The sequence below is a fragment of the Papaver somniferum genome, chromosome 4 (assembly GCF_003573695.1).
Source record: "Papaver somniferum cultivar HN1 chromosome 4, ASM357369v1, whole genome shotgun sequence".
Taxonomy (NCBI): domain Eukaryota; kingdom Viridiplantae; phylum Streptophyta; class Magnoliopsida; order Ranunculales; family Papaveraceae; genus Papaver; species Papaver somniferum.
In genome coordinates, this window is record NC_039361.1 from 160,991,180 (window position 1) to 161,063,268 (window position 72,089).

The 72,089-nt window shown below is 39.4% G+C and overlaps 4 protein-coding genes and 1 long non-coding RNA gene across 16 annotated transcripts; 2 read left to right on the forward strand and 3 right to left on the reverse strand.

The window, feature by feature from the left end:
- Positions 1–6,309: 6,309 nt before the first annotated feature.
- Positions 6,310–9,822, forward strand: LOC113271765. 7 transcript variants are annotated; one of them, XR_003322337.1, is made up of 4 exons: positions 6,310–6,436; positions 7,577–7,669; positions 8,490–8,659; positions 8,896–9,818. It is a non-coding gene; the product is annotated as an uncharacterized LOC113271765 (long non-coding RNA). The 7 variants fall into 7 exon arrangements; XR_003322335.1 differs by adding an exon at positions 7,234–7,401 and having other exon boundaries at positions 6,311–6,436; positions 8,490–9,822; XR_003322338.1 differs by adding an exon at positions 7,234–7,312 and having other exon boundaries at positions 6,311–6,436; positions 8,490–9,822.
- Positions 9,823–10,055: 233 nt separating this feature from the next.
- LOC113273375 (ABC transporter C family member 10-like) lies at positions 10,056–11,977 on the reverse strand. The gene is made up of 7 exons (XM_026523109.1): positions 11,885–11,977; positions 11,396–11,690; positions 11,096–11,310; positions 10,743–11,057; positions 10,588–10,651; positions 10,294–10,506; positions 10,056–10,180 (listed from the first exon to the last, which is right to left on the reverse strand). The coding sequence occupies exons 1-7, from the start codon at positions 11,975–11,977 to the stop codon at positions 10,056–10,058; spliced, it is 1,320 nt and encodes a 439-aa protein (XP_026378894.1).
- Positions 11,978–14,509: 2,532 nt separating this feature from the next.
- Positions 14,510–16,036, reverse strand: LOC113273376 (increased DNA methylation 1-like). Its single transcript, XM_026523110.1, has one exon. It carries the CDS (start codon positions 16,034–16,036, stop codon positions 14,510–14,512), a length of 1,527 nt encoding a protein of 508 aa, XP_026378895.1.
- A 1,436-nt stretch (positions 16,037–17,472) lies between these two features.
- LOC113271766 lies at positions 17,473–23,353 on the reverse strand. 6 transcript variants are annotated; one of them, XR_003322340.1, is made up of 9 exons: positions 23,249–23,353; positions 22,982–23,082; positions 20,565–22,784; positions 20,398–20,479; positions 20,184–20,250; positions 19,774–19,959; positions 19,588–19,648; positions 18,773–19,216; positions 17,473–18,369 (listed from the first exon to the last, which is right to left on the reverse strand). XR_003322340.1 is itself a non-coding variant. In XM_026521670.1 (8 exons), exons 3-8 carry the CDS (start codon positions 22,711–22,713, stop codon positions 19,014–19,016), a joined length of 2,748 nt encoding a protein of 915 aa, XP_026377455.1. In that variant the 5' UTR covers positions 22,714–22,784; positions 22,982–23,082; positions 23,249–23,353; the 3' UTR covers positions 18,483–19,013. The 6 variants fall into 6 exon arrangements, 2 of the variants coding, with proteins under 2 accessions (XP_026377455.1, XP_026377456.1); XR_003322341.1 differs by having other exon boundaries at positions 17,473–18,372; XM_026521670.1 differs by lacking the exon at positions 17,473–18,369 and having other exon boundaries at positions 18,483–19,216.
- Positions 23,354–34,531: 11,178 nt separating this feature from the next.
- LOC113271768 lies at positions 34,532–37,974 on the forward strand. The gene is made up of 2 exons (XM_026521672.1): positions 34,532–35,369; positions 35,784–37,974. Exons 1-2 carry the CDS (start codon positions 35,123–35,125, stop codon positions 35,963–35,965), a joined length of 429 nt encoding a protein of 142 aa, XP_026377457.1. The 5' UTR covers positions 34,532–35,122; the 3' UTR covers positions 35,966–37,974.
- The last annotated feature ends 34,115 nt before the right edge of the window (positions 37,975–72,089 follow it).

Genomic DNA, 72,089 nt, shown 5'->3' on the forward strand with positions numbered 1-72,089 from the left:
ACCATTGTAGATTACACGGCACATGAACTCAAAACCCAAATCTGTGTACTGTCTCACCATTTTTCCTGTCTTGTCTCAACCTTGAACATCTCTCAGCTGAACTTACGAGCTACTGGAACCCATTCTTGAGCTTCATACCCACCTGTAATTGTTCCACTCGAGCTCAGAATCATGCACGGCAGAACAGTTGGTTACACAACAGCAAATCCTTGTAATCTCAAGCACAAACTTCATATACTCGAGTCACTCTGCTGTGATACGAATCCCCTCAGACCCAAGTTCTAAACCTTCTTCGACGATCACAGTCCATGGCAGACTTGGAGCGGCAAACTGGTCGCAGCTCAGCTTGAAATTGGAAGAACTACTCGCTCATGACTTTTTCTCAAACACCTACTGTGTATTCTGCAATGTGGAAATGGATATAACTCTTCTGAATTTGTAACCTTTCACAGCTCCTTCCCTGCACATAATTTACGTTCAACACAATCCCATTCATTCATTCAAGACTTTAAATCATAATTAACCTCTTTAATTCCTCCTCCAACCATCACCGTCAATGGCAGAAGTGGCAGCTTCATGGCTGCTTTCTTTGGCAACAAAACACACTTAAAACTTCTCAGAACTCGAATCAAATTCGAATACAATCATAACCCAACATTCCTGATCCAATAAAACTCTGAAATACCAGTTCAATGTCCTTCTTTCACGACCAAAATCAATGGCAGCAGCAGCAGGTATTCTTCCCCGTGTCTTCGCTAATTTCTATCTGAAATAAAACCCAAAGCTCAAGCGAAACCTCCCTGTTCTTCTCAGCTTCTAAAACTCTAATAACCATCGGCAGTCACTCTATGGCATGGAAGACGGTGAACTTGGTTCAACAGTTTTTGTTTTTCATGGTTCAGTGAAAGAAACTGGACTTGCGCTTTCCCGACCTAGTTTCTGGAGTATAAGCTGTAAATGTGAAAGGGTACCCTTAACAAACGTCTGCCTGTATTTAGCAGCCTTCAGCTGGAATTCCCTGGCCGCCTGTTGCTTCAGTAATCTGCTATTTCATTTGGTTGCCGTCTGTGATCCAATGGACCTGAGATGTATATCATTGCTACACTTCAAGTGCATCAACACCAATTCCTAAGTAACGAGTCGAGACTCCAATTTCCTTCTTTCGAGTTCTTCTACCAACATCATCCGTCTCTTATTTCTCAGATTCACTTCTTCTCTTCAATGTCTCTTCATCACCAAAGTTGTCGTGCTTTTCAGATAAATGAATATGCGTCACTAAAGCTGACATACTTTTCAGACAGAGATGAAGAAATAAAAGCAAATAATGAGAAATAATCCGCCTCCAACAACATTTGCAGCTTTTCGCCTTTTAAGCGACGTTTCCTCTTCTTTTGTTACAAATGACTCCAAAGTACCTAAATACTCAAAAGCAAACATAAGATACATAATTTACAAGAAAACTTAGCAAAGAAAGCATAAACAATAGATTAATATTAAGGTGTTTTAGACACCTATCACCTTGTAGCGAATATCTCCATTTGCTTCAGACTTCATTCGATAAACCCACTTGTTATGAAACACCTTCTTACCTCTTGGTAATTTTACTAACACCCAAGTGTCATTCTCCTCAAGTGAATTCATCTCATCTTCCATAGCAAGTTTCCACTTGCCTGAATCATCAGCCTCTAGTGCTTCTTTAATATCTTCAGGTTCACCTCCATCTGTAAGTAATAGATAATTCAGAGCATACCTTGGGTTTGGTTTTGGAGTTCTTGATGATCTTCGTACTTCTTGTGGAACTATAGGAGTAACTCCCACTGCAGCAGAAGTCCCTTCACCTTGTACTTCTCTGCCATCACCAACACCATGCCCTTCTTGTGCCACACCTTTTCCAAAAACATCATCAATATCGATATACATATCCTTATCGACGTTGCTTGATCCGACATCTTCAACTTGTGTTTTATTCCTGTCCTTGTACAACTCATTCTCATTAAAAGTGACGTCTCTACTTCTAATAAATTTGTGAACCTCGTAGTCCCAAAGTTTATACCCAAAAGCATCATTTCCGTAACCAAGAAATATACACTTCTTTGCTTGAGAACCTATCTTAGACCTCTCACCAGGACTAAGATGAACATAACCAACACAACCAAAAACTTTCAAATATGAAAGATTTACCTTTTTTCCGGTCCAAACCTCCTCTGGTATCTTCATATCTAATGTACTACTAGGTGTCTTATTGATTAGATAAGCAGCCGTCTCTGTTGCATGTGCCCAAAAGTTCTCGGGCAAACCAGACTGCAACCTCATGCACCTAGCACGTGCATTCAACGTCCAATTCATACGTTCTTCTACTCCATTCTCCTGTGGCGTCCTTGAAACTGTCCACTCCAAACGAATTCCATTTATAGCACATAACTGTAAGAATTCTGTTTTGTCATACTCACCACCGTTGTCTGACCTTAGACACTTCAACTTCAGACCAGTTTTTGTTTCAACCAAAGATTTCCACTTCTTAAACACTTCATACACCTCGAACTCATTCTTCATGATGTAAAGCCACACCTTCCTTGAGTGATCATCAATAAAGGTGACATAATATTGGAACCCGCTGTGAGATGCAACATCAATTGGACCCCATACATCAGTATGAACCAAATCAAGTTTCTCGCTTCTCAAGTCTCTTCCTCCTCTGCTGAATCTAACCCGTTTTTGTTTTCCAAGAACACAGTCTTCACAAAAACTCATATCAACAGACTTCACCTTAGGTAGATATCCTCCAGAACATAGAATCTTCATGATCTTCTCACTCATGTGCCATAATCTTCAATTCCATAAGTTAGTGTCTTCACCACTACTGGCCACTGCTAAAGTAGTTCCATCTGAAGTCCGGTATAGAGTACCGAATCTAACTCCACGAGCTAATACCATATCTCCTTTCTTCACTTTCCAATTGTGTTTCGTAAGCACAACTTCACAGTCATCATCACAAACTTGGCCCACAGACACCAAGTTCTTCTTCAAATTTGGAACGTGTCGTACATCCTTCAATTTCCATGTCGAACTGTTGACTTTCAAGATCACATCACCCAAACCAATGATGTTGCATGCTTCACCGTCACCTAAGAATACTTGGCCATAGTATCCTTCTTTATAATAGATCATAATAATCTTATCACCCGTTGCATGGAAAGAAGCTCCCGAGTCTATAATCCAATACTCATCTTGCTTGTCCTCAGAGAGTAGTAGAAAACCTTCCGTAATCACCTTTTTGTTATCAACAAGGACCTTCACCGGTTCCTCAACTGCAAATACGTTGACCTCTTCTTGATTACCTTTGTTTCCACCATTATTAGCACCTTTATTTTCCGGACAATCGCGCTTGTTGTGTCCTACTTTCTTACACGCCCAACACTCAACAACACCTCTAGGCCGGGATTGAGATCTCCCCCTAGACTTCCCTCTAGACTTCCATCTAGATTTGTTGTTGTTGTTCCGATTTGAATTCCTGCCTCTATCTTCTTCCTGCAAACTTAAGGCCGAGCTTGAAGTACTAGAACCATAACCTTTTTCTATTATTCTTTCCTCTTCAGCGATCAACCTTTGTTGCACATCATCAGGCTTCAACTTCTCGCTCCCTGCAGAATTACTAATAGTTGTTCTTGCGGTTTCCCAACTCTTTGGTAATGACGACAACAACCTTAAAGCTTGAACTTCATCATCAAAAGTAATACTAACTTTTGAAAGCTGAGAAATAATTGATCTAAACTTCCCAAGATGTGCTGAAATCGCTTCGCCTTCTTGCATCTTCAGATTAAATAATTGTTCACACAACATAATCTTCCCCGAGGCTGATGACTTTTGATACAACTTTTAAAGTTTATCCATAAAATCCTTCGTACTAGTTTCCTTGTACGTTATTGTAGACTTCCTCCGTTAGACATCTACGGATCACGACTACACACTTGCGATCAAGAGTTGTCCATTCATCGTCTTTGCGTGCTCCCTTTTTCGCAACTCCACCCAATGTATCAACAAGGTCTTTCTCATATAGGTAGTCTTCCATCTGAGACTTCCAAAACGCAAAGTTCTTCCCGTTGAAACTTTAACTCTATCTACTGTACTTTCGTTATTATCACCCGTAACTCCCACTCCAATCGTACTACGATAAAACCCTAAAGCTCTAACTCGAGCTCTAATACCAGTTGTCAGGATTTTCTTAGGGAATCACTGACAACCGCGAAATAACGGATCTTGAGATATTATGATGAATAATAAGTAAACCAAGCACAAGCAACTATGAAAATACGAGAAAGATAAATCAACTCACAAGACACAAGATTTTTAGTGGTTCGACCAATACATACAACGTGTATATATTGTCTACGTCCATTTTGAGCCGCACCAAATCAAATCCACTATGAAGAAAAACGATTACAACGTCGTGTGAATCCCAACAAACCCTTGGCTACACCGCAAAAATTACCCGAGACGATAACCTTGTATCTTGTTCCTCGCTAATATGCTCTCACAACGAAACCCTAGCTTTATCCCTAAAAGCTATACAAGAAATCTCTCATCGATCTCTTAATCATTTCTACACAATATAATTCTACAAGGCCTAATTACCTATTTATATAGGTTACAAACTTGGCCACCAAGAATTCTAGCCGTTTTAGGAAACCCCTTTCCCAAAACAGTCATGGCTAACTTAGAAAATAATTAGTCTTCAATTAACTAACACATGATGACAGTGGGTGATATACTTACTTATAAGAGAATTAAACCGTAAATAGTAAGTTGCTCATATGAGATCATGCCCACATGTTTTATGTCTGTGTACCTCACAAGCAGATATCTTATATAAAACTATGGTGAACCTTTTCAAAAAAAAAAATAAAAAAAAAATCGGTAGCTCTGATAATTAACCCGGTGTTACACAAGTTAAATCCTTCAATGAGATTTTAACAGAGATTGTACCTCATTTTGATTGGAAAATGCTTGACAACCCCCGTAATCCTCCCAATTTCTTGCCCCCATTATGTGGCTTTCATCTAGATCACCGATCCCATCCACTAGAGGATGAAAGGGGTTCCATTATTAGAAATGAACCATTACCGTCATGGCACATGAGGAGGGGAAATGGTTGAGGGTAAAATCTGGGGGCACCAAGCATTTTCGGATTTGTATCTGTTTAAATATGTTCCTACATTTGCAGCTAGGTTATATCAAAAAGCGAGAATAAAGACATTTTTGAGGTTTGTGCATTTTTTTTATTAGTTTTATAGGTTGTATATCTTTTCGGTATTTTTATGGTTGTTGACAGTGGACATTTTGGTGGACTAATTATATTATAAAATCTAAAACGAACTTTGGCTAACTTTGCCTAGATAACGAGTGGTCAAGATTTACCTAGTGAATCGTCATGTTATGTATAACTACACGTGAATGATGCGAATCAAAATCAGAACACATAAAATAAATAGTTTTTTTTTTCTTTTTTTCTTTTCCTTTGTGTGCTCCATGTTAGTTGTTGACGTCTTGATTTGTTGATACACTACATAATATTTCTTTCATATTATGCTACTCAACATACCACTAGAAGGTTAGGGTGGCCTAAGATTTTAGCTTTTGATGCTCAGTAGATTTGGTCTACATGTTGTAAGAAGTTCTATCCCGGCTTCTGTATTATGATGGTCTGAAGCTGAATAAATCCCCATTGATTACATCTTATGGGATAAACGCATTTTCATCATGTATGTATTATGATGAACGAATATCAACAAAAGAAGATGCTTCTTGTCGGACTTCTAAGAAAACTGATCATATCTTCAAGCGATATCACTATGTTTCATAAAACTGTTGTTATATACATTCTGATAGTGTGTTTGGAATGTAAGAATACTTTTGTTTTTCTGGAAGTAGAAGTCAGAAGCAAAGATATTTTGTTCATAAAAAGTCGATTTTTTTGTTTCTAGAAATCGTTCTGAAATTTTACGCGCAAACTAACTTCTTATTTTTTTACTCTTAAAAATCAAAAAGTTACTTCTGAATATGTATCCAAACACGTTATTAGCAATGATCACCCAGACCGGAGCTTCAACAAGAATTATTGAAGTAACATCGAATGTACTTGTGCAATAGCTCCTCGTGCAGCACCAATCTTCTATCGTTTTATTTCCCATGAGAATCGATATGGTAAAGGTGTTGACCCCATGGTTATTCAGTCGGAATCCACCGTGGGTCCCCAAGAGTTCGCCGTACCAGATAAAAAAGGGCCTAGAGGGTTGTATGTCTTGGAGACCGACGAGATTCAAACATTTTTTTTAGGTCGCTTCTCTGTCTTCTTTCTGTTTTGAGAAAACATTACCGACTTGGTGAACATTCTCCATCCGGTTCTTCTGCATATAATTTTCAGATCCAGATTATCGAAGTAAGTTCTCCGTTAATCTTTTTCTATCTGTGTGACACATTTAAGATATGATTAAAAATTTTAAGCATTTCAGTACCAAAATCTATGAGAAAATCAGCAAGAAATCGTTTGTTAGGTATTGTTATTCGAGTCTGTAAGCTGTTCGAAATTGATCTTTCAGTTCTGTAGTTTCGTCGATTAGTAGTATTAAGTTCTCACGATTTTCAGCGACCTAATTTTACATGGATGATGATAAATGTTTGATATGCACTACATGTTATCGACGAATATTAACAAAAGTTCTGCTTGATTTTCACAATTTCATGTATGGTGGAAATTGTAAGAAGATAAAATTGTGTTTGTGTATTGCTCACCTTCTAATTTCAGTTCATTTCTCCTACTCTCCTAGTTCTAATCTCTGAGTGATTCAAATTTGAGGTTTTAGGGTTTAAAGACACCGAACACTGAACTTTCACAATTCTGTGAGATTATGCTGTTTATGAGCTCAATGTTTTACTTTTCTGTAGAATTGTTGTTATTACTAGTAAATGTTGTATGTTAGAAAGTGTATCTCATGTACCCATGACTACTGGGATTGGTAATAAATAGCGTATTAAGTTCCTACTGAATTAAACCTCGGAGCTCAGTTTATATAAGTCAGGTCTGACTCAGTGGAGCAGTAGATCAGTATATACATTTTCAAGTTCGAGTCTGTCAAGAAAGTTGTTCAAGTCTTAAGAGAGTTTGATGTGAAACATGCAATAGTGAATTTGGTTGTACTTTCCAGAAATAACATGGTCAGCTAATCACTACTGTAGGTGATGGTAAGGATTGTTTCGTAATTCTTTTTGTGCTGTCAGGCTTACTGAGTAACCTTTACAGAAAAATATCATCACAGTAAGTCCCCAGATTCTTAATGTGAGAAGTTCTGCTTGCTGGTATAAATTCCCACACCTCAAGCATATCTTCAGCTATTATAACTACAGGTATAAAAGGTTGAATACTACTTTGGAGTACCCTTGCTTTCTTATCTTCATGTAAATACAACCATGGTACCTTGAGTTTTTGTTTACTTATATCACTATTGCTTCATGTAGATTTTTCTTTTAACTTCATGTATTCTTAATAGATTCTATCAGCTCACGTTTTGTTAGTTTGCAGAGGTTGGACATAATTCAAGCTACCGACTTGTGAGGATGGTGGAATCACCCTAGGAGGCTGCTAGAGATTGCAATAGTAAAAGTTCACTGCTAGGTATGTTTTCTTCTGATGAAAAAATTTCTTTCTTAATGTCCAATATTCTGACTTGTACAGAAAATTTCTACAGGGTAGTGAGTTAGAGTCAGGTTCTTAGAGGTTTTTGAAAATCCATTTAACAACCAACTAAATTTGTTAATGTATGTAGGCAATTTTAAGCATATGTAAGTTAATAAATGATCTAGTTCCAGATCCAAATCTGGAAGCTATTAGTCCTCTTCTCACCATCAATCAAACTAGACAAAGGCGTAAATTTAGGTATAGGTGTACAGCTACTGAAGTCAAAAGTCCAGGTGCAAAAGCATGGACAATTCATGAGATATTTGTGTACAAAGGCATCAGATATTAGGCCCCACCTTCATCTTAGTTTTACATGTTGTGTGAAATACTGGAACAAATAGTTAGCAAATTGTTTCCAATTCATTGGTAGATGCTAGTTGTATTGAAACAAGATAGATAACATTTTCGTACGCGGGATAACAGACTATAAGGACCAAGGAGCATAAATTTCTCACCTTTGGATAAATACCTCCCTGTGTCAGACATCAGTACTGAGTGACTCTGTTGAATCACTGGTTCATGGATTATTTTTTTCCCGTCAACTCTTTTACTAGTGTTGGCAAAATATTTTATTGAGATAATTGGTTGAGTACTTAGAGCCATTAAAGTCTGCTGGTTGTCTACATCCACACCTGTATATTTGTATGTGTACTTGGATAAATATTTTCTGGAAGACGAATGGTTTAAACATACTTAGTTTCTAATTCTTTCAATATGGTACTGACTCGAAGTAAAATATATTTGTTCTTAAAAATAGGTCTGTTATGATACTCACATTCACAATGACACAAATGAAGAAACTGGAAAGGATTTTTTCAGTTCTTGGAAATCAGCATCAGTGGCAGAGGATGATGCTGTGGATTTTACCTCTCCACCACTTTCCAAGGGATCCAAGGGCAAACAAAGCAACTCTAACTTTGACAAACTGTAAGTGATTACAATCCGTAAGAGCATGATATTTATTTTATTAAATTATTTTTATCATCTTAGAGAAAATGAATATAGCTCCAGTAAAGTCTGTCTGTTCGTTGCAGTATTGATGCTTTACTTAAAAGCATGATTGCTCCTGTTTCTTTCAAGTTCATTTTCCAGTTTTGGATGGTTTATCCAGATATAATTACGCTAAATCTTACTCTCTTTTGGACCTATCTATTTTGTAATAGTGGGCTTCCTACATGATTACAATACATTACTCACCATATGAATGAATATCCCGGATTCAGTAATTCAATGGAGAAAACAATTTCTTGTGGACTTTACTTGCTCAGAAGTGGACATTATTCAAGTGTTAGCTCAGAAAACAATTTCTAGTGTTAGCTCAGAAAGATCCAAAAGCAAGCACTACAAAGCCGTCATTGCACAAGCCAATTGTAGGTATTGGTATGAAGTTGAGTATAAAGTCTAAAGGTACAGGTATGTTTCCAAATGGTTCTCTTTCAAGTTTAAAAAAGAAAAAGCCTCCTAAATCTAAAGTTCCTAACAAGGTTTCCGCAGATAAACTAGTGGAGTTTGGATCTTCTTGGGGATTAGAATTTCCACCTTTGAAGACTAACCGTGAAGAGATGTTTAGCGATTTGGGAAAAAACCACGATGATTTATTTGTAGAAGATGTTGATAGGTCTTAAATGTCTTTAGTGGTCCTCATTGCGGTTTGCAAGTTGCTCTTTGTTTGTTAGGTTTCACAAGTTGTGTCTTTTGTTGACACTCTTTGTTCTCTTAGAAATTTCTTTGTATTCTTAGAAATCTCTGTCACTCTTTTGTGGGCTTTTGCGCTCTTGGTTGTTGTATTCGCCAGCACACGGCTTGTGTGCATTTTAATCTATTCTCTTTGATCGATCAAAAAAAAAAAAAAACTTGCTCAGAAGTGATTTGTTCAGAGATATGGACTTTCTCTTGATGGTGACTTTGGCAATATACCATCATCCTTCAAAAGGAGTTTGAAAGTGGAAAACTTGAAAACAAGCAAGACCTTGTGGACCAGAAGAGTTTCCTGAAGACTTGTGGACTCTGGTTAATCAGCACGGAGGACAGATCCCTTATATTTACTAGTTGTATGTTTCGCATAAATAGCTTCAATTAACACTGAGAAGAATGGAGTTTTGAATAAATTAGCAGCATGTTCTTAATAATGTGTTACTATAAGTTTTATTAGTTTGTCCAAGCTTGACTATTTATTTGACTTCTAAATTTCTAATGGGCATCTGATTGTAGGATTTCTGCTGAAGAAAAGTGCTAAAACTAATAGTTGCACTTCATTCTTCAATCGAATATCGGGAATCATCGATACAGATCATTTGATCAGTTACACATTAGTAATCAGCTTCTAGCTAGAATTGGTTTCGTATACAGAAGAATGACTGTTAGACCAATATTCGTGGACAAGTTGCCCAAACAGCGATCCTTCCTCCTTCATTAACTTTAAGGGTTCGTCATATTCTACAATTTTTCCTGTAGAATGACACAATAAATTAACATCAAACGAAAGATATATATTTTTTTGTTTTTTTCGTATAATACATTGAGTGAACACATATCATCACTAATGGCGAGCACCAATGTACTGTCCATCACGGTAGGGATTCTATGAGCTACTGTGATTACTGTACATTTTGCAAATTCTGTTCTTATGATTTTCTGTAGAATGTAATCTGTTGCATTGTCAATTGAAGCTGTGGCTTCATCAAGAACCAAAATCTGACTTTTCCTCAACAAAGCTCGGCCTAAACAGAATAGTTGCCTCTGTCCCATGCTCCAGTTACCGCCATCTTGTGCAACTGTAAAAATCGTATGCATGTATTTTCAAGACTCACAATATGAAAAATGAAAACAATAATTCTGAAAGCTTCAATTCTTACCTAGACTTTCCAGGCCCTCGCCTTTATTTTTCACAGCCTCAAGAAGTTGACATTTACTCACAACCTTCACAGGCACAATCGAAGAACAAGGGTCAGTATATGTTTGGACAGCTTTATTTTACAAGTTCTACTAACAAAATGCGGAATTACAATACCTCCCAAATTTCATGGTCCGTGTATTGGCCTAAGGGATCCAAATTGTATCTCACCGTCCCACTAAAAAGAGTAGGTTCTTGAGGTATGATCCCTAAACGTGATCTCAGGTCGTGTAGTCCGATATTGGAGATGTCGACGCCATCTATGATGATTCTCCCGCCTACTGGCTCTACCAAGCGAAACAATGCTGCTATTAGTGTTGTTTTTCCGCTGCCAGTCCTGCCAACAATCCCAATCTTGTGCCCTCCTTCAAATGTGCAAGTAATCCCTTGAAGAACAAGCGGAGTATCGGCCCTGTACCTCTCTAATAAAGCCTAAAGATGCAAATTTAGAGATAGGTAATATAATATACCTTCAAATCGCGAATCTCCACTCTACCTGCAGTAGGCCAATCGGGTTTCGGCCGATTCCCTTTAATGATTTGTGAGGCTTCGCTAGGAATGTTCACGTACTGGTTTAGCCGTTCAACGGAAACAATGTCATTTGCTAGAGTACACTGATTTTTGACGGAAGAACTAAGGGACATGCTCAATGAGAGACCATAAGACAGCGCCATTCCAACAAACCCTGCCACATAACGGTAGCTGTCAGGATGCAGCAAAAATTAATTGCTAATGCCGAAGAATATATATGCAAACTGGCATAACCGTACCCGAAGTAAAGGTTCCCTGGGGAAGCAACACCATCACAAGTGCTGAGCAAGCAAGCACAGTCGCACTTAGAGTTTCCAGGCGTTGTAAAAGCCACAGATTGGTGGAGAAAATGTGAAATGAAGGACTAGCATTTTTGTCGATGAGACTGAGACTCTCCGCAAAGAATCTGTCTTCCTCATCGAAAGCTCTAATAGTCATCGCTCCTGCTATGGATTCCCCAAGTTGGTTTGCCACCGACGACTTGGTTATCCCATTAATCCGCACCAATTCATTTGCAGATGCTGAGTAGTACCTCTGTCAGTCAGAAAAAATGTGCATTAAGTTAATTATATATCTGTCTTAAAATTTTCTTTGAGGCCCGGCCGGAAATAAAAAAACCAAGTCTTTACCTGCAAGTATATCACCAAGCATACCGGGGTGTTTGATGAGAATGTGTTTCCATGTGCAAAGATTTTTCAAGCTGAAGATTCTTCTAATGCAGTACTTACTTCTGCAACTATTTTACCCTCAAGTGCTTCTCCTGTTGTTATTAATGCTCCTACTGCTACATCTAATGAAGTGGATACATCATTGCCTGCCATGCCAACAACTGTAACTCATGATGCATCTACTACTGCACCTAATACTGCTGTTCCTTACTCATCTATTACTAATGCTCATTCAATGACTACAAGAGGTAAACAATGTATTTTCAAGCCAAAAGTCTTTTCTTCTGAAGTTCAAACTGTTTGTGAAGATATCACAGTTCCTACATGTTACTCTGAAGCTTGCAAAGATCCCAAATGGAGAGCTGCTATGGATGAAGAAATTACTGCACTTTTACAAAATGGTACTTGGCAGCTAGTACAAGTGGATTCAGGATATAATGTCATTGGTTGTAAGTGGATTTTTAGAATTAAAAGAAAAGCAGATGGAACCATAGAGATACAAAGCCAGATTGGTTGCAAAAGATTACAATCAAGTTAAGGGCATTGATTATCAAGATATATTCAGCCATGTAGTCAAGCCAATAACAATTAGAATGATCATTTCTATTTATCTTTATAAAGGCTGGTAGATTAGGCAACTTGATGTCAAAAATGCTTTCCTCCATGGGCATTTACAAGAAGAAGTTTTTATGGTTCAACCACCTGGTTATGCAGATAAGTTACTACCTCATCATGTCTGCAGGTTAAAGAAATCACTTTTTGGATTGAAGCAAGCACCAAGGGCTTGGTTTGCAAGACTTAGTCAGTTTTACTGCAGCATGGTTTTCAAGCTTCAAAGACTGATACATCTCAATTTTTCAGAGTTACTCCTTCTGCAGCTTTGTATGTGATCATCTATGTAGATGACATTCTTGTCACTGGTAGCTCAAGTTCTTCAATTGATCAACTTCTGAGTGCTCTTAGCAGAGAGTTTGCAATCAAAGATTTAGGAGAACTTCACTTCTTTTTGGGCATTCAAGCATCAAGGAATTCAGCAGGTCTTCATCTTTCTTAAGAGCAATATATCTTCAACTTATTACACAAAACTAAGATGACATTTGCTAAACCATATTCTACTCCATTTGCACCTTCTAATACTAGTGATACCTCTCCACTATTTGAAGATCATGTACTTTACAGAAGTGTTGTAGGTGCTCTGCAATATGAAACATTGCTTATGTTGTCAATAAGGCTTGTCAGCACATGCAATCTCCCTCAGAAGCTCATTGGACAACAGTTAAAAGGATTCTTAGATATTTACAAGATACACTTGGATATGGCTTGCAGTTCAAGTGCTCTAGTTCACTTCAGATACAAGCTTTCTCAGATGCTGACTGGGCTGGTGACATCACTTATTGTCGTTCTACTGGTGGTATGGCAATTTTTCTGGGACCCAACTTGATTTCATGGTGCTCTTGCAAGCAGAAGACTGTATCACGTTCAAGCATAGAGGCAGAATATCGTGCATTAGCTGATGCAACTTCAGAGGTTGTTTGGATTCAATCTCTTCTGGCAGAACTTAGCTTTCACTCTCCCAAGGCTCCAGTTATTTGGTGTGACAATATGGGTGCAGCTTATCTTACTGCCAATCCAATCTTTCACAACAGAATGAAGCACATCGAGATTGCATTCCATTATGTCGGAGAACTTGTTGCAGCTCGCTCATTAGAGATCAGATTCATCTCAACTCAAGATCAATTAGCTGATATCTTCACTAAAGGTCTATCTTCTTCAAGGTTTTCTACTCTGCGACTCAAGCTCAGTGTCTCTGAATCCTCATCGACGCTGCACTTGCGGGGGGTGTCAGAGAATAGATTTATATTCATGCTTTGTGTGTGTTGGTGAGCGTGTGTTGTAAGCGTGTCATAACTGACACACACGTTAGGTGAGTGTGTGTGTGTTACCGGCTGAAAAATTTGGCGGTTTTAGTTATTTAAATAGTCCTGCACTTTCTCTTTTCTGTAACAAGAAAAATCAATGAATCTGAAAAACTAATTTGAGAGATTTGCCCAACGTCCTTCTTCTCTCTAATAATTACGGAGAATTTATAAAGCTTTGAAACATGTTCTATTTGAAACGAAAACTTGTATTTCCACTCTTTATTTGAGTGGAATTTATTTTTTTCACATTTTTTAGAGAAATAAATTGAGTTTTCACCCTTGATATTTGAGTGAAAAATCTTTTTTCTTGCCAATTTTACACGTGAAAAATCGTGTTTTTCATTTCATGGAAAATTTTAAGTTTTTACCCGTTTCGTGTGGAAAATCCTTTTTCAAGAGATGGAAAATTGTTAGAACACCATTGTCTATTTGTCCTTTTATACCAATTGTAGCCTGACAGGTGTCAAGGGTCATGTGCTGTGTCCAGGTAATATTCTCCTTCTCTAGTCTTCTGTTGAGTCCTGCTGTTTTATATATCAGTATCTGTAATCTTCTTTCTTGAAAAATCCTTGATACAATTCCTAAATCTCACAAAAAATGAAGTAAGAGATTGAAATAAATAAATAAAAATTCTTTTATAGGTTTGTAATATAGAATCTTTTTTCTTTAATCCACTGCTAATGCCTAATTGGTGCTAGGAAAATCTGACAGCCGAACAAGTTTTATGTTTTTGTTTTTGACAGTTGAGCATCTCAACTTAATCTAGTCACTTCAATTCCGGACAAGCTTTTACACTTCTTCGGCCGCTCCGCCTCTTCTTTGTCGGCCTTGTCCCTATTGTTCCAGATGTTGGGTCCATCTCAAATTTTGAAGCTTCAGAGCCTCTGCAGCTCTCACCATCCCGATACTCAGATAGTTCAAAGTTGTTTCGGGCATTTCCAAATTCAGGAATTGCGTCAGCAGGTGCAAAAATTCCCAGTGCTTTCTCATTACCTTGAGTTTCCTTAAGATCCTTCGAGTTTGATTGCTCTAATTCCAGCGCCATAGAACCTTGAGCCAAATCATTAGCCAAAGAGCCTCCTCTCGCTATCTTGGCCTGAATCCTTCTAGTAGTAGTCTTTTTAACACCTTTCAAAGCTTTTGCACCCTGTTTCTTTCTCTTTTCACCGACTACTACGCTATTTTGTTCAGTCTGACGATGCAGATTGTCACCAGACACCTTTGTGCTACCGAATTTATTGTGCACTGACACCGAACTTGCCAATTGCTTGACCTGGTCTGTAACCCCAACAAACTCTTTTCCTGACTGCATATCCTTTCTATCTCTCAAATCTGACACCACAGTTGTGGCTGCTTTGACTGTCACTCCCTTTCTAAGGCTCCCAATCTGTTTCTTCACCATCACCACTGTAACAAAAGGATCCAGCAAACTCCATTTATGAACCAACGCATACGAAGCTTCCATTTGACTGCAATCCTCATTCTCAAAATGTATCAATATTTCTGACAAGTTAGAGCCAAACTCTTCAATATTCATCCACTGTTTCCCGTTTTCTTGCCGTATCATCTTGTAATTACCGGCAAACAGACTCTCACCAAATAAGCCCCAAATCTTATAAAATGCAGGAAATGTTTTCCCACTGGGAGACTTGTAAATCGTATCCAGACAACGCTTGTTGCCTATCTGCTTCTTCTCAACTGCCCAACCTGCTGCTTTAAGTAAATAGTTGACATGGCCACGCAGACGCGAGTATAAATCCTTCAAAGATTTGGTCGACACAGCGGTTTCAATTGCATTTGAAGTAAAATGAGAGGATTCCTGAGATTTTTCATGGACAGGTAAAACAGGTATAGATGTATGTGCAACAGGACATGTGATTATTTTAGCTTCAGAAACTTGATTGCGGCACTTACTTTCAGAGGCATTCCCATCACGAGCACGACATCTTCTCCTTACTTCTTTGATCCGTGTACGCAGGTGAGTAGTACATATAACACCTTGACTTGATGATTCAACCAATGGGCATGTTTTGGTTGGATAATTGTTAAACAGGTCTACGGATTTCAGGCTAAGCACAATTTCCTTTGATGAGTTCAATTGAACTGGAGCCTTCTCTGGAATAAGTAAATCGCCATTGGAGTACTCATTTCCTCCGTCCGACGGCTTCATTCGCTTAGCACCTCCTCCTGCAATGTTTCTTCCGTAGAAAACATCCATGAAAATCAGGTGCGCTTCATTTGATCTTTCAATGTCATCCTCGGACAAGACATCAAGTTCTTTGAATCCCAACATTGGGAGATTTAAGCCAAAGAGAGTTCACAGTCTAGATATCATCCCGCCGCAAAATCTTCCAAATCGCAATCCCTCTTTATAAAAAAAAATAGAAATCTAATCTAGGGTTTGCTCAGGAGAAGGAGAACAGAAATGACCTTGTGCCCTCGTCTTCATCGCCTTATTAAATCCTATAAAAGGATTTCCTCTCAGCAATTTTCTTTGCGGGCCAATATGACTTGGCCGCTCAGCCGCTCTCTAACCGCGCGGCGCGACTCTTTGTCTGTCTATCCACCTGGCAGCCAGGCCTTATTGTTTTTGGTTTTTCTTTTTTCCTTTGACTGCATGAAAAAGCCCATTTGTCTTTGACTGGAAGCTAGAGGTGTCAAACAGGCCAGGCCAGCCAGGATCTGGACTGGCCCGACCAGTTTAAACAGGCCAAAGCCTGGCCCGATCCGTAATAAATCAGGCCCTTACCTGCCTGTGGCCTGTGACTGGTCCTGGCCGGGCTTAAGTTTTTGGCCTTTTAGCCTGTCATGGCCTGGCCTGTTAAAGTCCGGCCCAGTACAAGCCTGCCAGGCTAGGCCTGGAAAGCCTGCCTATTAGTTTTAGTCAATCAAAAAATTCAAATGGTGTTGAGTTTCGATCACGTGATCTACCCTCCGAAAATGAGAAGCACCTTAAACCAAGTAATCCACACGTCTTTATATGTTTAAGTACACATTCAGAATTATTTGTAGGTAATTATCATCTTTTTTGTTTTGGAAACCATTTATCAACCTAATCAACTGATAATAATTTCATTATGAGATTTTATTCCATTATAATTAAGATTCTATTACCGTTATTTTTCCTTAATTAGCGTGAGGTCAATTGGAAAAACAAGGGAGTCACCTAACTAATTAACTCGTTATCAATTCTAATTCAAACTAAAATTAAGGTAATTAATAGTAATTATCCCGTTAAAGACTTAATGTAGTGATGAAGTTCTCACCTATATATTTTGAAATTTTATTTTGTACACGCTATGTGATTTATTATGTAAACAAATTTATTAGACTTTATGAATTCCTTTTTTTTTCGGTAAGTAATTTTCGTCAATAAATTAATTCATTTTTCTTTCTATATACTTAATAAATATTTCATTAATAAATTTATCTCTTATTTAGTTGTTTCCTTTCTATGCTCGATAAATATTTCATTATTTAGTTGTTTCCTTCCATTTATTTTCTATTAATTGTCCTAATAAAATTGGAAATTCCTGATATATTGACCTTTAAATATGCCAAGTTGCCAACGTCTTTGTCAGCTTATAGCAACCATACATTAAAGAGTTTCCTAATTTCTCGCCTGCCTTAAATAAATAATGGATTGTTTGACCTTACGATATGTAAATTGATTTGATATAATATATCAATTGACAAATTAGACATAAATAAAACGCTGCCCAACTGGTTTTGGTCATTGATATATGAGCACGAGGTAATGAGTTCGAAACACTATGGATATATTTTTTGAAAAGAAAGAGGTCATACTTTAACTGGCTAGCCTGGCTCAGGCTCAGGCTGGGCTCATTTAATAGGATCCAGGCCAGGCTTGGCCTGGCCAGCTTTATTGACAGGCCGACCCCGGCCAGGCTGCAGGCCCAGGCTAGGCCAATCAAAGGCAGGCCAGGCCGGCCTGTTTGACACCTCTACTGGAAGCACATGAATTAGTTTCCACCAAAACATTTGCAGATTGCAAGGTAATTTCGGTTTCCAAAACTTCAACCAGAAAGTTTGGGAGCATAATACTTAGTAGTAGTGGTTAGAGGATGGATGCGTTTATTTTTCTTGACTCCCACCTTCTGTTTATGGATCCTGATAAATACCTCCTCTTGGAGATGAATAAGATTATCCAACATATTGTTGATGAACCATGAAGCTTCTTGACATAATCCTGGAGATGGCCAGGGTAATTGAAGTGCTACGTCTCTCTAATTGGTGGAATAGTTATCTTAATTTCCGAATTCGGCATCGCAAGATCGCGGCAACAATGGCTAGAATCACATCGCTTCATAACTCCACGGCATGTCATTGCCCACCAAAGTTTATCGATTCTGAACAACTCTCTCTGGGCCATCGGAGATTATGAAGTGATTGTGATTCGAGCCATTATGGCAGTGATGCAAGTCTTGTCATCACTTTTTCTCATCCCTGCTGACAAAAACTCTTCTTGAGGGCATTCTCAATCATCTCGGTGTCACCTGCATTCATGTGTTGTGGCAAGATAATGATCCCTGCTTCAGATACAGCATGACTGGCATCAGATCCACCACAAGCCAGCTGCTTGTTTCAAAGCATTTGCATATGCCTCTGCTGATGCAAAAAGAAGTGCGAACTTGTTAAAATGGTATTCTTTGGATTTACAAAAATTGCAAAAAGAATTCATTAAATTTCTGAGTTTGTACAGAAAGTAAAATTGCTTGTACATGAAAAGAACTTACATTCCAACCTTGTCTGTTTAAAATTATCACAATAAATCCCAAAACAATCATAAACATGAGTTTATGCAGAATCATTCCTAGTGATCATTGTACAAGACATGCTATTTTACAACAGCAAAAACCAAAAAAAAGGAAGAAAAAAAAAAGCTCAGGAACTATGAAGTATCCTCTCTCACCATATTCAAAAGAGTAGGTGAGGTTGAAATGCAAAACTAAATGGTCTCGACAACTAGGGAAAAATTGTATTCCTCAGTTGTGAAAGAATAACTCACTCTGAACTGATATAGACAGAACTTGGTCTCTTCAGCAGCATCATATAATGAGATTGACCCTGAAATTTTGAACTGCTTCCGGTTCACCTTTGAGTGGAATTCTGAGAGATTGATTCGTGCCCTGATCAGGGTCTCTGATATTGGGACCTTGAGCAACTACACAAATCAATGATAGGAACAATTGTAGCGACTTTGTAGCTTTGACACCGAGGAAAAACTGATATGGCCCTTTTCTCCAGCTTCATGATATGGAACCCTGATTGGAAGTGCTACAGATATTGGCTCTGGTCTGCACATTCTTACCGATAATTCGAAGATAGAATCCCCACGATGGATTCTTGTCAGTGATAGCACGCTGACCAAAACGGTGTTGTTCCACATAATTTTGAACATCCTCAGCCTTGAGTAAACCTTCCAGATAGACACGAAGATCTCCTCCTGGACCTGTTTGCAAACTATACAAGTAAGTACCAGCAAAAATGTTTATCATTTAGGGACTAGCAAGAGAAATGAAAAAAAAACGTATTTGCATCAGCTTTCAGGAAAGATTTTGAAAGAAGGCCGATAATAATAGAGAAGCTACATGAAATTTAAGAAGATCCTAGATAAAGCATGACCTAAATAAAATTTACAATAACTTAATCTTGTTTTAAAAAGAAAAATTCGATTCATATCCAACACATCGTTAGAATTGTTAACCATAAAAATTCCTAAAACACCTGGGCAGTAATATAAAGGAAAAATTGTTCATTCTCCACAAATCAATGTGCTAGTTTCCAACGGAAAAATTAAGCCAGCTTTGAAGGAAGCATTACCTAATGATTTATCACCAGCATCCTCAAACCTATATGGAGGAGGGAAAATAGCAGTATGGGGCTACAGAAGAAAAACAAAAGAAAAGAGGAAAATGAGACGTGAGATTTAAATAAAATTAAATACTACTTAAAAAATGAGATGATTAAGGGAAGAATGATCATAAAAGCAAAGCAAGAAGAACTCACTGGATTTCGTAAGGCTTTGTACGGTGAATCATCCAGCAATATCGTGTTTGATTCATTATATGCACCCTTCTCCCATGGAAGACTCTGTTCATGTTTATTCCATAATTTCTTCAGCTCCTTCAATACCAAAGGCTTCTGTCTGTTTTCAAGAGTGCTGTACCCTGTATCAGTACAGTGGTATTGGTCCTGTCCACAAAATAAAAGAGGAGAGGAGAAAAGAGCGCATGTTTAGTAAGTTACATTTAATCATTAATCCTATTACTGATAATTGCGGCAATAAATGAAACTGATCAAAGAGCATGGATTATAAAACGCATCTCAAGCAGTAGTGACTACGCTGGAACCATGACCACGGTTTTCTTGGTACTAGCAAATGAGGTAACAACAATAGGTAGGTAACAATTGCTTACCCAACAAAATAGCAGGTTCTTTTTCATATCTCCCATGACAAAGTCGACCACGCTATCCACATTTCTCCTGCAAATTTAGACAGAAAGAAGGGTTAGATAGGAAGGCACCCATAATTATTAGTTGCCTAGAAGATAGGAGAAAAAAAAGGGAAAAATGAACAAACTTTTCAAGAGGGCCAACTTAGAAAGAAAGCTTATTAGGCTGGAAAAATACTTTGTTCTTGATGACCAGACACCCACATTGAAGTTCTGAAATAAAAACTTCAAGAAATCATCACAGAACGGTCTCTTAAAAACTGAAAAGAGAAACATTGATGTTAGAATTATTTTACGACGTTGCAGCACTTTTTTACAATCGTCAGTTTTAGTATCAAATCTTACGAGCTTTCCTTGCAATAAACGTGTCTGCTTTATATCCATCAGGCACGTTGGAAACAATGTCAACAAGAATACCATTTAAATCAAGAACAAGAAGCTTTTTCCTCGTACAACTAAAAGATGTTCTAACATGCCCAGTTCCTTCTTCTACTAGTCCAGCATTTAAAGATACATCTAAGTTCTCTCCACCAGATAGATGGATTATCTTTGCATCAACACGTTCTCCCCCTAAAAGAGGAGTTACATCCCCTGCTAGATTTCCCTCACCAGTAACACAAGATTCATCTCTACATTCAACCTCATTTGCAGGAGGGCCACATATGAGCATACTCTCAGAAGCCATGTCTTCATTGGTAGTATGAGTATCATTCTTCCTCTTTTTTCTCCTATTGCTATGGGCATGGTCCGAATCATTAGCAGCATTTTTGCATGAAGAAACATCTGTAACAGCTGATAATAAAGAGCTACACCTTTCTTTCTTTGACCTCCCAAGAGCGGTGTTCCCTTCACCAACAAGACCATCTTTTATGTTGCTCTTAGTTGCCAGAAGAGGAATGACTTCTTCCTTGCAATGCTCATCTACGGATACTGCTGGAGTTTCTTCACCAAAAACAATTGGCCCTTCTTTTGGATTGTCTAAGCCTTCTATACCTTCTGACTGCTTAAGCTGAGGTTCTTCTATGGTTGATTTACTAACTTCTACTAATAGCATCTCCTTTCTCTTCTTTTTCTTGCTCTTCCTCTTGCTTGCAGGATCACAATCTTCAGCAGAAGACAAACCTAGGGAAAAATCCATGGTAGAGGACTTCTCTGATTTGATTTCCCTTTTACTTTTCTTTGAACTAGCTTTCGGGACTTCAAGAGACAAGCTAGGGGACTGCTCTTTGCTCTGTAACAACTGGTTCCCACAGGAGTCGAGTAAGCTTTTCTTCTTCTTCTTTTTCTTCTTCTGATGTTTTAAAGGGCTACTAGTCTCCTCAACTGAGACTAAATTAATTCCAGTAGGTAAATCACTCTTTGTCATTGAATCAGTATCAATTTTTACAGAGGTGCACGGCCTATCGACTTCATGATCCGTGCGCACAGGAACTACGGGTTTCTGCTTCTTATATGATGATGCCATCACATCTGCTAAAGATCTCTCTTTTCTCACTCGCGGAGCTACATCTGGTTCATCTTCTTGGGAATCAATAGGCGTCTTCCTCTTCTTGCTGGTTTTTATCGTTTTGCCTGCATCGTTCCCATCTGATAAAGGTTTCTCCATTTGCACCTGTGGAGTTTCATCTGGATCATTGTTTTGAGAGTCAGTACGCCTCTTCCTTTTCCTCTTAGTTTTTATCGTATTGCCTGTATCGTCTTCAGTAACACCAGTTTGATCTGCAGTCTGCAAAGAAGTCATGTGGTGCCCAGAAACTTCAAAATCCGAATGTGGTCTATTTTTCATCTCAGAGATAGTTTGGGTGAGATCTGCATCTGTATCCATGCCATCTACCAAAGATTTCTCTACTTCCACCGTTGGAGTTTTATCTGGACCATCATTTTGAGATTCAATACGCTTCTTCTTCCTCCTCCTGGTTTTTGTCTTTTTACCTGTATCATTCTCATCAACAGTATGATCACCTACCCCAACCTCAATTTCCGAATTCGGTCTAATTGTCATCTCAGGCATAGTTTCACTGTTCTCTAACAGAGAACTGCAGCTTTCACCAGGATACTTCTGTGCACTCTCTTCCAGCAGCTTTTGGTCATTCTCATCAACAGTATGATCACCTACCACAACCTCAATTTCCAAATTCGGTCTATTTGTCACCTGAGTCACAGTTTCAGCGTTTTCTAACAGAGAACTGCAGAATTCGCAAGTATCCTTCTGTGCACTCTCTTCCACCAGCTTTTTGTCGGGATTGTCCTCTTTCGAGGCGTTAGAACTCTCACCCTTCTTCTTTTTTCTCGTCTTCGTCGTCTCCGGAATCACCTCATCATTGTCACTTGTTGCTGCCAGAGCAAGCACGTAGTGCTCATTATTTAACCGTCTTCCATGACTTGTTTTCTTGTTTTTTGTAACATCTTCGGTAATTTGCAACGCCATACCATCTTCTGTATCAATCTGGGAAACATCTGCTGCTTTTCTATTAGTCTTCTTAGATGGACCCATTCTGCCCAAACTCAGAGTCTCGAATATGTTTCTCCCAATTCACTCTCTACCTCTACTTAAGTCCTTCCTCTCTGAGATATAAATTAGAATAGACTAGTTAGCACTCATCTTTCTAATACAATAACAGGCTATAACTTTTTTTTTCTATTCGAAATCATCGAAACCAGAAAACAGACTGAGATTTGTTTTCTAAGTGTAGCTATTGGATTAATCCCGGAAACACATGAATTTTAACGAAATCCATAAACACGAGTCTTGATAATCTTACCTAGGCTGCCAATGAAGTGAAAAATTCAATCAGATTCGACCATTGTTTTTTGACCAATCCAAAAAGCTCTTCTCCGATGGTTCCTTGTATTGTTTGTATCCCTAGTTATTAACAAACAAAACGAAATCGTTTGAGAACTTAAACTGAAATTGAATCAGTTTTAGATGGAATCAGAACATGAGATGTTTGAGTGAATTTATGAGAATGAATCTGAGAGACGATTATGAACAAGTTTAAAGTAATTTATTTAGGGTTTGAAAACGGTACCTTTCTCTGTTGCTGTAATCGTCTTCTTCTTCAGAGCTTCCGCAAACATAAAATGAGTTGAGAGATTTTGCGGTCTTGGAATCCGGCCCTAGGTTTTGTTCTCGGTGGTGTCGAATAAATCAAGCAGATCGGATACAAATATATTCGTGTGAGGATAAAGGGGACATTATTTTGTTCTAAGCCCAACCCATGTTACCAAGTCCCTGTCTAAACAGATTCACTCGAAAGCCCGGAGTTGACACTCCCTCCGTTTTCGGAAAAGAGAAATTGGGTCAAATGCAGAATCTTAAAGGTGGAATCTATGAGTTTAGGGGATTTGATAGAATTATGATTCCCGCCGTATGTTTGATTGCCCGAATTCTTGGAATCATATTTTTTACGGGATTCAGTTTTCCATCAAATTCTCCATATGGAGTCCGACCCCTCCTCCCTAAGATTTAGGGGAAACCTCATCAAGGGATTTATGGACCCACTTTTTTTTAACTCTAGATACCATATATATGCAATTTTAAGATTTGAGGGTAATGTCAAACGGTACATAGACTTTAATACAAGAACACTCTATAAATCCTTGAAATTTTAGTTGAGTTACCAAACATACAAGAAATTTACATGATCCCAGAATTTGTAATCCCATGGGATAATAAATTCCTGGAAACGATTAATTCTGCAAACAAACCCACCAATAAAGTCTGGTTGCATTGGACGGGTAAACTTTCGTCTGGGTTAAATGGACAAAGAATAATCAAATTTAGAACAGACTATTATATTCTTCCACTGCCAAATCGATTTCCCATAAACAACAACTAGAAGTTCGGTTTCAAGAGAAACCCAATCCAATTTCATCGTTAACATCGATCATCACCTCAACCACAAAATTAGTTTCTCCACCCTCCACTGTCTGCAACATTGCCGTCGACAACATCTCCACCACAGTCACCACCGCCATCATCTTCAAAACTATCTCCACCATCATTACCATATCTTTCTTCACCACTACAAATTCCAACAATACCATCAACAACAACACCACCACCATCACTGATTGTGACCTTTGTTCTTCAAATCTGTTGTGAAATTAGGATAAGAAATCGCTCCAAGGCACGAATGAATCGCTGTCTTTTGAGAATGTTTTCCTCCTCTACAGATCACTAAGGGTTTGCTTGAAAACTTTCTTTCATGATACAATGAAGAATGTCTGTAGCGTATAGTGATTATAAGGACAGGCCAGAAGAAACTTTTTTACTTACCTACGATGCTTAATCCTAAAAAGAAGACAGAAAACTCAATGTTTGATGTATTTTGTTGCTGGCAGTGCATACCTATTTATAGGCAGTAAAACGTCAGTTGGTGACGTCCCTTCATACCCAACAGACACATATCAGGTCTGTTCATATATGTCAGTTCATATATGCCTCTTCATATTTGTCCGTTGGATTTTGATTCCACAGAACCAAGAGGCACCTTCCTGACAAGACACAAAGCCTGTTGGCTTGATCCTTTCCTTGTAGCAACAATAATAACACACAATAAATGTATCCAAATATATATTTTGTGAAAATCCTCCAACATTCCCCACCGTTTTCAATAATTTATGAACTACAAAACAATAAAAACTTAAAAATTAAAAACATGCTGCGTCACCGAGGTAACTGCCTACGTACCCTTTCGGGATCAAGCCACCATAGTTCATGCAATCGATTAAAACAGTATGATCGGTATAAACACTAAGCATCATTATAGGAATTAGCACATAGATGAAAGTAGCTTCTGGCTTTGAACTTTCACTTAGTGTGAGTCACTCAAAGTTCAATCAAGGTGTTGTGGTGAACTAGTATGGAACCAAGAACCTTGCATGATTAAATCGGAGGCATTACACATGTTAATTCCCAATAGAAGAGTATAATTCTTTGTTCATACGCATTAATAGCCCTGCGTGATATCCCGATTTCATGAGTACTTTAGAGACATTTTGATCTCATCGAAAGCGGCCACACTTTCTTAGTCATATATGTGAATTAATTAAGTGATTCTGCGAGCCACTTCTTCACACAAATTCATTGAGGATTAATAATTTAATCCAACCTCAAACATGCAGATGTATACACTAAGGATTTTGAAATAGGATCTACAAAATACTTTAGTGTATCTCTAATGTCACACACCAACTTGTTAGTACCCTTTGAACTTAGTTTATATTTTCAAAACTTTAAGCAAGGTTCTTGTTGTAGTATGAAATTTACATAGACCTTAATCTCATTCCATTAGATGTTTTCGCAATCATCTCTCTAGCCAGCCCTTTTGTCAAAGGATCGGCCAAGTTGTTCTTTGACTCTACATAGTCGACTGTAATTACTCCTCGCTTGAGTAATCCTCTTAGAAACTGATGTATCAGACTAAGATGGCATTGCTTACCGTTGTAAGTCTTTTCTGCAACTTTATACAAGGGTGCTTGACTGTCACAGTGAACCATAATGGCTGGTGTAGGCTTCGTCCAGATTGGAATATCTATTAATAGATCTCTCAACCATTCAGCCTATTTACATGCATCTGCAAGTGCAATAAAATCTGCTAACATTGTTGAGTTAGAGATACATGTTTTTTTCTTGGAACTCCATGATACTGTAGCACCACCCATCGTGAATATCCAACCCGAATTGGATTTTGAGTTAGACTCAATAATTATTCCAACTTGCATCACTGAAACCTTCAAGTACAGTGGGTTCATCTTGGAATTGTAAACTATGGTTAGTAGTCTACTTCAAATATCTGCAAACTCTTGATACGGCATTCCAATGTTCTCTTCCTGGATTTTTTGTGAATCGACATAACACTCCCACAGTGTATGCAGTATCAGGTCTTGTGCAATGCATAGCATACATAAGGATGTTTTCAATATAGTGGGACTGTGTCAATGTAATTAATCCTCCGTTTCTCACTATTTTAATCCCTAAGATCATATTAGCTTCCCCCAAATCCTTCATATCAAAATTGGATTCCAGAAACTTCTTTATTTCTATGACACATTCTATATTTGGTCCAAATATTAACATATCATCTACATACAAGCAAATGAGAATACACATTCTGTTCTTGTATGTAGAGTAGATACATTTATCTGCTTCATTCACTTTGAACCCATTAGATAGCATCACTTTGTTAAACTTTTCATACCATTGCATAGGTGCTTGTTTTAGTCCATAAAGAGATTCGACAAGTTTACAAACTTTCTTCTCTTGTCCAGGAAAAATAAAACCCTCAGGTTGTTCCATATACACTTCCTCTTCCAAATCACTAATCAGAAATACAGTTTTCACGTCCATTTGATGGAAAACTAAATTGTGAAAATCAAGTTATAATAACACACGTATTGAAGATATCCTTGCTACATGAGCATATGTATCAAAATAGTCTGTACCGTGACGTTGGGTATATCCTTTAGCAACCAACCTTGCTTTGTATTTTCTAATAGAACCATCAGCATTATATTTTTTTTTGAAAATCCATTTGCTACCTATTGGTTTACAACCTGGAGGTAAATCTACCAATATCCATGTCCCATTGGACATTATAGAGTTATTTTCATCGTTAATTGCTTCTTTCCAAAAGATATCATCACGAGAAGTTATTGCGTCTCTATAAGTTAAAGGATCAGAGTCGTCACTAACATTCACCTTAGTTTGGTGTGTAATATTATGAATATTACCTTCTAACAAACATGTCGTCACGAAGTCAGGACCAAAAGATTTCGCAATCCTTCGTCTCTTACCTCTTCGTGGATCTATAGTGACTTTCGGTTCAGCTATACCACTTGGACCAGTAGTGACGCTTGGTTCTACTACCTCCTCACGAAATTTTTTAGAACTACTAAAGACAATATATTTAGAAGATGATTTGTTCATATGCTCAAAGAATTCAGCGTCAATGGATTCAATAATATCATATGAATCTAATTTCAAGAACCTATAGGCGGTATTATTCTTTGCATAACCAATAAATACACCCTTATGGGTCTTATTTCCTAACTTAGCCATTTCTGGGTTTGGTTTTCTAACATAAGTAAGACATCCCCACACCTTAAAACGTTTAAGATTGGGTGCTCGATTGAACCATAATTCATATTGAAAAGGTGATGGTACCCAAATATACCTCAAGCTAAAACTTTTCCTACCTATAAGTCCTTTCTCCGAAAGTGATTGTCTATGGACTGAGTCGAGACAATACAACTAATCGGTTCACACTTCGTGTGATCGTCTTTGGATATGATATCGAGACAATACAACAACGAAATATGTTACTTGATAAAAAGGTTCGGACTTAACCAAACACAATAGGATTCACTTATCAAGTAAATAGGAATTAACGTTTGTGTGATTTACTTTAATTAGAATAAAACAATTATAAAGTGGAAATATAAAGTAAATGACACAACAAGATTTTGTTAACGAGGAAACCGCGAATGCAGAAAAACCCCGGGACCTTGTCCAGAATTGAATACTCTCAGGATTAAGCCGCTACAAAAAATTACACCTAGATTCATATAGTTGAGACCAAGCAACTAAAACTATATTTCACCTAGTTCCGTCTGTATTCCCACGCCTCCAGCTTATAAATAAGTCACGTACTTGGAACAATTAATTTGGTTCGTATTCCAAACAGTAAAGGAACAACAAATCTGTTTGGTATCAACTCTCTTCAACCAAGTGATATGAGTCGTACAAAGGCTCTTCTGTTTATCTTAACATAAACTCCTTCGTCAGGTCCTTAGATCTATCTTATGTTCAATTACCGAAGTAATCGTTTAAGATTAAGACAACAACACTATTAATCCAAAGAATTGTGTTGATGCCGATCCACTCAATTAATCAATCCAATCTATCACAAGGATAAACCGATTATTAATTGGACCCTCTTTTACCGAAACAAGTATTGTGCACACCAAAGATTATGAACCCACAAATCAGAAATCTTCAATATCTTCTTCGTCTTCAAATCTTCTTAGATCTTCAATAAAAACCTGCACACAATCACTTGAATCTCTTTTGATCAATCACATACAGAACGGAGTCTGTTAACAATGGATTATCACAAGATCGTCTTTAGAACTAACAACAGTCTAAAGATCCCTGTCGAACCTCTGAACTAGTTTCATTGAATCTTATATCAGAAGAGAAGATTCTCAAGCATAAACAAACTAGGTGCAAACAAATTTCAACTACCGTTAGTCAATCAAATCAATAAAAACAAAAAGATAAACCGCAATTATCTAGTTTCCCACCAACGGTACACGCTAGAGCTTATCAATCCCAAAGAATACTTTAAACTGAGCGGCCGTAAGAGATTTCGCCTAATTAGGTTACTCTCCTCTCCGAATAGGCGGATATACCAGTAACAACATAACAAAGAGGAAGCTTGTTGTTACGAAGGATTAGTTTGCTAGAAAGGCAATCTTCAAGTATTTATAGACAATGAAGTTTGGACACCAAGGAATTTCCAAAACCAAAAATATTCACAAGATATTCATTAAATCACAAATTCGGTTTTCATAATTCCTGGAAATGGGAATTTCCAAAACCGAAAATATTGTCAAGATATTCACTAAAGCACAAATTCGGTTTTCATAATTCCTGGAAATGCTCTGTCCAAAAATAATGATTGAAATCTCTCGGAAAATCTCTAACTAGTAAATGCACATTACTAATTCTTATTTCCATACAAAATGAAATTAATAACCTTAATTAAAAGATTCTTAACTTATTTATGTTTCGATCCTGGGATTCTCTTCCCTTAGCTATTAAGGAATAACTTTGAACAATTAAAGAAATAAACATTCATAGCACGTGTTCAAAGTATGTCGACATCCTTACTTTGTAAGTTCTCTTTCACACTTACAACCTTGAAACCGATTCCGCACTTCCAAACAAGTTTAGAATTGGTTCATCTGACTTTCAAGAACTATGAGATTGATCAAATAACATTCAATCACAAACATGGGTTTAACGGTTCTACCAAAACAAGTTTCGGTTCTACCTCCCATGTGAGTATTGTGCATAGTCACACTAGCTTTCCAAAATTTGGTTGACTAGGTATTAGTATCGGTTCCCCATATATATGGTATCTAACTTATATGTTTTGCACATGTCCATAGGATCGGTTCCTCTTTGCCTAAAAACGTGTTGCACATGTTCATAGGATCGGTTCCCCTTTCTACTATAAACCTTGATGCACCTCATACAAGGATCGGTTCCCCTTTGTGATGTACTGCACCTCTTACTAGGATCGGTTCCCCTTTCCCATATTTGGTCAGACATAAAATCACAAACCCGATATACCATCTTAGGTGATTACTTAAGATCGGTTTCACTAATAAAAGTCATACCAATACATAAGTTAGGCCTTTGTGAATATTTCTACCAAGAACACAACAAGTCGTGAACGGTTATACTCAATCACACATATTGTTTGTTCATAAGATATGCAATGAATAACAAAACCAATAACGCCTGGCGATTTCCTTTTCGATTCACAAACAAGTTTATGAACTTACTTCCTTAAAACACATGTAAAACATTGTTCCCTATGATGAAATCCTCACCTTATACCCATACATAATCACAATAGAATTCAAATGATTATGGCGATGTCTTATCTACAAAGTTTAATAGTTAAGCAATAAACTTCGTATTGTATTCCTTAATACTATGTCTATCTAGAGTTCAAATATACTTCACAGTTTTGTTTTCAATATGCACGACTTGAAAGATACGTTAGGGTGAAACAATTCAAGTCAAATATCACTAACCTCAAGTGGAAGGATGATTGTTGTCGTTGTAGCTCCTTGCTTCTTCACATCTTCAAGTCTTCGCAATACTTGTAATGTCTCATTATCCTAATACTTTCAAGCTAACCTATACGAAGTTGACTCTAGTACATTATCAAGTGACTCTTAACATGAGTTTTGATTTACTAAAATATGACAACCAAACTTGACATACCAATGCTTGGTGGGTTCAACCGAGCAATGCTCTAACAATCTCCTTCGTAATCAATTTTAGTGACAAAACTCTTACATCATATGGATAAACAAAGTACAAGAATTCATTACACATACGCTTGATTCCCGATTCAACAACACAATAACCTGCTTACATTCAATCCTTGAAAATGTCGATGTTGACATTATAATAACAAAGATAATACTCCCTCTAAGGAAGATAGGTAGATATTTAATTTTCACATCTTTGTTATACCAATTCATATGACATGTTACTCCCCCTTAGTTGGTGCTTTCAATCTTTCGTTTATATAAAACGCTGAAGCACCAATATTCTTTTCGTTAGTGATACCAATCAATATAAAATCAATGCCAGTATGACTTTTTTACCTCATATATTTCTCCCCCTTTTTGTCATAAAATGACAAAGAAACGAAAAAATAAAGGACAACACGAAAAGAATCTTACAAATCTCAAAATAGACTTGCAACCTGTAGAGTTAGGCATGTGGGTTCCACACATCATGTTTTGATAACCAATATCAAAACCAAAACTACAAGTAGTTTTGTTTTGATATGTTACCAAGGAAACAATTGTCCAAAATAATTTTTTCAATTTAGTTTAGCAAAACAAAAATCAACTAAGCACCTTAGTCCCTTTACTAAACCGATTGTTCAAAAACAACCGCTTAATTCGATAAGACCAAAATAAAGATAACTCTATTTTTCTCACCAGGTTTTAATTATCCATAAACTTAGACCTTTCAATTTTAAACAAGACAAGTATTAGGTTAGTTAACTAGCATTTCTTGTTAAAGCATTCAATTAGACTTGAGTAACTGAAACCTCACTTCGATAAGTCTAACTAAGATCAGAATTAACTTAGTTTCTCTTATCCGGAATCGAGTTGGACTAAACAACTCATCCCGTAATCCTTTTATTTTGTTAAGCCATAAATAATTCATACAAACCAACATAAATCAACTTGCATAATTATTCACCTTAACCGAAAACAATTGAATCAACATAAGCATTAAAACACCGCAATTGCCCAGAAATTTTATAAGCCTAAACAATTGATACCACACAATAAAGCAAGATAATGTAGTTTTTCTTAATCGGAGCCAATTGAATCACACACATCCACACACACATCATGGAATAAACATCAATTGAACCGAAATTTTGTTAAGCAAAAACAATAAATATATATGATATAAGCTTAGGCTTTTCTTAAACAGAAAAACAATTAACTAACAATATTGTTACCTCAAGTTTCGCATCCACTTCTCCAATATGATTGCATCTTCGTCCAGGGAGAATTGATATCGATATATCATCATGTTGTCATCCTTATGCAAAAACAAAAGAATAGCAACAACCAACCTTTACCAGAGAAAGGTTGAAAATTGGTTTTTAACAATTGCAAGAAAAATTTGAAAGCCGTCGAAACACATATGCTTTTATGCTAAACCAAAACCGATTCAACATATTGTGACTTTTTCACATATTGTTACTACCAGAATCCCTCATGATTCTTTGATAAATCCTACCAACATGGGCTAGAACTTAATCCTACTAAATCAAAAAATCACCCAAACCACAAGGGTTCACAATATATGAGATCAAATATTAAGGTAGTAAAACCGAAATCAAACATCCCATAAACATACATAGCAATAAGATAAAAGCATTCAAGCACAGGCTATGTAAACTGAAAACTATCACAAGAAAAATTACAAATCAAATTATTTTATTCATAATAGTTTTATTCAGAATAGACTAATACAATCAATGAAAGAAATCAAAAATTGGTGTCTATTCTTCTAGATTAAGTATTACAACAAATAACTTAATCTCTAATGGTGCTCTTGTTGTTCACTGAGGTCTCTTAAGTGTTCAAACTCTTAAAGCATGTCTCAAGAGACTTGTCCGTAGCCACTTCTTGTTTTTCAAGTTCTTCAATTGGAACATTGAGTTCAACAATAGTTCTTCTTGTTCCTTCATACTTTTCTTTTACCCAATCTTGATGTCGATGAGTCATAGCAAGATTGGTTTCCAATTCATCAAAACCTTGGATATATTGAGACATACTATCAGAACGAATCCATTGGGTTTTGGTTGGATCTTGTTTGTTGCAAGCTATCAGAGATGACTCATCTTGTGATCCAACTTAACTATCAAAATTATAATCAGACATGATATTTGAAATGCCCTTCTTTTTCCTCTCTGTATTAATTCCTTGACAATCCTTAACCTTTTGAGCTTCCTCCTTATTAGCCTTTGAGACACTGCGAGTTATTGGAGGCATGCTCGGTTATGAATAAATAAATATAAAGAATTGATCAAGGTTTCTGAATACAGACAAGAGAAAGTTTCTCCTTTTAAAAGAGACAACTTTTTGGACCAAAAGACCTATGGAGAATCCGAAAATATAAAAGAATATATTTCGTTTCCTTAGTCCGAATTTCTCAAGTTGGAAGGTTTATTACAATTCAAAAATTCTAAATAAAACTTTTTTTTGGAAGATCACGTTAAATATGAACATTTTTTCAGACAACCATGGACTACCTATATAGTGTCACAGAATTTTTCTGATAAACAACTGCACAAAACAAATGTGCTCATGTTTTATTGTGCCCTTCCTATCCAAGATTATGAGCAAGAAAAGGATGAAAATGCACAATTTTGATACAACTAAGTTTCATCGGAGTAAGCTTTTTCCAGCTTACAGTGAATATCAGAAACATAGTCCATGTTTCTCTTCGGGATTTCTGCCCAAAATATTTTCTCCCAAGACGATGACCTTTTCTCACTAGAGAGATATGATCATTTGGAGAAAACGTACTAATGTGAGAATTCTCAGAGATAGATAAATCTCTCTTAATTATTTCAATGAGATTTTCATAATATTTTCTCATTCTAAGGACTTCCTTATTTTCCACATTAGTGTGATTGTCTGAAACAACTATCGAAAATTCCTGATTGTTTCTTTTGGGAGAGATTCTCCCTTTCCCTTCCTTCTGAAGTCGTTCCTTATCAAAACCAGAATTGTTTCGATAAGGGTGCGGAGGAATCTTTTTCCAGAAGCGATTATCAACTCTTTCCTCTAAATCTTTTGAGTTGATCTTTTCGGGATGTGGTATAATCTGTCTTACTACTGAGGAATGATCCTTCGGTTTTTTAAGACAAGAAACTTCAATTTTACCACCGTATGTTGAAGAAGTATAAGTTTCCTTTCAAGTGACTGAAAATTGTATTCCTTAAGATCACCATCACGGAATCGGTTCAAAGTTTCCTTTGGACAAGATTTCGTTTGATCATCAGTAGATCTAGAAGCTGGTTTCTCATCCTCTTCTAACTTGATGTAGTTAGGCAAACTACAATCATCTTGATCTGTTTCATATGTGATTAAATCAGTTTTATCTCAGTCTGTAGAAGTCGATCAAGGACTTCTAGTTTCCTCATCAGAAAAAATCACAACAACATCATTAGTTAGAATCATAGGAAGTGTCTTTTATCTGTAGGAGATTTACCAAGAGCCTCTAGTTTAACAGTGAGATCCATTTTCTCTTTGGCTAGACAATTCAATTGAATGTATTTTTCTCTGATCTCCTCTTTAAGAAGATTTAACTCTGTCTTTAAAATGAGTACTTTGGAAGACAGAGATTGTATAGGCTTTAGGAGTTTTACCAACTCTTTATCAGCATCTTCTCTGTCATCAGAGATAGAACTCTTGCATAACGTTAACTGAATCAGACGTTAGATTCAATTCTAATAGGTTGTATCGCACCAAACACAGATTGTAAGATCTTTTCGTGTTTGCCTGCTCTGATACCAATTGAAAAGGAGAGGGTACCTAAATATACCTCAAGCTAAAACTTTTCATACCTATAATTCATTTCTCCGAAAGTGATTGTCTATAGACTGAGTCGAGACAATACAACTAATCAGTTCACACTTCGTGTGATCGTCTATGAATATGAGATCGAGACAATACAACAACGAAGTATGTTACTTGATAAAAAGGTTCGGACTTAACCAACACAATAGGATTCACTTATCAAGTAAATAGGAATTAACATTTGTGTGATTTACTTTAATTATAATAAAACAATTATAATGTGGAAATATAAAGTAAATGACACATCAAGATTTTGTTAATGAGGAAACCGCAAATGCAGAAAAACCCCGGAACCTTGTCCAAAATTGAATACTCTCAGGATTAAGCCGCTACACAAAATTACACCTAACTTCGTCTAGTTGAGACCAAGCAACTAAATTGTCATGTACCTGCCATATGAGAAGGTGTCCCCTAGCATGTTACTTGTTATCCGATATATCTTAGTAGTAATAATGTCGGTAGTTAATTAGAGTTAATCAGTTAATGTTTAATTGAGTTGTAATTGATGGTTTAGATGAGGCCATCTGGGGTGTTAATAACCGTTAGATATTCGTGGAGATACCTAGCTATATAAGGAAGGTCTGTAATGAGAAACTCTTAAGAAATGAATAATCAAAAAGATCGTTTTAACGATTTAGACTGTGTTCCTTGTGAACCAGAAGGCTTGATCCGTGAGGATTGAGAGATTATCAGCGTTTATGATTCAGTTCTTGTTATTGTATATCTAGGTACATAACAATTGATATAAGATTCACTTTACTGGGTTAAATTTCTCAATGGCGGAACTTCAACAAACCTCGCAGAGTATACACCGCAGTTTGGATCTGATTTGTAAGTTCCTCAACATTCCCAACCCTCACCCCAACAACACTGATGCTTCAATTGAGTTTTTAGATTCGGCAGCAAAAATTGGATAATCTACTACACCGATTAGAGATTTCAAGGTTGTGGAATCTGAAGAGGCAATACCAATTTCTATGGGTGTCGATGAAGAAGCAGATGATTTGCTTGAGTTGGAATCGATTCCTCCATTTTTATTTGTCGATAATGAAGAATTTGACTCTTTAGAGGATTTGATTCCTCCATTTTTATTCGATGAAGCAAATGAAGATTCAACCACTGCTGTAATCTACTCAATTGCAACCAGATCTGCGAGTTTTCAATTCAATAAAATCGTCAAAGCTGAAGGGAAATATTTTGAAAGTAAGAATCAGATGAAATTGGGTGAGTGTTTAAAAATTATTCTTAATTCTTCTCATAGCATATTAGATCGTGGAAAAGAGTTTAAACTTATGACAGGGACTTCTCGTTTTGCTATGTGTGATTCTTTGTTTTGGTTTATTTTGGATAAATTCTTTGAGAAAAATGTTCAGGAATTTATTTTTGAACATGGGTACAGGTCATTTACATGGTTTAGAGATAAAATTTCTCGTATGTTAGCTAATGGTAGAGTTTCTAGTACTGCTTGGCAACTACTTGTTAAAATACTTCTACCAGATACTTTATGTTCTGAGCACAAAATTCATACGGATATAGTTCAACTTATTAATTCTCACTTGTTATTTGATCGAGGTAAGTATGTTGTTATTTCATCAAATTCTTATGGTAAATTCATTCTTCATTTAATTTTTCACTTAGGGTATGAATCAGTTTTGAAGAATATCAATTCAATTCTTCTCTCATGTGCTAATTCAGTTGAAATTCATGGCGAGAAGAAGATTTTTATTCAAATAGCTTATAACAGTGGAATTGTGTTAGGCATGTTGGTCAGTGTAATTGGTATGGACACTTCTAAGGTTACAAGAATTTATTATTCCTAGGATACTTATACGGTTGGTTCTGTTCAACTGCTTAGGGAAGTTTTTTCTTCAGCACTGAGAAGTTGTATCAACTCTGGTTTCTATGTACAAATGATGAAAATGGTTTTGCTCAACTGTATGGACTAGTACATCTAGCACTAGAAGATCATGAATCTCTTTCACAGGCGATAGAAATTCGTGTCTCAATTGCTGCAGATAACTCTCAAATTGCATTAATGTTGCTGGTCTCTTCCTATATGCTCAAAGTTGTAAGTTCAGCAGATGAACTTGTTCGATCCAATTTTTATACTTCTACATTGCTGCATCCGCTTTCAAGAAGTTTTTTTAGCTTCTCCAGACTTTCTCAAATTATTAAGTACAAGGATACGACGAGTTACCAAGTCGTAGTTCTTATCAAGTCTGCTCATCGGATATATGATAGAGGAAAGATGTTCATTAGTCATGGTTGTTTCTCTTTCTCTGCTACTAGTGAATATTGTGTGGTTGCAATTACTTCTGGAGTCACGGTGTTCCTTATATCGACATGGATGGCTGAATACGGGTATGGACAGATAATGACATTACAGTTGCTGCTTACAGGGATTCACATTCCATTAGTGTTTGTGGTATCCTTACAGTGGGAACTAAATTTGTTTCTTATGGCCTTCTGGAGTGAAAGGATTGTCAGAAGATTGTGTCCCCATTCTCAGATGTTTGTTCGAGTTTACTTTTCTCTTACCAGGCTTGTGAGCTCATATTGTACCTCAGCTGGCAATGTCTTTTTACAAATGCTTAAAGCTGAAGGTGTCCAGGTATTTCTGATATTTATCGTAAGCATTGAACCTTGCTACTTACACTATGATCAACATGACTTATATGTCCGTATTCAACTATGGAGTTTGAATGGTGGTAATTGTTTTTCAATCTACTTTGTTTACACTTGTTACTTACTTATTTGATCGTGGGAAAGGGTTTGGTGGATATATTATGGATCCTAACAGTGGGACATTTATCTATGAGTTTGTTTTGGATCATGGGTACCAACTGGATTTGTTATTTCCAGCCGTCATTCTGTTTTTATTTGTGTGGTTGTCTGTGGAAGCTGAGAATAGTATTGGTAGTCGTAAGCTGTATGAGAGACATATTCTTGTGCTTCAGATTCTTTATAAACAACGTGAAATCCTCTTGGCGGTCCTTCCAGCTTCTATCTCCAATATGAGCAGTCATTTTTATCTCCACACTACGGGGGCCAACTTTCAATTCGCGTCACTGAGGGTATTTCCTTTGAGATGGAAGTTTGCAGCAGATAATGATGCTCAGCCCAATGATATATTGAAGCGCTTACAGTCAGGGATTGTATTGGTAGTCAATTTCTGGGAGCTAGAATAATGAAGGGGCACCTAGCATTTCTCCTTATATCCAAGGGTAGGTTTGAGTTTGCAAGGGTGTGGCATGACAAGGAAGGAAGAATTTTTCTTCTGTTTTGGTTCACAAGGGAGTCACACTTCTTATACAGCAGAACTTCCATACAAGAACTGTTATCTACCAAGGGAGGTACAACATATCGGGCATCACTACAACCTGGACTGTAAGAAGTTCTCCACACCAATTGAGATGATAAGTACCTTAGCCTCCATCTTGTTCCTCGCTGACATATTTACAAGTGAAGCTGCTACTAAAGTCTGCTCAGCTTCACATGTACCTGCCATATGAGAAGGTGTCCTGCGACTAAGTTCTTCATCCTTGAGGACAAGGATGTTTTCAAGGAGTGGGGAATGTCATGTACCTGCCATATGAGAAGGTGTCCCCTAGCATGTTACTTGTTATCCGATATATCTTAGTAGTAATAATGTCGGTAGTTAATTAGAGTTAATCAGTTAATGTTTAATTGAGTTGTAATTGATGGTTTAGATGAGGCCATCCGGGGTGTTAATAACCGTTAGATATTCGTGGAGATACCTAGCTATATAAGGCAGGTCTGTGATGAGAAACTATTAAGAAATGAATAATCAAAAAGATTGTTTTGACGATTTAGGTTGTGTTTCTTGTGAACCAGAAGGCTTGATCTGTGAGATTGAGAGATTATCAGCGTTTATGATTTAGTTCTTGTTATTGTACATCTAGGTACATAACATAAACTTATAGTTCACCTAGTTCCTACTGTATTCCCACGCCTCCAACTTATAAATAAGTCATGTACTAAGAATCGATTCCCTTGGTTCGTATTCCAAACAGTAAAGGAACAACAAATATGTTTGGTATCAACTCTCTTCAACCAAGTGATATGAGTCAAACAAAGGCTTTTCTGTTTATCTTAACATAAACTCTTTCGCCAGGTCCTTAGATCTATCTTATGTTCAATTACCGAAGTAATTGTTTAAGATTAAGACAACAACACTATTAATCCAAAGAATTGTGTTGATGCTGATCTACTCAATTAATCAATCCAATCTATCACAAGGATAAACCAATTATTAATTGGATCCTCTTTTACCGAAACAAGTATTGTGCACACCAAATATTATGAATCCACAAATCAGAAATCTTCAATATCTTCTTCGTCTTCAAATCTTTTTAGATCTTCAATAAAAACCTGCACACAATCACTTGAATCTCTTGTGATCAATCATGCACGGAACAGAGTCTGTTAACAATGGATTATCACAAGATCGTCTTTAGAACTAACAACAGTCTAAAGATCCCGGTCGAAACTCTGAACTAGTTTGAGTGAATCTTATATCAGAAGAGAAGATTCTCAAGCATAAACAAACTAGGTGCAATCAAAGTTCAGCCACCGTTAGTCAATCAAATCAATGAAAACAAAAGATAAACCGCAATTATCTAGTTTCCCACCAACGGTACACGCTAGAGCTTCTCAATCCCAAAGAAGACTTTAAACTGAGTGTGTAATACCCTGTATTGTTATGTACCTTTTCGGGTCGGGTTTTAACCGAGTTAGACTAAAATGTTGTTAAAGATGTTTAGTAAATCCATATGAATCAAATCATGTATATAAATTTTTAGTTATGTTTATTATAAGAATAACTTTAAGTCTCTTTCCGACCCGTAAAGCTTCAAGTTCGGATCTTCATATGGGTTTGATCCTTGTCCGGGACTCGGGGTGTTACAAGTTGGTATCAGAGCTCTAGGCTTTAGATCTTGAATGGGACCGAAAATAAAATAACTCTTTCTTTTGCTATGCAAGCTTGTTTAGTTTGATTGGTCGATTGTTCGTTCCATGTTTTAAGTTGTATTCTTACTTTTGTGAAAATGATGTGAAAAACTAGTGGTGTGCTGGATTGAATTGTTTTGTTGTTATTATTTTATTTATATTATGTGTAATTTTGAGATATATGTATAATCTAAATTTCGGGACGAAATTTTGTTTAAGGGTGGTAGAATGTAATACCATGTATTCTTATGTACCTTTTCGGGTCGGGTTTTAACCGAGTTAGATTAAATTGTTGTTTGCATTGCCTTAGCCTGTGTGGGTTGCTTGAACTAGAAAAGCGAGGTGGAAATAGAATAACCTAAATAACTTTAATAAATAATAAAATTATGAGAAAATAAAAATATAAATAAATAAAGAAAAAAATATAATAATAGATTTGATGTAGTTATTATTATTAGGAGTGTTATTAATATGAACATTAGTGTATGGTTTATAAAGGAATTAAAGAGAAAAAGAAAATAAAAAGTTTTAACCAAAATGTTAGAGCGAAAGAGAAGGAGATGAAGCTAGGTCTTTAGAGAAGAATTCTATGGAGAACTTAGAGGATATTATAGATAATAAAATTTAAAATGTTTGATCCCTTTTCTCTTCGTCTTACTTTGTTATACTTTGATTTCAATTTTGTTTATTCTTATATCATTAGGGTTCTGAAGTTTGTCTATTTAATTTTATGCATATTATTAACGATCAGACTTCTATTATTGGTATATAAAATGATTGGGTATCACTAGTTAAAATTTGAGAGTATTCCACTGTATATTCACCGTTGCAAGTTTGTTTGAATTTGGGTGATAGTTTCTGAATTTCAGGACAATTTCGTGTTGATGTGGTTTTGATGTTCTTAGGCAGTCTTAATGATGTTAAAATGATTTTAGGTCTTAACAAAAGTTGTAGATAAACATCTTATCTTTAATTTTGCTTTGGACTTGCTTGATTTGAGAATAAAATGAATTTACTGTGAATATTTTTCTAATATGATATTATCTGCCCAGTTTTTAGAATGATCATATAAACAGAATATCTTTTGTTTGAACCGTTGGTTTTGAGTGAATTTTGGATATGTAATATATGAATGTGTTAAGAATGTTCCTGTAAAATATGAAGATGATCAGACACAGTTGGCACCTGAAACATGTAATGTAAAATGTATGTAGTTAGTGTGTTTGATAAAATGCCTGAGATAAATGCATAATGTTTGTAGTATGCTATTAAGCCATGGTTGCTTGTATTGTTTGTAAAAATGATTTCAAAAATTGAAATGAGTTCATGTTTTACCGTTAGATGAAATATGATTTCATGCTAACGGCGGGTAATGATCCCCGGGAGTTAAATGGGAACTTTTGTTTCCCGATCATCGATGGCGGCTTTCCGTGCCGGTAAACGATAGGTGGATGTACGAACCAAGGTTTTCGTACCGTGAATGAAACGGGTAATGGTCCCCGAAAGATATGAGTATAATCCCCATATGAACTTTTGTTCCTGACCATCGATGGAGGCTGTCTGTGCCGATAAACGATAGGTGGGTGTACGAACCAAGATTTTCGTACCGTGAACTCATGGTTTATCTGTGACTATAATAATACGTGAATAGATGTGTTGAACCATTGATGAATTACTTGTTGACAAATATTTTGGTATTGTAAACTCATGGTTTGATGGTAATAATATTAAATTGTGAATCGTGTATTGAAATCTTTATTGAATGATTTGTGGAAACCTTATTGGTTTTATGAACTCAAGTGTTGAAATATTAATTGAAGTATTTGTATAAAATATTAATATTGTTATGAACTCACACGTGAAATCTAATTGTATGAACTGTTGAAAATATTATTGGTGTTATGAACTCAAGTGTTGAAATCTAATTTGATAAATTATCGGCAATTGATATTGGTATTGTGAACTCATGATTGAACAAATGAAATTGGATGATTCGAAGAAAATAATACATGTGTGGTAATCTTGTTGGTAGAAAATATATATCATCGATTAATCGAAATTATGTCGTATGCTCATGTTTATGTTATTTAACTCATTGAGTTTATTATGCTATTTTGAGATTGGTAATGCATTCTACTGAGCTGTCATCTCACCCCAATTGACATTCCTTGCAAATTTATTAGAGTTGCGCGCAGCGGAAGCTAGAAATGAGTAGCTTAGTAATTGAATTGTTTACTTGTATTTGCTTGAAATGTAAATCCGAACTAAAATGTTATTAAAGATGTTTAGTAAATTCATATGAACCAAATCATGTATATAAATTTTTAGTTATGTTTATTATAAAATAAACTTTAAGCTTCTTTCCGACCCGTAACGCTTCGAGTTCGGATCTTCATATGGGTTTGACCCTGGTCCGGAACTTGGGGTGTTACAGATCCGCCATAAGAGATTTCGTCTAATTAGGTTACTCTCCTCTTTGAATAGGCGGCTACACCAGTAACAACACAACAAAGAGGAATCTTATTGTTATGAAGTATTAGTTTGCTAGAAATGCAAACTTCAAGTATTTATAGACAAGGAAGTTTGGACACCAAGGAATTTCCAAAACCGAAAATACTCTCAAGATATTCATTAAAGCACAAATTCGGTTTTCATAATTCCTGGAAATGCTCTGTCCAAAAATAATGATCGAAATCTCTCGTAAAATCTCTAATTAGTAAATGCACATTACTAATTCTTATTTCCCTACAAAATGAAATTAGTAACCATTATTAAAAGATTCTTAACTTATTTATGTTTTGATCCTGAGATTCTCTTTCCATAGCTATTAAGGAATAACTTTGAACAATTAAAGAAATAAACATTCATAGCACGTGTTCAAAGTATGTCGACATCCTTACTTTGTAAGTTCTCTTTCATACTTACAACCTTGAAACCGATTTTCCACACTTCCAAACAAGTTTAGAATTGGTTCATCTGACTTCAAGAACTATGTGATTGATCAAATAACATTCAATCACAATCATGGGTTTAACGGTTCTACCAAAACAAGTTTCGGTTCTACCTTCCATGTGAGTAGTGTGTATAGTCACAGTAGCTTTCCAAAATTTGGTTGACTAGGTACTAGGATCGGTTCCCCACATATATATGGTATCTAACTTATATGTGTTTCACATGTCCATAGGATCGGTTCCCCTTTGTCTAAAAACGTGTTGCACATGTTCATAGGATCGATTCCCCTTTCTGCTATAAACCTTGCTTCACCTCATACAAGGATCGGTTCCCTTTTGTGATGTACTGCACCTCTTACTAGGATTGGTTCCACTTTCCCATATTTGGTCAGACATAAATCACAAACCCGATCATACCATCTCAGGTGATTACTTAAGATCTGTTTCACTAATAAAAGTCATACCAATACATAAGTCAGGCCTTTATGAACAGTTCTACCAAGAATACAACAAGTCGTGAACGGTTATACTCAATCACACATATTGGTTGTTTATAAGATATGCAATGAATAACAAAACCAATAACGCTTGGCGATTTCCTTTTCGATTCACAAACAAGTTTATGAACTTACTTCCTTAGAACACATGTAAAACATTATTCCCTAGGATGAAATCCTCACTTTATACCCATACATAATCACAATATCATTCAAATGATTATGGCGATGTCTTATCTACAAAGTTTAATGGTTATGCAATAAACCTCGTATTGTATTCCTTAATACTATGTCTATCAAGAGTTCAAATGTGCTTCGCAGTTTTGTTTTCAATGTGCACGACTTGAAAGATACATTAGAGAATGAAACAGTTCAAGTCAAATATCACTAACGTCAAGTGGAATGATGATTGTTGTTGTTGTTGTAGATCCTTGCTTCTTCACATCTTCAAGTCTTCACAATACTTGTAACGTCTCATTATCCTAATACTTTCAAGCTAACTTATAAGAAGTTGACTCTAGTACATAATCAAGCGACTCTTAACATGAGTTTTGATTCACTAAAATACGACAATCAAACTTGACATACCAACTGTTTGTGGGTGAAAACAGTTTCTGCTGATTTTGGTAAATTCGTGTGTGGGTGAGAAACGAGTCTAAACCCTAAACAATGTACTGCACTGGAGTACTTTTGATTCGAGAGATCAATCTGTACAAATCTGGCCTAAACCAAGAAATGGTCGTTCCAGGCTTGCTTCGGTCACAAAGTGAAGGAGAAGGGTTGGTTTTAGGGAGGGAAGAGAAGAAATTATTGAGACCAGAATAGTTGATTTTGAAGGTGTGGTTGTTTTATGACTTATATCAGAAAGTAGAGCTAACTGGCATAATGGAAAGCTACCAGGTGATTTCTGAATACTGTGTCGTTCTCCGACCAAAAACTTGTCGTTTGGTGAAAATAGGTGAAGCCTATTTATACAAGTCATATTGAAACGTTCCCTGGTCTCGTAATAAGTGCAAATTATTGAGTGGTGGAAGAAAATGGTAATGTGTAACCGTCAGACGTTATGCTTCCATGATGAAGGTAATGAATTCGTGTAACCGTCAGACATTATGCTTCCATGATGAAGGAAATAAATTTGTTTACACTGTTACTTTTCACCACCACTAATTGTCCCGCTTCATGACACTTTCTTGTAATGGGCGCATTGCACGCCACATGCTGTAAACCGCTAGACCAATACCTTGATGAGCATCCCCCAATTTGTGCCATGTTTGATGTCTCGAGTGTTTTCATAGAAAAAATGTAGCGCTTCGCTACGTGTGGCAAGTCAAAGTCAATGGACTTTCCGCAGGAAAATAGCATGTAATGCTATTAAGCTCGTTTTGGCTGGTCGCCTAAAAGTTGCCACAGGTTTGTCAGTTCGGTGGGCGAACTTTGATGGTTGAGATCGCATCTCATGAAGGAGGGTAGTCGTTGATTATGGTTACCTTGTGTTGGCGCCTGATAATGGTGCGGTGGCGTTTTGGCATACGCCAGTGGCAATGTGGCATGGATGGCATAGCTCGTGCATGCCAGTGGCACGGTGGTGCAAGTGGCGCCTGGCGTATCCATGGCTACTAGATTTAGGCAGCTGGTCGCCTGACACTTGCCACAAGTTTTTCAGTTCGGTGACGAACTTGGATGGCTGAGATTGTATCTCATGAGGAAGGATGGCCATTGATTATGGCCGTATCTTGTTGTATAGAGAAGTGGCGCCATTGGCATAGTGGCGCATGGTGGAGCCATGGCATAGTGACATGCCAGTGGTGTGGCCGTGGCATAGCGGCATGCCAGTAGCGTGGCCGTGGCATAGCGGCATGCTAGTAGTCGTGGCATAGCGGCATGATAGTGGCGTTGTAGCATGGCCAAAGCCAAGGTTTGGCGCTATGTCCAAGGTTAGGGTTTGGCAACATGGCCAATATTAGGGTTCGGCGGCATGGCCAATGCTAGGGTTCGGCGGCATGCCAATTCTAGGGTTCGGCGGCATGGCCAATGTTAGGGTTTGGCGTCGTGATGTTGGACCCACATTTGGCGTAGCAACATTGTACTTGTTGTCACATCAATCCCAACGCTCTGGGAACATTATTTGGCTTTGGTTGGCGTAGCAACTTTGCCCAAATTAGGGTTTGGCATGTCGAAACCCTAATTGGTGCGCGTGGCATGCGGCTGTGGCATGTAGATACTTTTGTGCAAATGGAGCCATAGCTATGCCAAAGGGGTAATGGCAAGGCCATAGTGTGGAAACGACCACATGAGTAGGGATTGCCGTGGGTGGCTATGATATGGCGCCAACCCTAGGGCTTCTTGGGTCCCACACGGCTCGTGGTATGTTGCGGGGTTGAAGTGGCATAATTTGTGCCACGACTGGAAATTAGGGCTTTGGTTAATGCATAGGCGTGCTTTTGACAAGAAAACCCTAATCTTAAGCTTTTAATGGCGTTGTCCACGAACAGGAGGTAGGTTAGCACATAGGGCGCTATTTATGGCAGGTTGCCACGAAGTGGCATGTTACCGAGGCAGAGTGGCACGTTGGCATGTTACCGCGGCAGAGTGGCATGTTGGCATGCCGATCAATATGTTGTTGTGGTAGGGCGCGTTTGGCTTGCCAGTTAGTATGGTGGCGCGACAGGTTGCGTTTGGCCTTTAATGTATGGTGAAAAGTTTGGAGCGGCCTGATTGGCCAAGAAAAAGGGGGCCGGCGAAACATAAGGCGCGGCTATACTTCTGATGAGAGTGTGGCGGCTTTAGAGCGACCTGATTGGTCGATTAAAAGAGGGCCGACCAAGCATGGGCATGGCTACACTTCTGGCGAGAGTGTGGCGGCTTTAGAGAGACCTAATTGGTCTATGGGAAGTGGGGACGGAAAGTATGGTCCCCGCCAAAATTTATGTGCGCGTGACGAGTTTAAAGCGACCTAATTGATCGAGGGAAATAGGGACGGTTTAGGATGGGGCGTGGCCGAGGGAAAGTGTAAACCAGCTGGCCTAAGGCATGGCCGCGTCTCCCTTTACTGCTGCGGCTCCCCGTTTTTCTGATTCTGGGTAGGGTTTTGCACCTACTAATCCATGGAGGATTAATTTCCTAGTTTTCCCAGGCTTACTTTCGTCAAGCAAGGTCTGGTATACTGCGCGAGGCGCGAAACCCTAACTTCTGCAAGTTAGTAAGGGAAATTTACTGAATTCTACGTGTTGACACAGAGTTCTTTTAAGTTCATTTCCAGAGAGCAGCATGCTTTTCTGATTGAATACCTTATGCGAAAACCTTATCCTTGATATTTGGAAATTCATGCTACTATGCTGCGAGTGAACAAAAATCGTCATGCCATATCAACATTAAGGGTTCAGCCGGGGAACATAGCATAGAAGGCATTCAAAGGAACTTATATTAAGTGAATATAGGCAAGACGCCGAAATTTACAGAACATCTGGGATGGTTGCTACATTCGCCAGTCTGGATAAATTTCATGTAGATATATTGAACGTCTCAATAAATATGCCAGCGAAGAGGTTAGCACCCACAGCTTTGTTTCCTTACAGAGTGACGTCACATCAGATGCAAGGTTTTACGATTTTAACACAAAGCTAAAAACCACCATCAACATTAAGTCCCCTGCTTAGCACGTAACAGTGGAATTGTTGCGGGGTAAGCATGAGATGGTGACAGACAAGAGTAAAATCGAAAGGGCAGGACGTGAAGAGATTGTCGAGGAAATTCAACTAACCTTTAGCGAAAGGCATGAGAAATCAGTGATCCTTGCATTTGCGGCTTTGCATAAATTCGGCTTGGCCATAGGGGATTGGCGTCAGTGCTGCAACTTTGGCTACTGATTGGCAGAGGTGGCACTGCAACTTGGTCCGTGGAGCGGTGCTACCCGCCTATGAAAGGTGGATAGGCGCTGCTTTGGTTGGCTGACTGATGGAGCGGGTTTGGCCGCATTCTGTTGGCGCTGTCTTGGCACAGACTGTTGCCCGCGTTCTGTTGGCGCTGGCTTGGCGCGGACTATTGGACGGTTGTGGAGCAGAAAAGTGGCGCTGGCTGTGGAGTTGACTGTTGGCGCTAGCTGGGTTAATGGCGTTGCTGGCTAGCTGTGGAGCATGAAGATGGAGGTGATTTGAATGGCTAAGATGGTGCCGATTTGGCTGGCGGAAACTGGCTTCAGTCCGTAGAATGGTGGAAACTAGCTTCAGTCCGTGGAATGGTGGAAACTGGCTTCAGTCCATAGAATGGTGGAAACTGGCTTCAGTCCGTAGAATGGTGGAAACTGGATTTATTCTCTTGAATGGTGGAAATTGGCTTTATTCCGTGGAATGCTGGAAATGGCGTTGCAACTTTGGCCACAGAACACTTGATGATGTCGCTGCAACTTTGGCCACAAATTATTGATGCTGGTGCTCGGGCGTTGGCACTGGCTTGACCACGAAATGCTGGAGCCACGGAGCGTAGATATTAGCACATTCCTTGTTTGGCTATGGAGCATGAGTGTGGTGCGTCTAGTCATCTATTCTCGTTCATGGAGCAAGGGGGGAATCCTTCTTCTATTCAAACCCTAGAAACTCTGTTCGTATGAAAAAGGGTATCGACCCTCTTCTGTTTTCTGTTGCTCGTTCGGCTCTGTGCTTTCGTCTGCAACGTCTGGCTCCTCTTTGTCATCTGTTAGCGGTGGTAGGACGAGCATTAACGGCAACAAAGCAATCTTCAATAGTTATAATCAGCAGCAAGACGAGCCAGGATAACTTAAGGTAGTTGCTCTCGCATGTATCCACCCAACAGTACCATCGATATTCTTCATAACGTGTACTAAGGTTCTAGCTCCAGAAGAATGAGTATCTAACCTCTCCAATGGATTTTAAAATTTACCAAAATTCATTACACTCTTGGGATGGATGGATGAAATATATGATCGGAAATGATCATATCAGGGATAATCTTGGAGATTGTGGTTGCGTTGTTGGTCAAAATCTTCTGAAACCATTGGGTGCGAAATAGATGAGTTGAGAGGCGCTCCATCGCCGATGTGCTGCTACCAGGACTTCATTCCAAGCAACATCCTTGAAACCATCTTCTGAATCTTGGATTATTGTATGGAATGGGATGCGGTGAGCAGTCCCCAGTTATACTTCTGTTAGATCCGATGGTGCAGCTGGATATGTGAATGTATCTCCGTGGCGTTCTTTTGGGGTTTTTGATGCACATGTACGGCTTCATGTTGAGAAATTCTTGCGGCCCGTAAAACTTCGACAGTGACGATGTTGAAATCGGAAATAATCTGGTTGAGGTCAGTGAAGGCATCCCATTCTAGTATTCCCCATGTGTAATTATCCTGAGCCTATTTTCTCGTGGAAGATGTGCTTCTGCTGCATTCACTGGTAAGGTGGTGAATGCGTTTAAGCTTCTAAACATGAAGGAGGCTTCAGTCCCCAAGTGTAGCCTACTTTAATTGTGTCGCCTTGAGTCAACGCCTATGGGATTTGATGATCTTATCATACTCCCCTGGATGTGATGCTGGGATGCTTGGAATATCACATGGACGAAACATTATGGATAACGAAGAGGTAGAAGTGAGAGAGTTATGTCGTTAATTGTGGATCCCTCTGTATCTTCAAGAAAAATGTTTCATTCGCGTCCTTGGTGTTATCTCATGAATGCTTGATTATTGTCGGGGATGGACCGTGATGAGCAGTCCCCAGTCGCACTTCTCTTTGGTTACTGAAGTTTCTTTCTCTGAGTAGGCTTAGGATCCGCCGCGGCCTCGCAAAGTGTTGCATGCGCCTTCTAGACAGAGAGGTGATGATATTATTACACTACACCTTTGAAGGTTGGATGACCTTGTCGTGGCCATGAATTTTTGGTTGACTGTGTCTTCTGAGTTTTGACAGTGAAGGGATCCCGTGTAGAGCCTCAGTCCCCAGTGTGGTTTACATGTTTCCATCTTGTATGGTCGGTGAGTTGACCATGATAAATATATCATCTTGCATCCGTACTTGCGACTCTATTACTTCTTCCACATGAAACTAATATATGGAGAAGTATGGATTACCTTTGTAGTGGTTGTTTCTATGGTAAAGATCTGTTTGGTATCGAAAAACGAGCAGCAACAGTTCTTGGCAGCAGATGTGATCAGAAAATACTACATCGTCGTGGGAACCAAAAAAGATTGGATGGAATTGCATGGGCGTCCATGGAAGCAAAGGGATTGGCTGGATGCGTAAGCGAGTAAACTGTCCATGACCATGTGGTTTAGCAAGATAGATCAAAATAAGGCCACAACTACGAACCTTGGCTGGCTGTGATCACGATCCTTGACAGGGAGGAGTGTGGCGTCTACGACACGATTCTTGGCAGGAAAGTGGCGTTGAAGCGGCTTTCGGCTCTTGGAGAGGTCGTTGAAGCTTATGGAGCAAAACGCCGAAGCATAGGCTTCGGATCCTGAGAATCTTATGGAGAGAATGCTGAAGCGGAGCGGCTGCTGGAACGAACATTGAAGCGGAGCGACTTCTGGAGAGAACGTTGAAGCGACTCCTAGAGGGAAACGTCAAAACGGCTGCTGGTGAAAACTCCAGTGAGGGCGCTATTAACCCTTGACCTCGAAAAACGACTTGATACGATATGGCATATGGGAAGACGGCACAAATAGTGCTGGTCGGCAAGTCGTGTTTTTCTCCTCATGTGAAAGAACATGCTTCTTCTGTTTGATTTTCCCTTGCAACTCTCAGAGCCTTGACGGTTACGATGTTGAAGTCGGAGGCCGCGTCAATCAGCATGCTGTCAAACTCGACATCCTTCAAGTGAACAGTGGTTGGGAGTCCCCAGTTCCATCTATCAATTGTGCTTTCCAGGAGAGGTCGGGGTTTGGGAACGGCTTCCCTGGCTGGAAACAGCTGCTTTCCTGATGCAGTGCGGTTGAGGGCTTCAAATATGTCTTGACGCTACGCCTTAGAAAAAATACAGAATCTCACATAAATATTTCATCATAGACTGCACGATTTTGTGGGAGAAGTCCCCAGGAATCATGCAGACGGGAAAAGGGTCTTTGTGAACTCAAGAGGGTTACTGATTTTCTTTGCCTCGATTTTGGAGAAGTCGTTCCTGATCTTCACGTGTGATGAAATTGGATTGTTGATTCCTTTCTACTGGGCGTTCAAGAGAAACGCAAGCCTCTTCATCTATAATCGTGCATCCTTCTGAAGTGTCTGCGCCGGATGTTAAAAGTATTCCTTGTCATCTCATCTGGGATTGACGTGAATCTTGTGGTAGCCGCTCCGTTAGTGTCTTGAGGATAATAGGTATCTCTTTCTGAGTTGTAACCATGTATGTCTGAGCCTCATGAGAACCTTTTGTCTTTCCGTTAAATCAACAGTGGTAATAAGAGATCGGCTTCTTCTGGCTCTTCCAGTCTCTCGTCATGATGGTGGAGTAGCAGCGGCTCAGGTGACGGTTGGAGATGTCACACTTGAAGAAATATTGGGGGTGGCGGCAGCGGCTCTGGATATGGTAATCGTAGGTGTAACACCTGAAGGAACATTTTCCGCGCCGCTAGTGTTGGCAGGTGGCATATTAATGCCACTGGAAGGAGCGTTAGTACCAGGGATGATTTCAGCGCTAGTGTTCTCAGGGTTTGTTGCTGATCCGGACCTGAGTTCTACCATCTTGATATCGGAATTGAAAAATGAAATTGGAAATTAGAAATTGGAAATTGAAATTGTAACTGAAAGATTATTCTCCCACTGTGGTCGCCAATTGTTTGTGGGTGAAAAAAGTTTCTACTGGTTTTGGTAAATTCGTGTGTGGGTGAGAAACGGGTCTAAACCCTAAACAATGTACTGTACGGGAGTAATTTTGATTCGAGAGATCAATCTGTACAAATCTGGCCTAAACCAAGAAATGGTCGTTCCAGGCTTGCTTTGGTAACAAAGTGAAGGAGAAGGGTTGGTCTTAGGGAGGTAAGCGAAGAAATTTTTGAGACCAGAATAGTTGATTCTGAAAGTGTGGTTGTCTTATGACTTGTGTCATAAAGTAGAGCTGGCTAGCAGAATGGAAAGATACCAGGTAATTTCAGGTGATTTCTGAATACCGTGTTGTTCTCCGACCAAAAACTTGTCGTTTGGTGAAAATAGGTGAAGCTTATTTATACAAGTCATATTGAAACGTAGCCTGGTCTCGTAGGAAGTGGAAACGATTGAGTGGTGGAATAAAAGGATAACGTGTAACCGTCAGACGTTATGCTTCCATGATGAAGGAAATGAATTCGTGTAACCGTCAGACATTATGCTTCCATGATGAAGGAAATAAATTTGTTTACACCATTACTTTTCACCACCACTCATTGTCCCGCTTGATGACACTTTCTTGTAACGGGCGCATTGCACGCCGCACGCTGTAAACCGCCAGACCAATACCTGATGAGCATCCCCCAGTTTGTGACATGTTTGATGTCTCGAGTGTTTTCGTGGAAAACATGTAGCGCTTCGCTACGTGTGGAAATTCAAAGTCAAGGGACTTACCGCAAGAAAATAACATGTAATGCTATTAGGCTCGTTTTGGATGGTCGCCTAAAACTTTCCACAGGTTTGTCAGTTCGGTGGCGAACTTCGATGGCTGAGATCGCATCTCATGAAGGAGGGTAGCCGTTGATTATGGTTACCTTGTGTTGGCGCCTAATAATGGCGCGGTGGCGTTTTGGTATACGCCAGTGGCAATGTGGCATGGCTGGCATGACTCGTGCATGCCAGTGGCACGGTGGTGCAAGTGGCGCCTGGCGTAGCCATGGCCACTAGAAATAGGCATCTGGTCGCCTGAAACTTGCCACAAATCTCTCAGTTCTGCAGCGAACTTGGATGGCTGAGATTGTATCTCATGAAGAATGATGGCCATTGATTATGGCCGCATCTTGTTGTATAGCGAAGTGGCGCCATTGGCATAGTGGCGCCTGGTGGATCCATGGCATAACGGCATGCCAATGTCTTGGACGTGGCATATCGGCATGCCAGTGGTGTAGCCGTGGAATATAGGCATGCTAGTAGCCATGGCATAGCGGCATGGCAGTGGCGTTGTAGCATGTCAAAAGCCAAGGTTTGGCGCTGTGGACAAGGTTAGGGTTCGGCAGCATGACCAATGCTAGGGTCCGGTGGCATGGATAATGTTAGGGTTCGGCGGCATGGCCAATGCTAGGGTTTGACGCCGTGGTGTTGGACCCACATGTGGCGTGGAAACATTGGCCTTGTTGCCACATCAATCCCAACACTTTGGGAGACGTTATTTGGCTTTGGTTGGCGTATCAACTTTTCCAAAATTAGGGTTTGGCATGTCGAAACCCTAATTGGTGCGTGTGGTTTCCGGCCGCGGCATGGCGATACTTTTGTGAAAATGGCGCCATATCTATGCCAAAGGGGTTATGGCAAGGGCATAATATGGAAACGTCCACAGGAGTAGGGACTGTCGTGGGTGGCTATGATATGGAGCCAACCCTAGGGCTTCTTGGGTCCCACACGGCTCGTGGCATGTTGTGGGGTTGAAGTGGCATAATTTGTGCCACGATTGGAAATTAGGGCTTTGGTTAATGCATAGGTGTGCTTTTGACCAGAAAACCCTAATCTTAAGCTTTTCATGGCGATGTCCACGAACAGGAGGTAGGTTAGCACATAGGGCGCTATTTATGGCAGGTTGCCACGAAGTGGCATGTTACCGCGGCAGAGTGGCATGCTGGCATGTTACCGCGACAGAGTGACATGTTTGCATGCCGATCAATATGTTGTTGTGGCAGGGCGCGTTTGGCTTGCCAGTTAGTATGGTGGCGCGGCAGGGTGCGTTTGGCCTTTAATGTATGGTGACAAGTTTAGAGCGGCCTGATAAGGCAAGAAAAAGGGGGCCGGCCAAACATAAGGTGCGAATATACTTCTGGTGAGAGTGTGGAGGCTTTAGAGCGACCTGATTGGTCGATTAAAAGAGGGCCAACCAAGCATGGGCGTGGATACACTTCTGGCGAGAGTGTGGCGGCTTTAAAGAGACCTGATTGGTCTATGGGAAGTGGAGCCGGAAAGTGTGGGCCCAACTACAATTTATATGCGCGTGGAGAGTTTAAAACGACCTGATTGGTCGAGGGAAATATGACCGGTTTAGGATGGGGCGTGGATGATGGCAACTGGCGCCAGATGGCCTAAGGCATGGCCACGCCTCCCTTTACTGCTGCGGCTCTCCGTTTTTCTGATTTTAGGCAGGGTTTTGCACCTACTAATCCATGGCGGATTAATTTCCTAGTTTTCCTAGGCTTACTTTCGTCAAGCAAGGTCTGGTATACTGCGTGAGGCACGAAACCCTAACTTCTGCAAGTTAGTCAGGGCAATTGATTGAATTCTACGTGTTTACACAGAGTTATTTTAAGTTCATTGACAGAGAGCAGCATGCTTTTTTGATTGAATACCTTATGCAAAGACCTTATCCTTGATATTTGGAAATTCGTGCTACTCTGCTGCAAGTGAACACAAATCGTCATGCCATATCAATATTAAGGGTTCAGACGGGGAACATAACATATAAGGCATTAAGTAATCTTGTCTTATGTGACTTACAAGTAATCTTGCCTTGCACATATATTCCACATTTGTCAGTATTTTCAATATTGCACTTAGGGATGAGTCCTAGTTTATGCATATTTCTAACATCATTTTAATTAACATGTCCTAATCTACCATGACATAAAGAAATAGACTCAAGAATATAGGAAGAGTCAGATTTTATTAAATTCATACGCAACATGCCGTTACAGTAGTATCCCTTGACAATAAATACATTATTCTTGGATATTATAAGATTGTCTGACTCAATAACTAACTTAACCCCTCCTTTATTAAGAAGACCTCCATAAATTAGTTTTTTCACCATATCCGGAACATGAAAAACATTGTACAAAATGAGAAATTTTCCAGAAGTGATCTTCAAATCAACATTCCGATTCCAGCGATATTCGCACGAACATTGTTTCATTCTAACTTCTCTTGGTGTTGCGCGCTATTTGTAAGTCTGAAATTGAGACTTATCATTGAATATATAAACGGTAGCACCAGAGTCATACCACCATCCATCCTCAAATCTGACTGAATTGGCTTCCTCCATAACAACAATAAGTTTGGGTTCAGATTCAGATTCATTTACTGTATTGATTTGATTCCTCTTGTCTTTCTCGTCCTTAATACGAGCCTTGTACTCTCGTGCACAATGACCAGGGTTCTTACAGTAATAGCAATCACCTTTGGGTTTCTTAGATTTTCCAATCTTGTACCCATGGGGATTTTTCTTTCTTTTCTTCCCATTCTTGTGATTCTGGGAGGATCCCCTTGAATCACATTTGCTTTCTCTGTATCATGGTCATTCTTCTTGTCTCTCTTACGAGATTCTTCCTCAATACGTAGATGACATATAAGGGATTCCAGGATATGAGTTTTCTCCTCATGCTTCAATTTCTTCTTGTAGTTATTCCAATTATTAGGTAATTTTGCAATTACGACACCAACTTGGACTGCTTCAAGAAGATCAATTTTAGCATCCTTGAGTTTACTTACAAGGAGACTTAACTCATGTGCTTGGGTAACAACAGAATCTGAATCATTCATCTTATAATCAATGTAATTGTTAATTAAAAATTTTGTTTACTTGCCTCTTCAATGCGGTACTTCTTGTCCAGTGCATCACACAGTGCCTTTTCTCCTCCTTCAATGGTTCGATGTGCATTATATACACTATCATCAAGTCAATTCAAGATATGCCCTCTGCATAAGAAGTCATCAGGATTTCGGTTTTTCCTTTGTTCTTTCAATTCCTGTTTCTTTTCCTCATCATCACATTCTTTGTATTCATGGATTGGTTCAAGGTCGTCGCTGATTATGTAACTCAGATTGACAATAGTGAGAAAGAACAAAACCTTTTCCTACCAACAGGCAAGTTGTTTCCATCAAACCTTTCAAGACGAGTGAGATCCCGATTCATTACTTGAAGAGATTGTACTGTCCTAGTGAGCGATAAATCTTGTACGATAGACATTCTTAAAACTGTTGTGAAAATAGGGCAAGAATCACTCTAAGGCATGAATGAATCTTTGTCTTTTAAGAATGTTTTCCCCCTATGCAGATCACTAAGGGTTTACTTGAAAACTTTCTTTCAGGATACAATGAAGTATGTCTGTAGCATATAGTGATTATGCGGACAGACCAGAAGAAACTCTTTTGCTTACTGATGATTCTTAATCTTAAAGAAAAGACACAAAACTTAATGTTTGTTGTATTTTGTTGCTGGCAGTGGATACCTATTTATAGGCAGTAAAGCGTCAGTTGGTGACTTACCTTCATACCCAACAGACACATCTCGGGTCTGTTCATATATGTCAGTTCATATATGCCTCTTGGATTTTGAATCCACAGAACCAAGAGGCACCTTCCTGACAAGACACGGAGCCTTTTGGCTTGATCCTTTCCTTGCAGCAACAATAATAACACACATTAAATGTATCCAAATATATATTTTGTGAATATCCTCCAACAAAATCTGCTAATTTATTTGAAGGAAGAGTATTATATGCTATTAACTTCAATCAATTTCACAAGATGAAAACCCGTAAGTTTCCTAACCCTAATTCATGTTTTTGATTTTGATTTTGAAACAACATGTTTTTAATTGAAATCTTGAAATATAGATGGAATTTAGGTTGGAAATGTTGTTTGATTGTTATCAAATCCTTAAAAGTGGTTATGAGATAGAATCCTGTTTGAATTTTATTACGAGATTTTGTTTAAATTTGGTTTCAAGTAGGTTTAAAATGAATTGAGATTTTGGTCGTGTTAATTTCATGAAAGATATGGTATTTATATAGTCCGTTTTGAAATGAATTTCATCAATGCTTATACTAAGATGAAACCGGTTTCATCATGTTCTGGATTGAGTTGAAATCAGTATCATCCTGTTTTGGATTGATCTGAAATATTTTGTGTCCATGCTTATACTAGGATCAAATAGGTTCCATCCTGATTTGGATTAAGCTAAAATTGATTTCATCAAAGTTTAAACAAAGATGTAAATGGTTTCATCCTGTTTTTGATTAAATCATATTCGTCGACGAAATACATACATGCTCTAAGTATAATAACTGTGTGAGATATATTGATGCCTATACGTGGATAAAACGAGTTTCATCTTGTTTTGGATTAAGCTAAAAAAATCATCCAAATTTAAACAAGGATGAAACGGGTTTCATTTTTTGTTTCCATTGGATAAAACTTGTTACATCTTGTATTATTACTAGATAAAACTAATTTCATCATGTGTTTTCACTAGAAGAGCCTACTTTTTTTTTTATCATGTATTAACATTTGTTATTTTTTGTACCATTGCAGGGGGCACCATGGAAGTATCTAAGGCATTGAAGATTCTTCAAGAAGAAGGGCCTGACTATGGGTTACATTTGAACATATCGAATACTGAATTACTTTGTCCTATGACCTGAGAAGAGATATTGATAATGCGTTCCCTGATAACATTGGCAAGCCGATGGATGATGTGAAATTTCTTGGCGGACCGGTCAGCTTAGATTTGGACTTTTGCAACGCCACTGTGCTAAGTAGGGTAGATAAAACCATACAGCTCATGAACAAAGTCCAGGAGCTGCAAGATCCTCAAAGTGAACTTTTGCTACTCCATAGCTGCATTGGAGTATCTAGGTTATATTTTGCCCTACACACCACTTTCCCCAAGGCTCTACAGTCAGCTGCGAACCGTTATGATGATCATCTTATGCAGTATCTACGACGCCTGGTGGTTGGAGATGGGGCTGGCTTTGGCTTATTTCAACAACGATTAGCCACCCTCCCCATCAAAGATGGTGGTCTTGGTATACTTACTATAGCAGATATTATGAAGTATTGTTATCTAGCATCTCATGCTCAGACTCAGCACTTGCAGGAATCTAACTTGAAGTTGCCGGAAACAGCAGGCTTATGTCATGGTTTTCATCACGCTCTACAGGATTTCACTCAATCTTGCAGACTCTCTCTACCCGGTTTTAACATCAACGATGCTGCCCCCCATTACATGAAGTCTTTGGAAGCTATCCACGTTGGTGTAGTCCTGGAAAAGATACCCTCTAGCTTCTCTTTATCTCAGCGTGAGGCTAATGTATGGCAATGTAATAGGTCGGACCACGCATTGGATTTCCTTAAAGCGATACCTATACATGGGCTTAATAAAGTAGTTTCGCCTAGGAAGTTCAGCTCTATCCTCCAATACCATTTAGCCATACCTCTTTTTGCGGAAGATAATAAGTGCTCTTGTTGTGTCAAGCCCATGGACATATTTGGTGACCATTTCATTCACTGTGCCGGTGAGGCGGGGCTTAAATTCCGACATGATTTGGTCAAAGATGTCTTGGCTGATATGTGTTACAAGGCAGGTGTCGTGGATAGAAAGAAGTTTTCTCTGGGCATTCTTTCCAACGACAACAAAGATCTTAGGCCAGCGGATATCATGGTTTATAATTGGAAGGATGGTAAATATGTTTGTATGGATGTCACAGGTGTCTCTCCATTCACCGATGCTAGGAATCGTAATTTCACATCGGGCCATGCTATCTCTGCAGCTATCACTCGGAAGAACAACAAATACTTAGATAAGTGCAATTCACTTGGTTATAGGTTTGGTGTGTTGGCCTTTTCCACCTTTGATGAGCTTGGTACGGATATTATAACATTTCTGAAGAGATTAAGGAATCGCATGTCTAGACATGATGCTAATTTCAAGATAGGCAATTCTCTTTTTCATAGGATAAGGGTTATTATTCAAAAAGGTATTGGCGCTCAGCTTGTTGCTAGGCTGCCCACCATCTCTTGTAACGTTGATTTTGATTTTGATTCTTAATAATATACAATTGGGGTGTCCTTTTTTTTACATAATACAAACTAAATCAATATCATGCTTGGGAAATTTCTGATTGTTTTGTATTTGATTACATTTTGTATTTAGTATCACGTTTAGGAAATCTTCGTCCTATTCTATTGAATTTCGACTTTATGTATTAATTTGTAATTCTTTGTTTTCACTTATGAGATGCAGATTGTTTTTAGTTTGATTACGTAGTTTAATATCTTTTTCTTACAACATGATTTCACTTGTTTTTTGCTTTATATAACACCATCTTGTAATATGCTTCAAAACAATGTTGTTCTGTAAACCAATAGTTATTAAGCTTGACTGCTTGTGAATCATGTCCTAATGCTAGGATTATCTTGAAGTCTTATTTGCTAGAGATATAATTTTCTGTAGATATCTTATTCAAAATTGTTTGTTTAACTTGGTTGGTTGGGTTTTTTGTTGTCCAATTAATTGATAAGAATTTAATATGTGTAAAGAAAAGGTTCATTGTCATCATTGGACATGTCCACTCTGGAAAGTCGACCACCACTGGTCACTTGACCTACAAGCTTAAGGTATTGACAAGCGTTTTATTGAAAAGGTTCAAGAAGGAGGTTGTTAAGATAAACAAGAGGTCATTCAAGTACACGGGTTGTTGAAAATCTTAAGGATGAACATGCCTGACACTATTATTTATACCGCCTAGTGGAAATTTGAGACTACCAAGTACCAAGTACTACTGCAAAGTTATTGATGCTCCTGGGCATCGTGACTTTATCAAAAACATGATTACTGGTACTTTTCTAGTATGAGGAGGGTATACTTTAAGGGCATATTGGTCCCTATTTGCATAAACTGATGTATTCAACTAAAATTTCTGGGTGGATTACCCGGATTTAGATATTTAAAAAGTATCGTTTATATTCATGGGCATTAAAACAATATCAAATTTTATACACCCAGAAAAAAGTTTTTAAGGGTTACTCAACCAATTTTCGAAAAGGAGATACTATCAATTTTTCATTTTAGCTTTAAGTGATAATTTTTTTCCCAGAAACAGAGAGAGTATAATTTATACGTGACTGAAAAAATGACTAGTATACCCAAGCATTTGGGTGGTGCCATTAAATTGTATTCCTAGATGGACAGGAGGATAGTTAGCATGAGGATTTATGGTCAATAGAAATGAGGCATGAAAGCCAACTTCCAATCTAGTCTTTGAGTGATAATATCCAAATTTTTTGTATGATGCATGCTCAAATATGCGTTGAAGCTTTATCCGGAGCTTGTAATATTTATTCCTGAAGTACTCGAAGATGTGTCGAAGCTTTATCTGGAACTTATAAAATTTATTACGAAAATTGGGATTCGTTATATCAGTATCAATGATGAATATGACATCATTAAGCATGTCCCTTACTCGAGGATACAACATTTACCCATGTTTCTATGACACCATTATGTTGTAACGCTTTCCTAAGGAAGTATCATTGTCCCTATGAAGCTTAGGATACTGGAGGAAGCATTACAGTATATTACCGTATCAATATGCTTGTTCCAAAAGCAAGTTGGCTTGGTACATGGTAAACTCTTCTAGTGTAAAAATATAAGTAAAACATTCTTGGTAGTGGTATTGTAACATCTCCCAAATCCTTATAGGTAGAAATGTCAGTAAGATATTGAAATATCGGTCTTAGGATATTTCCTCGAGTATCGAAGAAAAAAACTTTAATATTAGGATATTTTAGAGTTTAGCACATGTTCATCCTACTACATCGACATTATGTGAACATTACAGTCTGATCCATGTACACCTCGATGTATGCGAAATCTTTAAGATAACATACATTCAAAGTCTTAAGTCCCGTTAGACACGATTAATTTGGGTCCTAGAGATAAGGGGGTCGTTCTAAATTAGGTTCTTGGGGTCGGTCCTAAAATAAATATCCTTGATTCACTTTTTTAACTATAAAACAAGCTTATCAAGTCTACTTCCTTAAACCATGTAAAAAAACATAATTTCAAGGTATCATTCATCCGAAAGTTCAACACACTAAATAATACTAATGAATTACAAATTAGTGTAATATAGACAATACAAAGTCCATAGAAAAACTATACATAGATAAGCTTATAGTAAAAATATTATATCGTCCCTTGATACTTTGATGATAGTATACTAAAGTTGTTATACACAAACTTTACTTTGTATGTTATATTTTCAGTAAATACTGACTTGAAAGAACAAATGATATTAAATATAACAAGTCAAACATGTTGTTGTTAACTTCGAGCTGAAGATGATATTTTCGTTAGTTCCGATACGTCTTCAGGTCTTTTCTGACTAACAAGAACAAGTCTAAACATTTTTATAATCCTAATCTTACCTAACAAAGTTAAGAAAATGTGTTAAACATATATGTGTTCTCCTGTAGTTGGACTGGAAAAGAATGGTTTGAAAAGGCAGGACTGGTATAAGTAACCAATCAGTTTCACATTGTTAATGCACAATTTTTGGTTACCCAGCTGTTTGAGGGTGAAAACGGTTTCTGCTGATTGCAGTAATTTCGGGTGTGTGGGTGAGAAACGAGTCTAAACCATAAACAATGTACTGCAAGGGAGTACTTTAGATTCAAGAGATCAATCTGTACAAATCTGGTCTAAACCAAGAAATGTCCGTTCCAGACTTGCTTCGGTCACAAAGAGGAGGGGAAGGGTTGGTTTTGGGGAGGGAAGCGAAGAAAGTGTTGAGACCAGAATAGTTGATCCTGAAAGAGTAGTTGGTTTGTGACTTGCATCAGAAAGTGGGAATCTAGAAGATGGGAAAGCTAGCAAACGTTTTTTGAGTGTTGTATGCTCCTGACCAGAACTTGTTGTTTGGTGGAAATAGGTAAGATCTATTTATACAAGTCGAAGTGAAACGTATTCTGGTCTCGTAAGAAATGGAAAACGGATGGGTAAATGGGAGGAGGTGGTAACCGGTATCGCCTGGAATTGATGTTCCATAAAAGAAAGCGTTTTACCATTACTCCATGTATTTACTAACCGCCTCATCCTTATGACACTATCTTGTAACGGGCGTAGTGTACGCCGCACGCTGTAAACCGCCAAACCAATACCCAATGAGCATCCCCCAGTTTGTGACATGTGTTGATGTCTCGAGTGTTTTCGTGGAAAACATGTAGCATGTTGCTGTTGTTTGGAAAGTTGAGTTTGGGAGATTTGACGGCTCGGTGGTGACCTTTGACGGTCGAGATTTTGCATCTTGAGAGGAAGGGTATCCGTTGGTTATTGCAACCCTTCGTTTGGTAGCCAGTGGCATGAAAGCATGGCCAGCATGGCTTTAATATGGCCTAGTTTAGGTGTGGCCAAAAGCTAGGGTTTTGGCATTGTTTGGGCGAGACCAAAACTAGGGCTTGGCATCGAGCCAAAAGGTTGCCCTGCGTTAGCTGGTAACCTTGGAAGTCTAAGATATGCGTCTTACATGGAAATGTGGTCGTCGATTGTTGTAAGACTTCGTTTTAGAAGCCGTGAAGGTAAGGCCGGCATGGTATGGTTTAGGCGCAGGAAGGTGGCTGGCACGGCATGCCATTGGCACATGTGGCATGGTTGGCATGCCTTGGCGCGATTAAGGCGTGGCCAAAACTAGGGTTTTGGCGTTGTTCCAAAGGTTACCATGCGCTGGTTGGTGACCTTGGACGTCTAAGATTTGCATGTAAGATGTAAGGGTGATCGTTGATTGTCGTACGCCTTCGTTTTGGCAGCCGTGAGGGGAAGGCCGGCATGGTATGGTTTAGGCGCGGGAAGGTGGCTGGCACGGCATTCCATTGGCACATGTGGCATGGTCGGCATGCCTCAACGCGGTTTAGGCGTGGCCAAAACTAGGATTTTGGCGTTGGGCCAAAGGTTACCATGCGTTGGTTGGTGACCTTGAACGGTTAAAATTTGCATCTACGATGGCACGGTGGCGCGGCTGGCATGGTTGGCATGCCTTAGCGCGGAGGTGTGGCTGGCACGGCATGCCATTGGCACATGTGGTACGGCTGGCATGCCTTGGCGCGGCGATGTGGCTGGCATGGTTTGCCATTGGCACGGTGGCGCGACTGGCATGGTTGGCATGCTTTGGCGCGGAGACGTGGCTGGCATGGTTTGCCATTGGCACAGTGGTGCGGCTGGCATGGTTGTCATGCCTTGGCGCGGAGACGTGGCTGGCATGGTTTGCCATTGGCACGGTGGTGCGGCTGGCATGGTTGACATGCCTTGGCGCGAAGATGTGGCTGGCACGGCTTGCCATTGGCACGGTGGCGCGGCTGGCATGCTTTGGCGCGGAGGCGTGGCTGGCATGATTTGCCAATGGAACGGTGATGCGGCTGGCATGGTTGGCATTCCTTGGCGTGGAGATGTGGCTGGCACGACATACCATTGGCACATGCGGCTGGCATGGTTGGCATGCCTTGGCGCGGAGACGTGCCTGGCATGGTTTGTCATTGGCACGGTGGTGCGACTGGCATGGTTTGCCATTGGCACGGTGGTGCGGATGGCATGGTTGGCATGCCTTGGCGCGAAGACGTGGCTGGCATGGTTTGCCATTGGCACGGTGGTGCGGCTGGCATGGTTGTCATGCGTTGGCGCGGAGATGTGGCTGGCATGGTTTTCCATTGGCATGGTGGCGTAAGAATTTAGGGTTTGGTGTACGAAGGTGATGTCGGTCAATACTAAGGGTTCTACCGTGGAACATGACACATATATATGTAAATAAATAAATAAAGGTACCCTGGTAATTCTTACGTAGGCGTGTTGAATGATTCAATAAATGCGCTAGTGGTCCTAGTGACGTCATGTCAGATGTAAGGTTTTACGATTTTAACCCTAAGCTAAAAACCACCATCAACATTAAGTCCCCTGCTTAGCTCGGAACAGGAGCATTGTTGCGAGGTAAGCATAAGATGGTGACAGGCGAGGACAAAATCGAAATGACAAGTCGTGAAAAGATGGTCAAGAAGACCCGACTAACCTTTTTCGAGAGGTAAGGAGAGTTCGTGATTCTCGTGTTGGCGGTCTTGCATAGATTCTACTTGTGGTGTTGCTGGTTAGACCGTGAAGTGGTGAGATGTAGATTGTCGGCTTGGAATGGGAGCCGCAGGCGTTGGTCGGCTTGGAATGGGAGCCGCAGGCGTTGGTCGTCTTGGAATGGGAGTCGTAGGCGTTGGTCGGCTTGGAATGAGAGCCGCAGGCGTTGGTCCGCTTGGAATGGGAGCCGCAGGCGTTGGTCCGCTTGGAATGGGAGCCGCAGGCGTTGGTCGGCTTGGAATGGGAGCCGCAGGTGTTGGTCGTCTTGGAATGGGATCCGCAGGCGTTGGTCAGCTTGGAATGGAGGAAACTGGCTTCGGTCAGCGGAATGGTGGAAACTGTCTTCAGTTCGCATAATGGTGTAAACCGGTTTCAGAACTTCGGCTACCAAACGATGGTGATGATGCTGGAACTTCGGTTATCAAATGGTAGTGATGGCGCCTGGAAACTTTGTCGAAATCAGGGTTTGGAATGTCGAAACCCTAATTAGCGCTCCTTACTAAAATCATTGTAGAATTCTCGTACGAACTCGGATTTTGACGGTCCACCCCTCCATCTGACCGGAAAAGAATTTTCGTTGCCGATGTGCTGCTATCAAGTCTTTCAGGACTTTGTTCCAAGCGACATCCTTCAAACCATTTTCTGAATCTTGGACTATCGAATGGAATGATATGTGGTAAGAAGTCCCCAGTTATACTTCGGTTTGATCAGATGGCATGGATGAAATGTGGATGTATCTTTGTGGCATGCTCTTGAAGTCTTCGGTGTACATGTACGGCTTCGTGTTGAGAAATTCCTGCGGCTCGTGAAACTTTGACAGTGATAATGTTGAAATCAGAAATAACCTGGTTGAGGGGAGTGAAAGCGTCTCATGCTGGTAGTCACCATATGTATCCTATTTTTATTGCATCGCCTTGAATCCACGTCCACGTGATTTGATACAAGCTTATCGTACTCTTCTAGATGTGATGCTGGGATGCTCAGGATATCGCATGGACGAAATATTCTGGATAGCGAAGATGTAGGAATGAGGGAGTTATGTTGTTTATCATGGCTCCCTCTGTTTCTTCAAGAAAATGTTTCAGCCGCGTCTCTGGAGTTATCTCATGAGTATTTGATGGTCGTCGATGGACTGCAAAGAGAAGTCCCCAGTCGCATTTTTCTTCAGTTTCTGAAGTTGTTTTCCTCTGAGCAGGCTTGGATCCTCCGCGGCCTCGTAAAGTATTGAACGCGTCTTCTAGACAGAGAGATGATGATATTCTTGCGCTGCACCCTTGAAGAGTATATGACCTTGTTGCGTCTATGGCCTTTTGGTTGATTGTGTCTTCTGAGATTTGAAAGTGAAGGGTTTCCGTGTATATCCTCAGTCCTCAAGTATGGTTTACATGTTTCCATCTTTGTAGTGATTTCTGCTGTGGTGAAGCTCTGGCTGGTATCAACAAATGAGCGGCAACAATTCTTGGTAGCAGATGTAATCAGAAGAGAATACATTGTCGTGGTAACAAAGTAGGTTGGCTGGAATTGTATGGGCATCCATGGAAGTAAAAGGATTGGCTGGAGTTGTGTGGGTATCCGTGGAAGTAAAAGGATTGGATGGATGCGTAAGCGAGCAAACTGTCCATGACTACGAAGATTGGTTGGTTGTGATCATGATCCTTGACATGGGGAGCGTGGTGGTACGAACCTTTGCAGGAAGAAGCGTCGTTGAAGCAGCTTCGGCTCTTAGAGAAGATGTTGAAACTTAAGAAGCCGAACGTTGAAGCCTCGTCTTCGGATCCTGGAGAAGCTTATGGAGAGAATGCTGAAACGGAGCGGCTGCTGAAGCGAGCGTTGAAGCGGAGCGGCTGTCGGAGTGATCGTTGAAGTGGAGTCGCTGCTTGAGGATGTTGAAGCGTAGCGGCTGCGTTAATCAGTATGTTGTCAAACTGGACAACCTTCAAGCGAACAATGTTTAGGAGTCCCCAGTTCCATCTATCAATCGTGCTTTCCAGGAGAGGTTGGGGTTTGGGAACGACTTCTCTGGTTGGAAACAGCTGCTTCCCTGATGCAGTGCGGTTGAGGGCTGCTAATATGCCTTGACGTTGCGCCTTGGGGAAATATAGAATCTCACATAAATGTTTCATCATAGACTGCACGATTTTGCGGGCGAAGTCCCCAGAAATCATGCATCTCCTGACAGGGAAAAGATTCTTTGTGAACTCAGGGGGGTCACTGATTTTTCTTTGCTTCGATTTTGGAGAAGTCGTTCCTGATATTTTCGTGTAATGAAATTAGATTGCTTATTCCCTTCTACTGGGTGTTCAAGAGCAACGCTGGAAGGATGCAAGCTGCTGGCGCAGGGAAGATGCAAGCTGTTGTAAAGATGCAAGCTGTTAGCGCTGGAAAGGATGCAAGCTGCTGTAAAGATGCAAGCTGTTAGTGATGGAAGGATGCAAGCTGCTGGCTCTGGAAAGATGCAAGTTGTTAGCGCTGGATCGTCTTGGAATGGGCACTGGCTTGGCATGGACGCTGGCTTGGATTTGGTATGGCGCGGACTGTCGGCTGGGCATGGCGCGGACTGTTGGCTTGGCACGGCGCTGTCTTGGCATGGCGCGGACTTGTTCTTACGGGCCCTGTTGCCTCTTTCCATACTATCTCAAATAGTAAATCATTTCCTTATTCAAATTCCAAAAGTTTTATGCGTATGAAATGGGTTGGCTCTCCTTTTTATCTCGTATATTTGTTCTCATGTCCTGGTGTTAGCGGTAGAGCGGTAGCAATAAAGTGGGCAAGCATATTCCAGCTATGTACTCCAGCGTTTCTCTTTCAATTTGTTTTCTTGTGTTGGTGCAAACCCTAGCCATAGGTATGCCTTCCATAAATCTGTAGAAATATTGTTCTTCTGAACTGGTGTAAACCCTAGCCGTGGGTATTCCTTTCATAAAATTGTAGAAACACTTCGTCATAAACAATTCCTCTTCGAATATCATCGTAGTAACGTCGGCTACCTCATGAATAGTGACGGGTAATCATTATTATACAAAGTAGGCACGTACGGGTAGGTGACTGTTTTTTTTTGAAAGGAAAACAAAGCGATTGGTTTATGGTTTTGATTTTCTGGATTTTTGGGTTGATAGACAAGTATTACCCCTGAGGGTTTTGGATTATTATTTGGAATGAACTGTTTTAGAATATTGATGTTTTTGGTTATGAATATAAGTGGCATGAGTACCCCAGGGAAGTCATGCAATTATGAATGTTGTGCGATAGTAGAAAGCATGAAACACGGTAAAAATATGGCTACCGGTTATTTATCTCCCCTGTGAAGATTTGAAGTAGTAGATCATGTATTTTGTCTAGCTATACTTACTCGGTTTTTAGGATCTCCGGATGAAAAGGAATCTCCCGGGTGTAAGACCGAGTTTTGTGGGAAGAACCGTCGTGACTGTGGAAAGTCCACAGTAATCCCTTGTCGTGTCATGACTCGTAATCGGGCCGTCTGGTAACTGAGCCGTCGATCCCTGGGCGAGTCGTTTGGATTCTACCGTCCTGACGTCTGGGTCAAAATATGAGATCGAGGATTGAAAGTTCACATTGTAACCGAAAGATCAATCCCCCACTGTGGTGCCAATTGTTTGAGGGTGAAAACGGTTTCTGCTGATTTCGGTAATTTCGGGTGTGTGGGTGAGAAACGAGTCTAAACCCTAAAAAATGTACTGCAAGGGAGTACTTTAGATTCAAGAGATCAATCTGTACAAATCCGGCCTAAACCAAGAAATGGTCGTTCCAGACTTGCTTCGGTCACAAAGAGGATGAGAAGGGTTGGTTTTGGGGAGGGAAGCGAAGAGAGTGTTGAGACCAGAATAGTTGATCTTGGAAGAGTAGTTGTTTTGTGACTTGCATCAGAAAGTGGGAATCTAACATATGGGAAAGCTAGCAAACGTTTTCTGAGTGTTGTATGCTCCTGACCAGAACTTGTTGTTCGGTGGAAATAGGTAAGACCTATTTATACAAGTCGAAGTGAAACGTACTCTGGTCTCGTAAAAAATGGAAAAAGATGAGTAAATACGAGGAGGTGGTAACCGGTAACGCCTGGAATTGATGTTCCATAAAAGAAAGCGTTTTACCATTACTCCCTGTATTTACTAACCGCCTCATCCTTATGACACTGTCTTGTAACGGGCGTAGTGTACGCCGCACGCTGTAAACCGCCAAACCAATACCCAATGAGCATCCCCCAGTTTGTGACATGTGTTGATGTCTCGAGTGTTTTCGCGGAAAACATGTAGCATGTTGCTGTTGTTTGGAAAGTTGAGCTTGGGAGACTTGCCGACTCGGTGGTGACCTTTGACGGTCGAGATTTTGCATCTTGAGAGGAAGGGAAACCGTTGATTATTGCAACCCTTCATTTAGTAGCCAGTGGCATGAAAGCATGGCCGGCATGGATTTAATATGGCCTAGTTTAGGAGTGGACAAAAGCTAGGGTTTTGGCATTGTTTGGGCGCGACCAAAACTAAGGCTTGGCGTCGAGCCAAAAGGTTGCCCTGCGTTAGCTGGTAACCTTGGACTGCTAAGATCTGCGTCTTAGATGGAAATGTGGTCGTCGATTGTTGCAAGCTTTCATTTTGTAAGCCGTGAAGGGAAGACCGGCATGGTATGTTTTAGGCGCAGCAAGGTGGCTGGCACGGCATGCCATTTCCACATGTGGCATGGTCGGCATGCCTTGGCGCGGTTTAGGCGTGGCCAAAACTAGGGTTTCGGCGTTGGGCCAAAGGTTACCATGCGTTGGTTGGTGACCTTGGACGGCTAAGATTTGCATCTAAGATGGAAGGGTGGCCGTTGATGGTCGCACGCCTTCGTTTTGGCAGCCGTGAGGGAAAGGCCGACATGGTATGGTTTAGGCGCATCAAGATGGCTGGCACGGCATGCCAATGCATGGTCGGCATGCCTTGACGCGGTTTAGGCGTGGCCAAAACTTGGGTTTTAGCGTTGGGCCAAAGGTTACCATGCGTTGGTTGGTGACCTTGGACGGTTAAGATTTGCATCTAAGATGGAAGGGTGGCCATTTATTATCGCACGCCTTCGTTTTGGCATCCGTGAGGGAAAGGGCCGCATGGTATGGTTTAGGCGCGGCAAGGTGGATGGCACGGCATGTCATTGGCACATGTGGCTTGGTTGGCATGCCTTGGCGCGGTTTAGGCGTGGCCAAAACTAGGGTTTTGGCGTTGGCCCAAAGGTTACCATGCGTTGGTTGGTGACCTTGGACGATTAAGATTTGCATCTAAGATGGAAGGGTGGCCGTTGATGGTCGCACGCCTTCGTTTTGGCAGCCGTGAGGGAAAGGACGACATGGTATGGTTTAGGCGCGGAAAGGTGGCTGGCACGGCATGCCATTGGCACATGTGGCATGGTCGGCATGCCTTGATGCGGTTTAGGCGTGGCCAAAACTAGGGTTTTGGCGTTGGGCCAAAGGTTACCATGCGTTGGTTGGTGACCTTGGACGGTTAAGATTTTCATCTAAGATGGAAGGGTGGCCATTTATTGTCGCACGCCTTCGTTTTGGCATCCGTGAGGGGAAGGCCCGCATGGTATGGTTTAGGCGCGGCAAGGTGGCTGGCACGGCATGTCATTGGCACATGTGGCATGGTCGGCATGCCTTGGAGCGGTTTAGGCGTGGCCAAAACTAGGGTTTTGGCGTTGGCCCAAAGGTTACCATGCGTTGGTTGGTGACCTTGGACGACTAAGATTTGCATCTAATATGGAAGTGTGGTCGTTGATTGTCGCACTCCTTCGTTTTGGCAGCCGTAAAGGGAAGGACGACATGGTATGGTTTAGGCGCGGCAAGGTGGCTGGCACGGCATGCCATTGCCACATGTGGCATGATCGGCATGCCTTGGCGCTGTTTAGGCGTGGCCAAAACTAGGGTTTTTGCGTTGGGCCAAAGGTTACCATGCGTTGGCTGGCGACCTTGGACGGCTAAGATCTGCATCTCAGATGGAAGGGTGGCCGTTGATTGTTGCAACCCTTCGTTTTGGCAGCCAGCGGCATGTAGCGGGGCCGGCATGGATTTGACATGGAATCGTGGCTGACATGGTTTGCCATTGGCATGGTGGCGCGGCTGGCATGCCTTGGCGCGGAGGTGTGGCTGGCACGATATGTCATTGGCACATGTGGTGCGGATGGCATGGTTGGCATGCCTTGGCACGATGACGTGGCTGGCATGGTTTTTCATTGGCACGGTGGTGCGGCTGGCATGGTTGGCATGCCTTAGCGCGGAGACGTGGATGGCATGGTTTGCCATTGGCACGGTGGTGCGGCTGACATGGTTGACATGCCTTGGCGCGAAGATGTGGCTGGCACGGCTTGCCATTGGCACGGTGGCGCGCCTGGCATGGTTGGCATGATTTGGCGCGGAGATGTGGCTGGCATGGTTTGCCATTGGCACAGTGGTGCAGCTGGCATGGTTATCATGCCTTAGCGCGGAGATGTGGCTGGCACGACATGTCATTGGCACATGCGGCTGGCATGGTTGGCATGCCTTGGCGCGGAGACGTAGCTGGCATGGTTTTCTATTGGCACTGTGGTGCGGCTGGCATGGTTGGCATGCCTTGGCGCGGAGATGTGGCTGGCACGGCATGCCATTGGCACATGCGGCTGGCATGGTTTTCCATTGGCACGGTGGTGTAAGAATTTAGGGTTTGGTGTACGAAGGTGATGTCGGTCAATACTAAGGGTTCTACCGTGGAACATGACACATATATATGTAAAAAAAAAGGTACCCTGGTAATTCTTACGTAGGCGTGTTGAATGATTCAATAAATGCGCTAGTGGTCCTAATGACGTCATGTCAGATGTAAGGTTTTACGATTTTAACCCTAAGCTAAAAACCACCATCAACACCAGCTAGGACATTGCATATCAAATCATATTTATAAGAAATTTGTTATTCATAATCATATGGTACCATACATGTACGATTCAGATATGACATAATTAATAATGTCACCGATCTTCTGTACATATAAACTCTTACATACCGCATATTGAAAAAAGTACATATGAGACAAACTAATAATACAAATGATGTTCAGCTAAGTTTTATTATTAATTTATTTTCTCGAGAAAATCGATTGAAAATTTCAAATCACAACACTACTAATATCCTCTTCCTTAAAAAAGATTGAAAAATAAAAATAAACAATTATTAATGTTGTCTTATCCATAACACCAACGACAGAAGAAAATAAAAGTCAAAAGAAGAAGGAAAGAAAGGACAAGACAAAAATGGCAAAATTGTCCAGTTCAATCCAAACATCAACATCACGTCACCACTACTTCTTCTTATTTTAGCATAATGCGAGACTAAAAAGTTCACATTGTCTCTTAAAATAATTTAATAAGTGAAAACTCTCCGATGTGGGACTTAAAATAATTTAATAAGTGGAAACTCTCCGATGTGGGACTAATAAGTTTTTCATTCACAAAAGAAAACAATAACTTATTTACTTTTTTTAAAAGCTTTAAAGTTCAGTTTTAGTTATTGTTTTCAACAAGAACTCAATTCAACAAGAAACAATCAAAAGTGCATGAAAACATTGCTCATAATCTAAAAAAATGAGAAAACTTCGCACATCAATACAACATTAATCTGGCATACCTTGACATATGCATCACGAATAGCAACTTCAGAGAAGACAAGAGTTGCGACCGTCAAAGCATATATTCTCAACAAAATCATCTTTGCCTAAAATAGGTAGGTTTCCTGCCAATTTATGAAATGAGTGCATCCTAGGAGCAACATTAGATAGTATGATATGGAAGACAATACACTATGTATACACTATAAAGTTATTAGAATATTTACGTCAGGTTGCTTACACCCCTCAAGACGGGTAAGAAGCTTTTCCTACACACAAAATATGAGAATTAAAAATCTTATAACCAACAAAAATATGAACCACAACAGAATTATAGAAGCAACAATTAATCTTAGGCATTTAGAATCCTCTTTGCCAAAATCAAGAATAAACGAGGAGGCAAGATCCTATGGAAGATCCAAAATCAAAACATATCAACGAGAAAATTACATGTTATTTTTCATGTAATGAAAAATGATATGCAGCTCAGCCAACATTTCAAGCAAAACTGATAACAAGGGGGAGCTTTGACCCAGTGCCACATGCATTAAAGACCCATTTTCTTGTCTTCACCTATTCTTCTGCAACTTTTTTTTCCTCAAAAGCTGGTTCGGACAGGCTAATCACAAAATATCAATTATACGAAACAAATCGAACATAAATAACATTTTTTGTCAATTTTTGTTATTACTCTCTGTTTTGAATAAGATTATAACTTTTCCAGTTAATAAAAAAGAAACAAATCAAAAATAAAATCTTTAAAAAAATATGATGAAAACTTAATCATAAAATATATGACACTCGATTGAATACTCGCATGTCATTTCAATTCTTTAGCACCCAACACATGAGAATCTGATGTTCTTTATCTATACTCACATCTATCTATATGTTTATATGATAATACTCTCAAATGTCTGTTTGGCTGACGCTGGAGATGAGAGTTGTCGACCTGATTACCAATATGTAAAAACTATTTCCCTAATTATTAGACTCAATTTAGTAAGATTATTCTTTGTAAATGATTAGGGAGATTATTCTTTTCTAGATGGAGAAGGAACATATTGGTGAGAAGGGGTGACATGCCTTGTACCTTTAACCACTGAACTTGATTGTAAACATGAGCTTCCTCCATTTCTACTCTCAAATGAATCAAATGTATGTTTGGCCGATGCTGGAGATGAGAACCTTCGACCTGATTACCAATATGTGAAAATGAATTCCCTAATTATTAGACTCAATTTAGTAAGCTAGTGGTACAAAGTATACTTCAGCACTAAAATATCCCAATTTTAAACCAAGAGCATTCTTTTCTAAACTATGCAATTAGGTCAAAATCCTGGAAAAAAAACAATTGAGCTTGGAATTAAGATTACCTTTTGAAGAGGGCAGACTATTATTGAGAGATGCGAGAACAGGCCTTGAAGGTGTTGATGTATGTTTACAGTATTCTGGTGGAGCTTCACGTTTCTCGTTAGCAAAAGACTGATGACCATGAACAGGGCGCAGACCAGAAATATGAGGAAGAAGAGAATCAAATTGGGTACTTTCAGCATAAACGAGTTGACCTACTTGTAAACGATTATAAATAATCGATTCATTATAACGTTCTGATAGAGAAGCAGAAGTTGGGTTGGAATATGATACTCGCGTGTCATTTTAATTCTTTAGCGCCCAACACCTGAGAATATGATATTCTTTATATATACTCGCATCTATCTATATGTCTATATGATACTAACAAAAAGTTTGCACATGTTCCCACATGATTAAAATATAAACAAAATTATGGTTGATATAACACCATTAAAAGCAAGATATCTATAAGGAAAAGTATCTTCGAAAGAAAGAGATCTTCCCATCATCATTATTTTTCTACAGTTTACTTTCCTCTCAATATTTTTGAGGTGG

Coding starts and splice junctions, on each gene's coding strand:
- LOC113273375 (XM_026523109.1), bottom strand. CDS start 11,977: ATGGCAGGCAATGATGTATCCACTTCATTAGATGTAGCAGTAGGAGCA. Junction 11,691..11,884: donor AGGGTAAAATAGTTGCAGAA/GTAAGTACTGCA, acceptor TCTGACTGACAG/AGGTACTACTCAGCATCTGC. Junction 11,058..11,095: donor TGGAGATTCGCGATTTGAAG/GTATATTATATT, acceptor TTGCATCTTTAG/GCTTTATTAGAGAGGTACAG.
- LOC113273376 (XM_026523110.1), bottom strand. CDS start 16,036: ATGTTGGGATTCAAAGAACTTGATGTCTTGTCCGAGGATGACATTGAA.
- LOC113271768 (XM_026521672.1), top strand. CDS start 35,123: ATGGGTGTCGATGAAGAAGCAGATGATTTGCTTGAGTTGGAATCGATT. Junction 35,370..35,783: donor TAAGAATCAGATGAAATTGG/GTGAGTGTTTAA, acceptor TTTTTCACTTAG/GGTATGAATCAGTTTTGAAG.
- LOC113271766 (XM_026521670.1), bottom strand. CDS start 22,713: ATGGGTCCATCTAAGAAGACTAATAGAAAAGCAGCAGATGTTTCCCAG. Junction 20,480..20,564: donor GTTTATTGCAAGGAAAGCTC/GTAAGATTTGAT, acceptor TTCTCTTTTCAG/TTTTTAAGAGACCGTTCTGT. Junction 20,251..20,397: donor GTCTGGTCATCAAGAACAAA/GTATTTTTCCAG, acceptor CTAAATTTGCAG/GAGAAATGTGGATAGCGTGG.